This window comes from Primulina eburnea, chromosome 1 (assembly GCF_022965805.1).
Source record: "Primulina eburnea isolate SZY01 chromosome 1, ASM2296580v1, whole genome shotgun sequence".
In the NCBI taxonomy this organism is placed as follows: Eukaryota; Viridiplantae; Streptophyta; class Magnoliopsida; order Lamiales; family Gesneriaceae; genus Primulina; species Primulina eburnea.
Genome location: NC_133101.1, coordinates 49,570,368 through 49,642,456, shown reverse-complemented (window position 1 = coordinate 49,642,456; position 72,089 = coordinate 49,570,368). Strand labels below are relative to the sequence as shown.

At 37.8% G+C, this 72,089-nt stretch overlaps 1 protein-coding gene and 1 non-coding gene across 12 annotated transcripts; both read right to left on the bottom strand.

Annotated features, from left to right (window-relative positions):
• Positions 1-12,719: 12,719 nt before the first annotated feature.
• On the bottom strand, positions 12,720-12,825 carry LOC140814913 (small nucleolar RNA R71). The gene has a single exon (XR_012114205.1). It is a non-coding gene; the product is annotated as a small nucleolar RNA R71 (small nucleolar RNA).
• Positions 12,826-41,357: 28,532 nt separating this feature from the next.
• Positions 41,358-45,941, bottom strand: LOC140830258 (uncharacterized). Of its 11 annotated transcripts, none has more exons than XM_073193578.1 (6): positions 45,039-45,941; positions 44,866-44,930; positions 43,375-44,758; positions 43,013-43,266; positions 42,275-42,428; positions 41,358-42,139 (listed from the first exon to the last, which is right to left on the bottom strand). In XM_073193578.1, exons 1-6 carry the CDS (start codon positions 45,139-45,141, stop codon positions 41,469-41,471), a joined length of 2,631 nt encoding a protein of 876 aa, XP_073049679.1. In that variant the 5' UTR covers positions 45,142-45,941; the 3' UTR covers positions 41,358-41,468. The 11 variants fall into 11 exon arrangements, with proteins under 11 accessions (XP_073049679.1, XP_073049660.1, XP_073049663.1 ...); XM_073193559.1 differs by having other exon boundaries at positions 43,013-44,758; positions 45,039-45,178; positions 45,274-45,941; XM_073193562.1 differs by having other exon boundaries at positions 43,013-44,758; positions 45,039-45,164; positions 45,274-45,941.
• Between the last annotated feature and the right edge of the window lie 26,148 nt (positions 45,942-72,089).

The window sequence follows — 72,089 nt, the reverse complement described above, 5'->3', positions numbered from 1 at the left end:
TCAACAGAACACGTGATTCAATACTTGTGTGACCATCCGTAGTTAAAAAATACATCTAGCCGTGGATTCACAAACTTCATGTGATTCAAACAATCATTTTTTCATATTCTTGCTTACTCTAATTAGCCTCATCCTTTTCGTCAACCCCTTGATCAAGAATGTCAGAACTCAAATCTGATTTCACCCATCGAATCATGGTAAAAACATTTAGTAGTATTGGCTCATGATCTCCTAGATATCATTGACAGTGATGCAAGAACATTAAGTTATGGTTATTATATAGTACAGGTATTTTCAACTCATATATCTCGATCGAATTTATAATCATTGATATATCGAGAGTTGCATATGAATTCAATAACGATGTGATATATCTTTGAGTAATAAATGTGATGTGGTATGTGCAATTGAGAAAACACGTCTTCAAAATGCACATGTCTTACTCTGGTCAAAAATTATTTGCACTGTTAACTCATCAAATCACATACTATATCCACAGCCGTAGGTGAGCGGTGAATCCACGACTACAATGCATTGGCTCATACGTGTTTTGAAATTACACCTAACCTCTCCACCTAATAAACCTCAATAGAATCGGTAAACAGATCAAAGCTATGCTAGTACGTAGAGCCTCCATGTTGTCCTAGGTCAAAAGACTAATGATGTACAAATATAACACGAATTATTCTATTAGATAAGTGATGACTACTTGGATAGTCCAAGGGAGGATTGTTCATCACATCATCAAATATCGCATAAATGAACATTATCATGCCCTTCTGTTTAGAATATAAGGTACGTTTCCTAATGAATTTCATGATCTTCCTTTGCGAGGCAAACCTCATGGTATCTATGGTATATTCAAGGAATGTATCTATATAACTTTCATGAATATACAGATAAAGTAAATGCCACAATTGGATAAAATCATAAAATATTATTAAAATAAATATTATTTTTACATAAAAGTCAATAAAGTTCAAGCCACAATTTGGCTCGCTGTACACCTACTCAAACACATATACACATATATGTATATAATAACTGATGAAAAAGATTTATTTACTTGTCGTTTCTCTTTGATATCTAATGTCGAGTTCGGTGAAATTTCTAAAGCCCTTTATGTTGCATATAAATGTGAAGAGTATATATGGAGAGACATCAACGATAAAATATATACGCATATATATTTATAAAAAGGCACATGGGCACCATTTACCACTTGGTGCATTTATATATTAAATTTTATGTTTGGATTAATGAATTTGATATGATGAATTTCAACTTATTGAAATTTCTTAGATTGAAAAAATTCCAAGTTGCGGTTGGATGAAATGATTTGAAGTTATGGATTTCAAATCCTATTTAATTGCTTAAATGAATTTATATTAGATGAATTTCAAATTAATCTCTTGTTGTTTCATGTGGAAACAATGATGATTATGATGTATTTACCAAAGATTATCGTCATTTTAATCCATCCTTCAAATCTCTCCGAAAGTAAAATACATCATTTCAAATCAAATTGTCTTCTCCAAACGCAACCCAAGTGAATTTCACTTTATATCAATTTATGCAATTTCAATAATAATTGTGGTGGATTACAAATACATGCAAAATGAGTATCATTTGAAACTAATTCCTCAAATTATTCTCCAAATCAAATTTCTAATCTCAAATAAAATACATCAATCCAAGCTAATTAATATCCAACTTTCCAGCTATTCATAATTAAACTCCCATTTTCATTTCTACTCTATTCAACCTACATCATTCTATTTTGACACATTTGTTTTTACTCCATATTTTTAAGAAATTAACTCATAAATTCATACTTTTAAAATCACTTGAACTTGTCACAAAATAAACTGGAGAGAATTTCAATGTCAAACATACCTAGAGGGTTCTAAATATTTTATGGTTCCTATATTTTATATATTTGTAGTGTTATTTTTCTCGAAATAGTTGTCGTTTCTTGGAAGAAGAATTGTTCAAGGACCAACTTTCTCATTTTTGTTTTGTTCGAGTTTTCCTTCATCTTCTTTTCTTAATTTCAATTTATTAAGCCAAAAAAAATTTCAACAGTCTCCTACATAGATGAAATGACTGTATGAATACACATGATTAAGAAATGGATTTTTTACACGATAAATTATCGTATCTAGAATAGGCAGAACCTTCCTTAGTAGGATAATATCGGATTTATGAGGTCACGAAGTGAACATAATTTCTCAAATTTCATGAAACACGCCTTGGATTCATAAGTGTTTCACTAAGATGGCTCGTCCTGACACTTTTATATGTTGTATTCTTTTAAGAATATTCTTACATACTCCGAATTTTTGAAGCAAAGAAACCACTAAAAGTAAAAAATTACCCTCACTATATTTGTAGGAACCAACATTCTTCGTCCTACAAATGAGAGCGAATAATTCCAAAGTGCCACCTCAAGATCGTAAAATTTAATTTTCCCATTAAACTAAGATCTTGAGATCTCGAATCAACAAGTTTGGGTTACATTATGAAAACTTTATCTTGTAGGTTTTAGACTCATTCATGTTGACAAGCTATACAATTGTACTCTATACAATGTTTTTATAAAAGGGCCCACCAAGTTATCCCTTGATATGACATAATCAATAGTGATAACTTCATTTGAGATCAATTGTCACACTATATTGTGTCTTCAACAAATATTTCGGGACTTGTCATTATACATACCATTATGTGCTATTGCAGTTTCCTATTGATTTTCACAATGTATTATAATCACATGCACTAGTTTTGTCCAACAAGGATTATTTTCAGGAAATTGTGAATCCATTCTCCATCTTCTACGGCTTTATCTTGTGCTATGAATACAGATTTCATTTTGGATCTATCTATGCAGGTTTTTTTAGATGACCTCCAATAGACTGCTACACCATCAATGATAAAAACATAACATGAAACTGTCTGCTTTTAAAATACTACTGAAATATTTTTTTTAAAAGGTATGACAAAAAATACTCACTCATATACATAAAAATAAGTTAACCATGCATTTTAAAAGGTCATCCAATCACTGAATAAAAATAACTGCAGTTAATTAAATCTTAAAATGAAATCAATCTCCTAGTCTACTGTTTCAAAAAAAAAAAAACTTGAACAGATACCAAAAGTCTGATGAATAAACAATGTAGGTTGGGTGCAATAATTGTCCCTGCTTGGTAGAGCGATTGAACCGTGGTGCTTGAGCTTCTGTGCAGTTTAAAAGATTTGAGTTGCACCATTACCACTAGCTATAGCTTTTGGTAAAGAGGTAATCATTCAGTCCTACAATTGGTATCAGAGCCAATGTCACGGGTTCGATTCCTATTGATTGCAAGGAGTTCAATTATTGGGAGGGAGATTGTTGGGTGCAATAATTGTCCCTGCTTGGTAGAGCGATTGAACTGTGGTGCTTGAGCTGCTGTGCGGTTTAAAAGATTTGAGTTGCACCATTACCACTAAATATAGCTTTTGGTAAAGCGGTAAGCACTCGGTCCTACAACGTATAACAAGATTCAAAAATATTTAAAAATAATACTTTAACCCATGTCTCATAATCATATTATGCGGAAGAAATGCAAGGTCCTCGGGTTTTCACGTGTACCCCCAGCTTAGCCTACTCAGTCTTCAACACCTCCAGTCTTCTCAATCGTAAGATTACCTGCATCAATCACACCTAGTGAGTCTAAAGACTCAACACATTTGAACCGTTATAGCAAGTACATATACATATCATGCAATAGTGAAAAGTACTATAAACAAAATAACTTTCATGTTCTTCAAAAGCATGAACATAAACATATTCATATCAAATCATGTCATATCGTATCATCATATACATATTCACTTTTCCTTTATTGAATTTAGATCATTAGTTTTGAATTTTGTATCAGCTCTAAGTCGATGGATCCGTCTACATATAACCGTGGTACCCGACGACGGAGACATCATCGATAGTTTTAACCATCCACTGGACCTTGGCCTAAACATGTAAGTGTTCGTATTTGTTTCAACCAACTCACCTCCTTCAAAAACATGTCATCGTATTCATCACTTCTAAAATTCATGCATATACATATATTTTCTTAAAACCAATCATGTAACGTGTTTCTAATATTAACGTAAAAATCAATGTTCCATATCAACCTATACATTTTTATATGCATTTTAAGTTAGCAGGGCACTGTTAGGACTTCTAACTCGACCCGCTCAACCTTATCGAACTCCTTAAACATACTTCTAGTCATTTCCTTAAACGTATCCCGAACCCTTGCATTAACCTTTATATTTCATTTCAAGGCTTAGATCAGAGTCCCATTTAACCTGAATTAACCTGAGATTTGATTAAATTTAACCATAGTTCAACGACATCTAACCAAACTCCGTGTGAGTCAACTTAAACCATCTATAACCACAGACATGTCGGTGTAACTTACTGGAACCCCCAAAACGAGCAATATCCACAAAATCTCAAAAAATACATGTATAGTACTAGCACCTAGGCGATGGCAATGTAGCGCCGCGGTGCTGGTAAACGCATAGGTGCCACGTACCAGCGTCGCGGCGCGGCGCTACCAGCGCCAAAGCGCCTGTGCTCTAGTGCCACAGGGGTAGCGCCGCAGCGCCAACCCTGCGGGAGAAATCCCAAAATCGACTATTGAAGCTAAACTATATACCACGCCCAACCAGCCCCGACCACGCTCAAACCAACCTCTCATAGACCACAACCAAACCTTCCTACACTGCCTAGCCTTGACCTGCTAAAAGCCATATAACATGTGATCATAATGAACCATGTCATATAAACACATATTCATGTCGCAATCATGCATTAAAATAATTTAACTAAAATACATAAGAAATTTGATAACTTTCATGCATGTGATTCACATCGACCTTCAAATTTTATGAACGTTACATAACCACTGATGGATTTGGAGTCTTTGGTGTCAGAAATTCAATATGCATCACTATATCCTTTAGCACCACATGATATTTAGTATAGTGCAAAACCATACCCCAGTGTGTGTCCTAAATATTTAAGTACCCTTGTAAAAGCCTTTAAATCAATCTCATTTGGATTACTTATGCATTGACTCAACTTATTAACCACACGAGCGATGTTTGATGGAGTACACTTCGTAATATACATAAGACTTCCAATAATTCTGAAGTATTCTAATTGGGATACGGTTCCCCTTGATTCTTACTGAAAGGATCGGTTAGAATGTGATAAGTGTTTAGAAGGGCGGATTGAATAAATACTCACAGATTATATATATTTTTTGAATAATGGGTTCAGTTTAGTGATAAACTGACACTCGGTATCTCGTCAGTCGATAACAATCAGTTTAACTGAAAAACAGTTGCGGAAGTAAATTGACTGATAACAGATAGTAACTGAAATAAAATGCACACGATTTGATTCTGGATGTTCGGAGAATAGAATAACTCCTACGTCACCCCTTCTATCACGAAGATAGTATTATCACTAAAAGACTTTGATCGAATACAAATGTTGTACTAACCCACTTCAGTTTGGACTTAACACTGCCAAACTGAAACTCTTAGTTTACAATAACTTTTACAGTGCGTGACTTAATATAACACAACTGAATGAATCTAACAAAGATTTCAAAGTGCTATCAAGCTCGTAAATATAGCCTTGATTGCTACTGATATATCTGATACGAGTGAGCTCTTGATATTCGAACACGAGTGGTGATTTTAGCAGAGTAACAACAAGCTTGAATAGAATAGTAGTTTGAGTTGTTTTTCTCAGCTGCCCTCTTCACCTATTTATAGTCTTCTCTCTCAACGGTAATATTAAATGATATTTGAATCCATATATCCATTGATTGCCACGTCAATATTCTCTGACATTCGTACACTGCAATCTCTGAAATGCGGCGTTCCACTACTAGTTACAGCCTGTTGTACTATTTGTCGGTTGTCGTTCTCAACTGATGACGTGTACAACTGAGAGATCAGCTGAAAGATACTTTGCTGGAAAACTCATAACTGCTTGTTTCAACTGATCAATTCCCAACTGATCAGTCAGTTTGATTCTGCTTCAACTGATCAATTTACAACTGATCAGTTCGACGTGGATAAGATTTAGTTGGTACGCATTAATCTTCAGCTAAATGAAACCGTTGCAATATTTTAGTTAGTTAAGCTCGTTTGGCTTTAATCAGTTATTCCAATAAGTTTGATGCTTACTTTGTCAAATCACTGAAATTTAGTTTCCAACAATTTCTCCTTTTTTGCTGATTGACAAAACTAATTTGACGTAAAATAATTCTTTGAATCATTGTAGATAAAATAATTTTTCTAGTGTACAGATTCGTACAAAGAAAATAAATAATCTTCAGCTAATAACTGACAATAAATGCTTCTTCAGTTGAATCCTCTCTTATTCTTTCATCAATCTAGCTGCTTCCCCCTTTTTGTCAAGCACATCGACTTTGAGAGATAGAATTCTAACATCAGCACCAATATCTTTGACAGCAGTCAATACAGTAGTTTGCAGCAAGTCGATTTTCTTTGAGACAGATGTCTCCATAGGTTCAATTCTCTTGTTGATTGAGTCTTGAGTAAGGGAGAGACTCTCAGCTAAGCCTCTAAGCTCGTCGATCGCAAAGGAGATAGAGGTCACAGCTGTTTGAATTGATTTCAGTTTCCCTGAATTAAATTCACTGGAGGAGTTCGGCTTCAGAGAGTGAGCAAGTTGAGTGCTTTGAATCTCCTTTATTTCTTGCATTATTTTTGACATGTTGAGCTGAATGTCCTGAATCTCTTCAAGGACTAAATCCATGTCTGATGTAGAACCCGTAAATCAGTCTACGTATAAGCCATGCATAATTCTAAATTTTTAAATTTAATTGACTTCATTGCATGAGTATTTTAAATGCATTTATTTGAAGTTAATTATTAATTATTTCAGTTCAGTAGTTTGATTTTTATCACTTCAGTTATTTCAGTGAGGCCGGACTGGAGTTGGAGCTTTGAGATAGAATTTAAGATTCGATAAATATTTCCAGACTTTATTTTAGCTAGCAAGTAAGTTCATTTAAGTTAAAAAGGGAGTTTAAAGCATTATTTAAGTTACTTGAGGTGAATAAGAAATAAGCTCATTTAAGTTACTTAATTAAGGGTTTTATTCACTAAATTAATTAAAGGATTGGTGAGGATTTTAAGGGTTATAAATTTACTAGTTAGATAATAATTTCCCCTCCTTTTAATAGATGAATTTTTGGCCCCTTAGATGACTAAGCATTATCTTGCCAACTCAACACCTTTGACCTTTCTTTGTATTTAATTAGTAGAATAATCTCTTCATTCTTTTCTAGCACCATTTAATTAATGATCAATCTTATCCAAGCCTTGTTGGACATGCAAGAATCGGTCATGCACCCCTAATATTTCCCCCCACCAATATTTGATAGCAACAAGAATTCAAAATTCAAAAAGGGGGAGACTTGGTCTTGATTTTCCCTATATTTTTGCACCCATTCTCCTCACCCTCTTAACCACCATTCCCCCTCCCTTAGTCTCGAAATTCAGAGTGATTTTGGAGAGAAATTTCGTGGGTTTCATAGCTAGAAAGAGGAGAGAAAAATCGAGAGCAAGGAAAGGTAGAGAAGCGCTCCACTCCTCCGCGCCGCGTCGTCGTCGTTTCGTTCATTTTATTTCGAAACGCAACCAGGCATGTCTAGATTCTTTCAAACCTCATTCAAGTCATATTATCATTTATTTTTCAGTACATGATCATGTTTATTCAAGCAAAAATCGAGATCCATATCAAAACATTTTGAAACAACACATGCAGAATTTTTGATATTCCTTGGCAAGCTTCACTTTTTTCTTGGTTTGTGAGTTTCATGTGATTGGTTCGACTCCAGGCTCCCAAGGCGACATCTATACACGTAATAGGATGCATTAGGATCAGATTGGTCCGTTCGTTCAAGCCCCTGGTTGCTGTAAATTCAGAAATGGACAGCAACTTCTCATTTGGTCCATTTGAGTTTCGAAATTTCAGTTTTGATGGCAAGGAGGAAGGATCTGATCTTGGCTGCCCCAAGGGCCTATAGCCATGGTTAGATCACTCCCCTAGCATGTCTAAGACATGACTAAGTCGCCCTTTTGGTGGCTTGGTCCATGGTGCATCGGTTTTTAATCAAAATGCAAGAACAGCCCCCATGTCCCTTCGGCCCCTTCCCATTTCAGCATATGCATTTCAGTTTTGGTTGCTTGGTATGGATCTTGGTTGGCCTATAGCCCTTAGCCACAGTTCATACCATGCCCCTATATGTCTAGATCTTGCCATGGTCAATCAAATGGCCACTGGAACGACGCAAGACATCGATCTAAGCAAAACACTACACACGCATGCACGTTGGTTCTCGGTTGGAGTTTCGGTTGAGTTATGGTGTGATGCGGATTGTGGCTGGCCTAGGGCCCTTAGCCATGGTTCGAATCATTCCTTGGGATGTTGGTAAGAGTCTCTGGTCGGTGGTTCACGCCCCAATGGCCAGTAGTCTCGAAAACAACACAAGATACACGATTTTACAGTAGCTGGAATTTTACAGCAAGTTGCTGTGTCGGTTCGGAGGCTCGTTCGAGTTCTCGGTCGGCTTTTACCCTATCATTTTAGGAGCATTATTTTATGATTTTCAGCGTATTTTAATCATGACTATACGTCGGTTCAATGTCGGTTCAGGTTGGCTCGGAGTCATGGTTAAATACGAAGTCATTAGGCATCATAGTCGCATCTTTTGAACGTAAATTGCATAGTTGGTCAAGTTTTATCCATTGCATATTTTTCAAGACACAGTTAGGTTGCAGCGAGCCTGGGGACAATCCAATCCAATCCAGTTGGTAACATACACAGGAATTTTCATTATGCCAGTTAATTATTTTACGTGCATTAAATAGAAAATGATTATTTTTGAGATTTATGCGATATGGCTTGTGGTTCGTTCACTATGTGGGAGTATTATTTTATACGGTCGCCAGTGAACGATCAGTTCAGTTTGGTACCACCCGGTCGCCAGTGACCGGCCAGCTCAGTTCAGTTTCAGACTCCCCGGTAGCCAGTTACCGATCAGTTCAGCTTAGTGCAGGGGCCACAAGCGTAGACCATAATCTCAACAGAAAATTTTATCAGTTATTTCAGTACAGGACTCCAAGGAGCAAACATTTTTACTGTGATTACCAGTTCAGTTATGCACGTATTATAATTGCTCAGTACAGATTATTTTCAGCATGCCTCATGACATGATATTTTATCCCATGCATATTTTACTTCATATTTTACTTGTTACCTGCGATATATACATGCTGAGTCTTTAGGCTCACTAGACTTGATTGTTGTAGGTACTGATGACGCTAGGGCCGAGGGCGGGGACCAGTGAGCCAGCTTGGTCGGCAGTAGTGGCACCCGAGGATCTCAGTGCAGCAGTTGTTATTTTATTCCGCAAACATTTTGTCAGTCGTTGGATAATTTTTAAATTGTGATTTTTGGCAACTTTATTTTCTTCCGCTGTGATATTTTAAACATTGAACTGGATTTATCAGTTGATTTTATGAATGAGGCCATTTAAGTTTCTTTTAAAAAGAAAATTTTTAATTTTCCGCAAATTTTTCAAGCGAGGATTTTAGGGCCTTCATATCTGAGGATGGATGAGGAGATACTGGTCTAGACGGCCCTGGTTCCTGTTCCTAGGTAGATTGATTAAATATCACCAAAGTCCGGTCAGAAACCTCTGTTTTAGCATGCTCTAGCACATCTTGCACACTGACTTCTTCTTGAATAGGAGGAGAAGAAGATTGATTTGGAGCAGCAGATGGACTGTCCTGCTGATCAAGTTGCGGATCTGTGGTATTTTCAGTTTGATGGTCAGTGACTGGTGATTCTGATTTTTGGTCAACTGAAACCCGTTGTGGTTCGTCAACATGCAGCTGAACCTTCTCAGTGTCAACAATAGGCTCAACAGGTGAGTGAATGGTCACATCAGTTTGAGCATCTGTAGCTGCCTGATCTGTTGGATATCAACTGATTCAGTTGAAGGCACATTTGTTTGAAGTTCTAGGGCGACTGACTGAATGATCTCGTCGATATTGGCAAGTGTCAAGTCAGTGTCCCAGTATAGTTGGGGATCAGCAGCAGAAGAAGATGGTGGCACATCCTGAATTGGCTCTACTATCGTAGCAGCAGCTTGTTCTAGGGATGGCTCTTTGTGCTGAGATGGCGATTCATCTTCTTCATCTTCGGAAAAGCCTTCATAATTGACTAACTCCTGATCCATTTCCCAAAACTTTATCTGCGATCGCAGAAAAATAAGATCGTTGTCCAACTGAGTAAGCATAGCTCGATCATTATAAGCAGTTGGACTTGTGGGAATGAAGTTGCTTTTGAGCTTCTCAATCAGTTGACCCAATTTTTTGGCTCTAATTTAATAAAAGAAATAATTATTTCTCCCCAATGCCTGAACAATGGTAGCAGCTTTGACCATTTTGAGAACAGTTGCTTACAATTTGATGAATGTATTCAGTTTAGACTTCTTTTTCAATTGTTTGGCAAAAGTGTGAGTTCAGTAGCTCGTCCAAGCAATAAACTTTCAGTTTGGATTCAGCAAATTTATAGAGGTAATATTTACGTGTTTTAATACATTGTGTGAGTATAGTCTGCATTGTTTTTAAGTTATTTAGAGTCTACATTATGTCTATTTATTCTTATTTTATTGGATATGATCACCGCTCACCAAGATATTTTAATGTGCAGCAAAACGATGGAAGAATGGAGAAAAGTTAACCAAGGATGGAATGGAGGACAGAACACCTCGCGCTTGACCGCCCCAGCGCGAAAGGCCGAAGAAAAAAAAAACAGAACATCTCGCGCTAGGGCGGTCAAACTTGACCGCCCCAGCGCGAGAGGTAGAGCATCCGAAAAAGAGGACAGAAGACGTCGTGCTCGGGCGGTCAAGTTTGACCGCCCCAGCGCAAGTAAAAAAAAGGAAAATTTCATTCTTGGGTTCTTGTTCAATTTGGAAGGTGGAGGGCTAAGGAGACAACCCTAGGCATGAAAAAAGGGATTATTCAGACTTCATTGGAGAGCCGCCAAAAAGCTTTGGAGAGGATTTCACGCTTGGATCGAAGATTCGAATATTTCCGGGCGTCGTTCCTCGTAATTTTCGTCAAATATAGTATTTCAAACTTAGTTTATCTTGGAAAAATTGTTGCTTTTATTTTCATTATGAATTCTACTAGCTAAACTTTATTATTTGTTGGGATTTAAGGGGATCCTACCCCAAACTTTGATATAATAATTAATTTACATATCGATTTCTGATTTATTCTTGATTATACTATTGTTTTATCGTGTTGTTAAAGCGTAGCTAAATTTAATAATTATATTGCGAGTGAGTTCGAGAGAATAACTTATAATAGGAACGAGCAGTATAATCCGTGGATCTACAATTTACACAGATATATGAAATTGGATACGCGCCGATAGTTATAGTCCTAAGGGTCGAAAACTAGGGGATTTTATAGATCGACATGTATTTCACTCTTGATAAATAATTAAAGACATTTAATTACTTCATTGAGTAAAATTAGTTTGGCATAGCTCGAGAGAGTGTGTTCAATTGAATAGGAAATCCTGTCAGAAGCATATAATCATTATCGAACGAATTAATTAATTAATGATGGGTAGGTGAACCGAAATTCCCAACAAATTCATTTCTCATTGAATTTTTAATCAACCATTTTAGATATAATATTCCATTAATCAATTCTTAAATAATTTTATTTGCATGTTTATTTGATCATAGTAGTAATAAATCATTCAACCAATTTTCGTTGCTAAAGATTTAATAACTGAAAATAATAATTTTCAAACATAGTCTCCAGTGGAAAGATACTCGTACTCACGTACATTATACTATTACTTGACATCGTGCACTTGCGATTAATTATTGAGCATACAAAACTATATTTTTATTAGGGATTTCAAAGTGTAAGTTTTGGTCGATCAAGTTTTTGGCGCCGCTGCTGGGGACTGTTAATTCACAATTTTATTTTTAGGCATTTTCTTTAGCATTGTTTCATTTTATTAAATTAGCACTCCATATTCTGTTATAGATATCTCGTCCAGTGCATGCCAAAGTCACTTGACGTGGAGCTTGAGCAGTTTGACCCTGAAATTGAAAGAAATTTCCGGAGGAGGAGACAGCAGCAGAGACTGAAAGAACTAATGGAGAGGCACGAGCATGAGGAGGAACACCATGATGCTAGACATGTTGAGATGCCACGTCGCATACCGATGCTGGAGTATGCCCAACCGTCTTTGGATGGTGCACGCCCCAGCATTGTGAGGCCTATTGTGCGGGCAAACCACTTCGAAATCAAACCAGCTATAATCCAGATGATTCAGAACACAGTCCAGTTTGGAGGAACTGCAGTAGATGACCCAAACACGCACATCGTAGATTTTCTCGAAATTAGCGACACTTTTAAATTTAATGGAGTTTGTGATGATGTTGTTAGGTTGTGTTTATTTCCTTTCTCCCTACGTGATAAAACTAAAGCATGGTTGAATTGTTTTCATGTAGGTTCGATCACCACATGGGAGGATATGGCAAAGGCGTTTCTCATCAAATACTTTCCTCCATCTAAGACCATGAAGCTGCCGGCAGACATCACCACTTTTGCTCAGTTTGAGCAGGAATCTTTATATGAGGCATGGGAGCGTTTCAAGGATCTATTACGAAGATGTCCTCATCACGAACTTCCACTTGGGTTAGTCGTTCAAACCTTTTATTATGGCTTGCTTACTCCTAATCGTACTATGATAGATGCTGCTGCATGTGAAAACCTATTGAGGAAGACTGCTGAAGAGGGATATGAGCTGTTAGAGGAGATGGCTGCCAGCAGCTAGCATCCTCAATCTGAAAGGAACAACCAGCGGAGAATTGCAGGAGTCCACCAGGTAACAGACCTTTCTGCTATTACTGCACAACTTGATGTTTTGAACAGGAAACTAGATGGCTTGAACATGGGTGGCACAGCTATGCATCTTCAAGAGATATTCTGTGAAAAGTGTGGAGGTGAACATTTTGTGAAGGACTGTCAAGATGACAATCCCTTCTTGAGCAAAATGAGGCACCGGTGAATCAAGTGGGAGTCCACAACCATCCGAGGAATGATCCATATTCGAACACATATAACCCTGGATAGAGGCAACATCCCAACTTCTCATGGGGTGGTCAAAACAATCAGAATCGACTGCAAGGAGGACAACCATACGGGAAACAACCGATGTACAGGTCTGACCGTCCTAGAGAAGAGAAATCCAATTTAGAGCAGATGATGTCTAAGTTTATCTCGTCCACTGAAATTAGACTCCAAAATCAAGATGCGTTAATAAAGGGGCTAGAGAATCAAATTGGACAGTTGGCAAAGATGATAGCAAATAGAGGGCCCGGCACCTTGCCAAGTAATACAGAGACCAACCCAAAAGAGCAAATGAAGGCCATCGAGTTGAAGAGTAAAAAGATCTTAGAGGCCAGAGGAACAGAAAAAACCCAAGCACAGGATGAACAGACTGAGTCATCAAAAGGTAAGTCTTCCAACTCAACATCATCACCCACTGCACAATCTAAAATTGTTATTCCTCCACCTTTTCCCACAACATTAAAAAAGGCAAAACTTGATGCACAATTCGGTAAGTTTCTTAAGGTATTCAAAAAATTACATATCAATATTCCTTTTGCCGATGCTTTGATGCAAATGCCTAGTTATGATAAATTTTTGAAAGACGTATTAGCTAACAAGAGGAAGTTGGAGGATCACATGACGGTGAACTTAACGGAAAATTGCTCTGATTTGGTGCAATACAAAATTCCACCGAAACTAAAAGATCCAGGGAGTTTTTCTATTCCTTGCATGATTGATGATGTTGTTTTTCACAAGGCTTTATGTGATCTTGGTAATCTTAGGCCCTTATCTGTATTTAGGAAGCTCGGATTAGGAGAACCTAAACCAACAAGGATGTCCTTGCAACTAGCAGACAGATCTGTCAAATACCCGCGAGGGGTCATAGAGGACGTCTTGGTAAAGGTGGACAAATTCATATTTCTTGCAGATTTTGTGGTACTTGATATGAAGGAGGATGTGGAGATGCCCTTGATTTTGGGGAGACCGTTCCTTGCGACTGGCAAGGCCCTGATTGATGTTCAAGAAGGGAATTTGAGATTGAGAGTGGGCGAGGAAGAGATTACTTTTGATGTTTTTAATGCACTTAAGCACACACTGCATTCTGATAGTTGTTATAGAATTGATGCTTTTGATGCTCTTGTGTCTAACTATGTGCAGGATGCTCTTAGGGACCCGTTGGAAGCAACTCTCACTACTGAATTGAGAGAAGATGAACTGGATTCAGAGAAAGCCGAAATAGTGGCATACCTCAAAGCCAACCAGCCATGGAAGAGGCCAATAAGGATGAAATTAGAGGACTTGGGAGATCGAAGAGACTTGATCCCATATAAGTCAAGCCTGGAGGAGCCACCGACACTCGAGCTAAAACCATTGCCCCCACACCTAAAGTACGTATCCCTAGGTGAGAATAACACTTTACCTGTCATTATTTCTGCTGCTTTGACAGATGTGATGGAGGACAAACTGTTGGAAGTTTTGAAAAAGCACACAAGAGTGCTTTTTCGTGGAAGGTGGCGGATATCAAAGGAATCAATCCATCAGTCTGCATGCACAAGATCTTGATGGAAGATAAGTACTCACCTCTTGTGCAACCTCAGAGAATATTAAATCCAAAAATGCAAGAGGTAGTAAAAGCAGAAACTATCAAACTCCTTGATGAATGTATTATCTATCCTATATCTGATAGTGCATGGGTAAGTCCTGTTTAGTGTGTGCCGAAAAAAGGTGGGATTACTGTGATCACAAATGAAAAAAATGAATTAATACCCACTAAGACAATTACGGGATGGCGTGTGTGCATTGATTAGGAAATTAAATGATGCTACCCATAAAGATCACTTTCCACTTCCCTTCATTGATAAAATGCTTGAGAGGTTAGCAAGTCATGAGTTCTATTGTTTTTTTATGGGTATTCAGGGTATAACCAAATTATGATTGAGCCGGAGGACCATGAGAAAACAACTTTCACTTGTCCTTATGGCACTTTTGCTTTTAGACGGATGCCCTTTGGTTTGTGTAATGCCCCTGCTACATTTCAACGCTGCAAGACTGTTATATTCCATGATATGATGGAAACTTTTCTTGAAATTTTTATGGATGACTTCTCGATTTTTGGCTCTTCTTTTGATGACTGTTTGCAGAACTTGAAGGTATGTGAAGAGACAAATTTGGTACTGAATTGGGAGAAGTGTCATTTTATGGTACAAGAAGGCATAGTATTGGGGCACAAGATATCAGGGCATGGAATAAATGTGGATAAGTCAAAAGTTGAAGTTATCAAGAACTTAACACCTCCGGCATCCATAAAGGGAGTTAGAAATTTTCTAGGCCACGCCGATTTTTATTGGCGTTTTATCAAAGATTTTTCTAAAATTGCCAAACCTCTATCTTCCTTACTTATGAAAGATGTGCCCTTTGATTTTAATTCTCATTGTTTACAGGCATATGAGGATTTGAAGGAGCGCTTGGTGACGGCTCCTATCTTGGTGGTACCAGATTCAGATCTACCATTCGAGGTCATGTGCGATGCAAGTGATATTGCAGTGGGAGCTGTGTTTGGCCAGCGGTAAAACAAGTTATTTAACACAGTTTACTACGCAAGTAATACCCTAGATGAGGCTCAATTGAATTATGCGACAACTGAAAAGGAACTACTTGCAGTAGTATTTTCTCTTGAAAAATTTCACTCATATCTTGTTTTGTCCAAAGTCATTGTTTACACCGACCACTCTGCATTTAAGTATTTACTTGCTAAGAAAGATGCAAAGCCACGCCTACTTCGGTGGATTTTATTATTACAAGAATTTGATTTAGAAATAAAAGATAAGAAGGGTGTTGAGAATGTGGTAGCAGATCACTTGTATATACTGGAGCTTATTAGTAATGACTGTGTAGATCATGCCATTAATGATTGGTTTCCTGACGAACAAATCTTTGAGGTGAAACATTGTACTTGGCATGCAAATTTTGCTAACTTTCTTGTCACAGGCACACCCCCATCAAATCTATCGTTTCACCAACGAAAGAAATTTTTTTCTGACGTGAAGTATTACTTTTGGGAGGAACCGTTCTTGTTTAAGATTTGTGTGTGTTGCAGAGGAAGAGTTTGGTCAAATTCTCAACCATTGCCACGACCGTGAGGTAGGTGGTCATTTTGGACCAACAAGGACGTCATCGAAGGTACTTGAATGTGGCTTTTATTGGTCAACCCTTTTTAAAGATGCTCGTTCTTATGTTCTAGCATGTGATAGATGCCAACGGACAGGTAACATCTCTAACCGTCATGAAATGCCTTTGAATAATATAATTGAGTGTGAGGTTTTTGATGTGTGGGGAATAGACTTCATGGGACCGTTTCCCAGCTCATTCAAAAAAAATATATTTTGGTGGCGATCGACTATGTGTCTAAGTGGGTAGAGGCAGAAGCATATGCCACTAATGATGCTCAAATGGTCCTAAAATTTTTAAAGAAAAATATTTTTAACAGGTTTGGAACACCATGAGCAATCATTAGTGATGGTGGTACTCATTTTTGCAACAAACTCTTTGAAAAACTTTTGAGCAAATATGGTGTCACACGTAAGATCTCTACCCCCTATCACCCCCAGACGAGTAGTCAAGATGAAGTGTCTAACCGAGATCAAGCGGATTTTAGAGAAAGTGGTAGGTGTTAGTCGGAAGGACTGGTATATGAGGTTAGATGATGCTCTTTGGGCATATAAGACTGCTTTTAAAACGCCTATAGGCACTACACCATATATGTTGTTGTTTGGTAAAGCATGTCATTTACCTGTAGAGTTAGAGCATCGCGCATATTGGGCCACCAAAGCATTGAACTTCAATTTTACTGATGCAGGTGAACGAAGTTTGCTTCAATTGGACCAGTTGGAGGAATTTCGGAATCTGGCATCTGATCTCGCACTATCGTACAAGGAAAAGACAAAGAGGGCGCATGACAGGCAAATCATTGAAAGGGAATTCAAGGAAGTTGAAAACGTCCTGCTCTACAACTCCCGGTTGCAATTATTCCCTGAAATGTTGAAATCGCGATGGTATGGTCCATTCGTGATCTCCAAAGTTTACCCATCGGGGGCTGCAGAATTGCAAGACGGAAAGGATGGGACATTTACGGTCAATGCCTAGCGACTGAAGCACTACAAGGGTGGCACAGTTGAGCCACAACTTGGGATCACCCGGTTCCAAGACAATCAAAACTGAAACTGACCGACAGTCAAGCTCTCGACTATAAATTGAGAACTACCTCTGTTTCTCTTACCTTTCATTCAATTCGATTTTTAGTTCATTTTCTTATTGTTTTATATATATATATATATATATATATATATATATATATATATATATAATATATATATATCTAGGGCGGCCAAATTTGACCGCCCCAGCGCAAGCCCTTGGCACGCTGGGGGACCATAGGTCTCGCGCTAGGGCGGTCCCTAGCGCGAGCCATGTGGATTTTCACAAGAACGCAGCGTGCTAGGGCGGTGAAATTTGACCGCCCCAGTGCGCCGCGTTATTTAAACGCCCCCTCCCTTTTCCCTTTTCATTCTGCACGCCCCAAATTCCCCCCCCCCCCACACACACACACACACAGAAATCTCTCCAAAAATCGCCTCTCACCTTCAAATTTCTCTCTTGTGATTTGCAGGTACTCGGATTCTTACACTCCCAAACCACTCAAACCGTTGGTGATTCCACTCTTCACTCAAATTCGGGACGGCCACGTGGATTAACCTTGGCATCTCTCCACACACACACATTCATACATGGCCCCAAAAAAATTCAAGGTAACAAACGCCTCTTCCTCCTCATCAGCTGGTACTCGAGATAAATTTGTCACTGAGGAAGCCCGACAGAGATATGAAAATGCCAAAGTTCATAGGCGCCCCATTCCGGAGTGGGGGTTTGATTTATCTTCTAGGTCTTTAGGTTTGAGGCATGCTATTGTGAATCGGGGATGGGAATCTTTTTGTACGCCACCTAAGGCCGCGGTGGTTCCGCTTGTGCGTGAATTCTGCGCCAATGCTGCCGAGAGAACTGATGGAGCGGCTATGGTACGAGGTAGGCTAGTCTCTTTCGACTCAACCACGTTAAATGCATTATTGGCTACCCCTGTAGTTGATGAGTCTGATTTAGAGGCGTTAATCTCCAATCCGAATTTCGAAGCCATTTTGAAATCTATATGTTACCCAGGGGCTAGGTGGAAGACTCCGAGTTGCTTTCTGGAAAAATATTTGTTGTTCAAACCCGCGATGTGGTATGCATTCCTATCAAAATGATTGATGCCAGTGTCACATACCAGTGACGTTCAGAAAGCTCGCGCCATCATGGTGTACGCACTGATGGAGACCATTCCCATTAATTTGGGCCGACTGATCTTTTCTCAGATACAGCAGTCCATTCACAGCTCGATCATCGCCCTGTTATTTCCTACTATTATTACCGAGCTATGTGTGCGAGCCGGGGTAGTCTTTAATGTGGAGGACGAATGGCTACAACAAATGAGGCCCATTGACGACTCGTGGGTGAAGACAAAGAGGGGCAAGCGGGCTATCGACTTCCCAGAGGTACCTGAGGACGAGGCAGCCGCCGACCACCCACCACTACCCCCACAGCCCCACCGACGGTCCATTATTGATAAGGTTGACGAGCTATGTGCATTTGCGGTCCATCAAGATCAGTATAAGACTGTCAACAGTGCACACATGGCATCGATGGAGTCTTTAGTACGTGGGATAGCATAGCACATGGGCCTTGACACCGCCATTTACCCACCACCACCGGCGCTCCCGCCTCCATTCCCATTCTAGTATGCATATCCACAGGCCGACGATGAGGAGCTTGGCGTGGCACCACCCGAGGACGAGGAAGATGAGATGTGATCAGGGGAGTTCACTATTTCCCCTTTTGTTATTTCAATTTTTTTTCTTTTGCTACTGCATTCTATTTTTTGGTCCTTATTGTTGTTTCCTTCCATCATTTGTTTTGCATTTATAACTATGTTTTGCATTCATACTTTTGTTAAGGTGTTTTGGTTTGTTTTATTTGTGCAATTGGGACATGGCACACTCTTAGTATGAGGGGGTAACTTAGTTGTGTCGTGCATGTGATTCAGTTGATGGTGAAACAAGTAGATTGGTAGCCGATGATGATTGGCTAAATGAACTGCATGTTGCTTAGTCTTATTGATAGGACTCGTTTTTACGTGTTTTTAGTGTGGTTTTGAGTCGCGTTCATGCATCATATTAGTTTGTTTTAGTTGAATTTTGTATTTTTTTTAGCATTATTTAGCATTTGACTGATCTCGTGTATTCTGTGGTTATTTTGTAGGAATTGAACCAAAAAGTGGGAGAAACTTTGGCATAATATCGAAGAGGTCTCGCTAGGGCGGTCAAAAGTGACCGCCCCAACGAGCATTGTGGTCTGGCCGAGGAGTATTTTGCGCAAGTGTTTCGCTATGGCGGTCAAAAGTGACCGCCCCAGCGAATTCCGTCGAATGCACGAGTAAAAGTCGAGTGTAATTATTTAAACACTAGTGGTAGGTGAATTGCTAATTCCCAACAAATTCATTTCTCATTTGATTTAATCCAAATTAATCATTGCTTTCTTGAATACGTTTTCTTTGCATTTTAATTATTTTAGTTGTTTAATTTACATTAGTTTAATCATCAACTCATTTTATCGTTGCTAAAGAAATTTTACTTGAAAATAAAAACAGTGTAACGCAGTCCTTGTGGAACGATACTCGTATTCACTTATGTTTATTATAACTTGACTATCGTGCACTTGCGATATTTAAATCGAGCTTTCATTTATAAAATAAATTTTGGGATTATTCATTGTGCAAGTTTGGCTCGATCACTTATCACTCGTTATGAATCCCACAGTGATTTGAAATTTTTTATGCACATTTAGTGGATTTTGATAGTGGTGTCGATGACAGTTAAATTCAACAATAATCTGTGAGGGGAATTGGAGAAACATAAGATGCGAGTAGAACTTGAATGAATGTCTGTTGAAATGAGTGACTGACCAGTAGCATGAACTCGAGTAGAAAATCAAAAGTGTACCTCAAATATCCTTCATCCAATCGTGCATAGGACCTAAAAATTCGTCTCTAGGCCAGATACATAAACATACCTTATATTTCAAGCCTAGGGAGTACGCATGAGAAAACTATGCGCCTGAAAACTAAAAATTAGAAAAAAAATATATATAATGATACTAAAGGGGGATGTAAGGTGTGGGGGAGCCAACAAGGGATGAAATCCTATCCCAAGGCTAAAAAGATGAAGATGTAAGGCGTTGAGGAATTTCAGAGAAAATTTTTGACAAGGGCATAGTGAAAATGATCTACGTACTCCCAATCTTTCTGAACCACTTTAGAATTTATAGCAATTGAATCCCTTCATTTTTTTGTTCTACCATGAAACTCTGTCACTTTTTGTGTTTACTGGTTGGTCCCAAATGGAAACAGAACTGAGGAAAGAGAAACTTGCGCTGACTTGTTGATTTGGCGACCCACATGATTTGTGAATAGAACTATCTGAAACACAAGCTAGAAAAATCCACAGCACACACGACCACACTTCGTGGAAAAATACAAATGTTTGGTGATGTTTTGAAAGGGGTATTAATGGATGTTGTGTCTTGACTAAGTGGATGTGGTTCACAAACCCGTTGAGGTAGGAGATGTCAGTCTGCTATTTCGCCATCAATCTAGTTATTTTAATACGTTCACTTTTTGTTTATTTCATGTTTTGTTTGTGGTCTGTAATCTGTTTTGCTTGAGGGCAAGCAAAAGGTTATTATGAGGGGGTTGATAGAGGTAATATTTACGTGTTCTAATACATTGTGTGAGTCTAGTTTGCATCTTTTTTAAGTTATTTAGAGTCTACATTATGTCTATTTCTTTTTATTTTATTGCATATAATCACCGCTCACCAAGATATTTTAATGTGCAGCAAAACAATGGAAGAATGGAGAAAAGTTAACCAAGGATGGAGTGGAGGACAGAACACCTCGTGCTAGGGCGGTCAAACTTGGCCGCCCTAGCGCGAAAGGCCGAAGAAAAAAAAAATAAAAAAACAAAACATCTCGGGCTAGTGCGGTCAAACTTGACCACCCCAGCGCGAGAGGTAGAGCACCCGAAAAAGAGGACAGAAGACGTCGCGCTAGGGCGGTCAAGCGCGAGTAAAAAAAAGGAAAATTTCCTTCTTGGGTTCTTGTTCAATTTGGAAGGTGGATGGCTAGGGAGACAACCCTAGGCACGAAAAAAAGGGATTATTCATACTTCATTGGAGAGCCGCCAAAAAGCTTTGGAGAGGATTTCGCGCTTGGATCGAACATTCGAAGATTACCGGACGTCGTTCCTCGCAATTTTCGTCAAATCTAGTATTTCTAACTTAGTTTATCTTTGAAACATTGTTGCTTTTATTTTCATTATGAATTCTAGTAGCTAAACTTTATTATTTGTTGGAATTTAAGGGGATCCTACCCCAAACTTTGATATAATTAATTTACATATCGACTTCTGATTTATTCCTGATTATACTATTGTTTTATCGTGTTGTTAAAGCGTAGCTAACTTTAATAACAATTTTATATTGCGAGTAAGTTCGAGAGAATAACTTGTGATAGGAACGAGTAGTATAATACGTGGATCTACAATTTACATAGATATATGAAATTGGATACATGCCGATAGTTATTATCCTAAGGATCGAAAACTAGGTGATTTCATAGATCGATATACAATTCACTCTTGTTAAATAATTAAAGACATTTAATTACTTCATTGAGTAGAATTAGTTTGGCATGGCTCGAGAGAGTGTGTTCAATTGAATAGGAAATCCTGTCAGAAGCATATAATCATTATCAAAACGAATTAATTAATTAACGAGGTGTAGGTGAACCGAAATTCCCTACAAATTCATTTCTCATTGAATTTTTAATCAACCATTTTAGATAAAATATTCCATTAATCAATCTTGAAGAATTTTATTTGCATGTTTATTTGATCATAGTAGTAATAAATCATTCAACCAATTTTCAATGCTAAAGATTTAATAACTGAAAATAATAATTGTCAAACACAGTCTCCAATAGAACAATACTCGTACTCACGTACATTATACTATTACTTGACATTGTGCACTTGTGATTAATTATTGAGCATACAAAACTATATTTTTATTAGGGATTTCACAGTGCAAGTTTTGCTCGATCACAAATGCATTGACCTGTTCCCAGATAAGGTCAATATGAGTCTGAATTGCATTTGATGGCCTTGGCTCTTCGATCAACTTTTTCTTGCCTTTCTCATCAGAGAGAATGTGTGGAATTTTCAGTCCAGAATGAGTAGCGTCCACTTGTTCCTGAATTATGATTCCTTTGGGTCGAGCAGGAGCAAGGATTGTAGGTCGATTGATATTGATCAAAGGAGCTGATCCTCTTGCTGATTCCTTCTTTTTACCAGTTGTAGTGACGAAATTTTTGGATGGATCAGTTGGTGGATGTAACTGATCTTTAGCTGAAACATCAATTGTAATGGCTTTCAAAGGAATAACCTGAATAGACTGTTGAGCGTCTGATTGCTTCAATCTATCAGCTGGGAAAGATGCCAACATTGCTACTGGCTTGGTTTTATGTGTTATTTGTTTCTTTTTAATCAACTGAAAAGGTGTTTCCTCAGAATCTGATCCACTGACAATCAGTTTTCTCTTGATGGTTTTCAGTTGAGCCAAAGTTCTTCCCTTCTTTATTGACTTGGGAACATCCTGTTGCGTCCCAATCTCCTTTTTGATCTTCACAAACTGATCAGGAGATGTACAGTTTAGTTTTGGGTGGCAGAACATTCTTGGCAGTTGAAGACTTTGAATTTTGATGATCTCTTTGAATCATCAGCCACCAGTCCTTTGAATTTTTTCAAATAACTTAGTTGTACTGCGAATCCTTTGGACTGCTTGGTACGTTGAAACATATTCTTCAAGAGATTGAAGATAAGGTGCTTCCAGTTCAGTCTTCGTCCATCCATGATAACAGTAATGGCTTGAAATTTCTCCAAGGTTAGAGCAGCAAATGATCCCGTGTTTGCCAATTTCCCCTTGGCTACAATATCAGCTAGCAACTGAACTTCATGCTTCAGTTCATTCTTTGGATCGAAAACTTTGATGTTCTGTCCATCAGCAGAAAGTAGAGTTTGCATCTCTTCGACATCAGATGCTTTTACTTCAGCAAGGTTTGCCAGCCCATCAGAAGGCAGTAAGAACATTTCTCCAAACGATTCTTCAGAAATGGTCAACAACTGACCATTGACAGTAGTGATGATGCTTCCATCAGAATTGATATTCCCATTAGAGTAGAAATCCTGAAGTTCCTTCGGGTAGATCTCCTGTGAAGATTGCCCCAAAAATGTCCTCAGCCCAGCTGATTCTAGCTTCAGAAAGATGTTCTTGACATCGGACTCTTCGACTGATAGAACTGATTCAAAATTGATAGCCATAGCATTCAACATGTGAGTGGGAATTTGATTTGCCATTAGAACTGAATGATTTTCTGCGAAAAAGAGAGCTTGAATAAGCGTAAGGAAGAAGAACTGAAATGGAGCGGGCAAAGTACTTATGTACGTGACTGTTCGAATTATTGTACACGTGTCAGTCCAAGAAATTTTGAATAAAAGACGTGTGTACGTGTGGTAAAAGCGTGTGTTGAAAATACACGGATTATAAGGGTCCACGTTCCAACCTATCATTTGTTGAAAGATAGCATTTAATGCTTTGATAATCAGTCACGTCACTAGATTTGGAATAAAAAATGGTTAATTTGTTAACTTATGTGAGAAGATTAGTGAAATAATCAGCTGAACGATCAGTTGTGAAACTGTGTCTTTTCAGTTGAAGATTTACTAACTGCTGTCTTCTCAGTTAACCTTTTAAACCAATATTCCTCCTTAATAAATGCATATAAAAAATACGAGAATTTGAGCAAGATGAATTAAATAAATTCTTATGCTTAGAAGATTAATTGTCTGCCGTAATGACTTTGCCCTTTTATCTTCCTTGACCCTGGGCTATAAATAAGAATAGCTCAATTAGTCTCAAACATATCAGCAAATAACAATCAAAAGCTATAATGGCAGGTGCAGGTATCTCGAAGACTCCAGATATGGCTGAAGCTTTTATGAACTCAGCTCTGCATAAAAGAAAAACTGCTATGGAAGATGAAGTCTTCCACAAAATCCTTCGACACTGAGAGGATCTTCAAGGACTCCAGTTTCTCCAGGAGTGTGGAATGGCTACCACCACCAAATTGGTGGCAAAACTGAAGAAATATCAGGAACGCTTGTACGTGGCTGAACTGGTGGCAAAACTGAAGAAATATCAGGAACGCTTGTACGTTGCTGATACGGTGGACATCTTCGAAGATGAACATGTCTACCAACTAATGCTCCAAAAGGAAAGGAAGATCCTAGAGCGTATAGCTGACTCACATAGCTTCCTTAAGACTTCCACTGGAGATTTAACCCGTTGGTTGACCAAGTGGAGGTCTTTTACTGAAGAAGAATTTTTCGATGTACTCTGTGCTAATTTCTTTAAATAAATAAAATGTTTATGTCGTTTATCTTTGTCTTTTATTTTCCTGCAAGAGTTAATCTAATCAGTTGATAAGTAAATCACGAACTGAAGATAATAACTGACAAAAGATTAACTGACATCAGTTGAAATTCAAATGGATAAAAGACGAACTGAATGAACAGTAAATGACAATAGAATAGGTAGATGACACAAATTAATTAACAACTGATATATCAACAGTAAAACTAATTAGGATAAATCAATTAATCCAAGTATATTGCAAAAGTGAGAAAACTTAGTCTCGGGCAATGGTTTGGTGAAGATGTCAGCTGCTTGCTGTTCAGTTGAGACATATTCCAGTCTGATGTCCTTCTTCAAGGCATGATCTCTGATGAAGTGATGCCTGACATCTATGTGCTTGGTCCTTGAGTGAAGAACTGGAATGTAGGTAATAGCAATCGTGCTTGTATTGTCACAGAATATGGGCGATTCTTTAGCGTCAACTCCATAATCTCTCAGTTGTTGCTGAATCCAAAGCAGTTGAGCACAGCAGCTTCCAGCAGCAAGGTATTCTGCTTCAGTTGTGGAAGTTGCTATGGATCTTTGCTTCTTGCTGAACCAAGAGATCAGTCTGTCTCTTAGAAACTGACATGATCCACTTGTACTTTTACGATCAAGCTTACATCCTGCATAATCTGCATCTGAATATCCAACTAAATTGAAAGAGGAGTCTTTAGAATACCATAACCCAACATTTTGTGTGCCTTTAAGATATTTTAATGAAACGCCTACTCATTTAAAATTGTGGAAATATTTTTTTTTATTTTTAAGGCTCGCTACTACAAAATAACATTTAGAATAATCATATTAATTTTTCCAATAAAAATGGAGCAGTTTTAGAAATAATCAACATCCTCCAAAAACCTACGTAAACATGAACTAGCAAAAATTGTTTTGCCACCAACATATAGAAATGTTCAACTCCTCTCAAAAACTCATAAATAAATGTGCGGAAAGTCATAGGTCCTCGGGTCGATGTCGCCCACCAGGTCCGCTGACTCAGAGTCCAGCACCTCCAGTCTCCTCGCCATCGAACTCACCTGCATCACACACGCCTAGTGAGTCTAAAGACTCAACACACATGTACCGTTAATAACAAGTACATATACATAGCACACAACAGTGAAAAATATCATACTCAACATATCTTTCATGAACTTAAAAGCATAACGTAAACGTGTCGTATAAAATCATGTCGTGTCAACTCAAGTCACCTCATACCATCATATACGTGTCAAAATAGCTCATCGTGTCATCATAAACTTAAACATTTTCTTGTAATTGAATTCAGTTCATTAGTTGTGACTTTCGTATCAGCTCTATCGATGGATCCATCTATAAAACCGTGGTACCCGGCGGCAGGGGACATCAGCGACAGCATTACCCGCCCACTGAGCCTGAGCCTCAGCTCATCATATCTCATGTCATCGTATTCATATACACCGTCAGTCACAACCAAATCCCATCCTTCAAAATTAACATCATAATCATCACTTAATAAAATTGTGCATAAACGTAACTTTTTCCTTAAAACCAGGCATGCAACGTTTTTATCATAATTGCGTAAAAATCATAAACATGATGCATAAACATTTAAAATATCATGAATTTGTGCTCAGGACGCTGTCAGGACCAAAATCTCACCCCGGGTGTAAAATTAGCATTTTGCCCCTGGAAACCCAAAAATTATCATTTCACCCCTGGACCTCTAAAATTTACCCGAAGCTTATCAAAATCCTTAAAATATCCCAAAACATTTATAAAATTATTCCTAGACGTAAACTCGAACCAAATATCATAGCCTATCTAATTCGTTTTAAAACTCGGATCGAAGTTCCGGTTTTTAATCCGAATCAATCCAAAAATGTGCTCAAATCTTCTACAACTATAACCATATTTTAAAACACTAACTAGGTCATAAAACAACATCATTAGGCTCGCCAAATCCACGGCCAAAATTCTAGAACATGCCAAACTCTCGGTCCCATCATAACCCACCACCTCATGTACACATTCTACTCAAAAACTCGCGCCTCAAACCATGATTGTCGTTCCAGCCTTGAACCATCCCATCTTATACCACACTAAGACCCTACTGTACACGCTGAAACCACGGCTACCTCCCATGCAAAACTACACTAACAGAACTGCTAACTAGCACTTGCCAAGACCCTACCCGAGCTTTCCTCTCGATGGTGTGCAGCTGGTGCTTCAGGTGATTCCAGCGGTGGTTGGGCTTCCCTGAGTCATGACTCAGACCCACCGGGGTCTGGTCCAAGCCCTGGTTCAGGCCCTGCACCGATCGTTCCAACCCAAGCGAGCCACAGCCCCAACGAGCAACGTCCCAAAACTCTCGACGTAGGCACTTCCAGCGACCCCGATCTACAATGCTCCCAAAAACTCTAAGTGAAACCCATATCAGAACCTTAACAGCTCGTACCAGCAACCCCTTGCACAGATCATCAAACCGTGAGTGGTTAAATGATAATAGAATACACGACAAGAGAAAAAAAAAGAAAAACCGAACGAGCTTCCATGTTGTACACTGGATCGAGCATCCCTTATTAAATTAAAACACATATCAGTAATATTTAACATGCGTGATGCAGAAATAATGAAACAAAACGTGCCTTATTATGAATAATCTGGATAAACAATCGAGGAATCACGGCCGAAGTGGTAAGTTTCTTGTTTGAAGTTGAAAATGGAGTCACCGAATTCTTGCAGCAGTAGAATCACGCATGTAAATGTGAGTGGAGGGGGTAGCCGATTCCTTCAGCTGCTAAGATGATGAAATCGAGGGGTGTGTGTGTTGAAATAAATAGTTGAATATCGGTCATGGGGGTTACGGGAGATAAAAGGATTGAATAGAGTTAAATGCCATACTAATTAAAAGATTAATGGGCTCTAATCTTCCTAATTAAAGGTTTATAATAATATTAAAGTCTAATGAGTTTAAAAGTTGGCTCGTTAAATTCAAATATATTTCTGAAAATATTTTGTGTTGGAAAGTTCTTTTAAAATAATAGCCGAAACCTCGAAACGTCTCCCGATTCGATAAAATTCGCGTACCGTTTAAAAAATAAAAATTATGCGGGTAAAATACCCAAAAATTCCCATTTTTTGACAAATACTCTAAGAATGTTTTATATTAATTTATAAAAATAACTCGTGTAAAAAAATTATTTCCTGAAAATTCTCCGGTTTCCGATTCTCGTTCGAATGTGAAATGCACTTAGAAACCCTAATGCGTGAACTTTTAAAATTTCATGAATTAAATACTATCATGCATGAATTATACATAAAATGCGTAAAAATAATTAAACATAAATTAAAAATAAAATCCTAGATTGCATGCAGTCAGGTTACGCGAATTAAATTACTCGACCTTACATTTAAAATACGTTTAGCAGCTGAAAAATGTGATTGCTTAGGGTTTGCTTGAAATCTACACACATACAGACAAAAAATACAATATCAGGACGACTAGCAGTTGGGTACAATAATGAACCTATTAACCCTCTGTAAAGTCTCACCTCAACTGATATTCTCCCTTGATCAGTGTCCAGTTTTACTGATGCGCTCATGGGAATACTTGCAGCTGAACACGATTCCATGCCAAATTTCTTCAACAACTCCTTCGTGTCTTTAGTTTGACTTATAAAAGTGTCTGTCTCCAGTTGCTTCACTTGCAGTCCAAGAAAGAATGTCAGTTCACCCATCATGCTCATTTCAAATTTATCTTGCATCAACTTAGCAAATTTCTCGCATAATTTGGAGTTAGTTGACCCAAAATGATGTCATCAACATAAATTTGAACAAGTAAAATATGATCATTCTTTGAAAATTTAAACAATGTCTTATCAACTGATCCAACAAAAAATCATGATCAGTTAAAATTTTGAAAGAGTTTCATACCAAGCTCTTGGAGCTTGTTTAAGACCATATAAGACTTTGTTCAAATGGTAGACATGATCAGGAAAATGATGATTGATAAAACCTGGAGGTTGTTCAACATAGACTTCTTCTTGCAATTGACCATTCAGGAATGCACTCTTTACATCCATCTGGTAGACTTTGAATTTCTTGAATGATGCATAGGCAAGGAATTTTCTGATAGCTTCCAGTCTTGCAACTGGTGCATATGTTTCATCATAATCAATTCCTTCTTCTTGCATATATCATTGTACTACCAGTCTCGCCTTTTTGCGCACAACTGAACCATCTTCGTTCAGTTTATTCCTGTACACCCATTTTGTACCTATAACAGTTTTAGAAACTGGTCTTGGAACTAGGTTCCAGACATTGTTATGGGTAAACTGATTCAGCTACTCTTGCATTGCATTTCTCCAGTTTGGATCAGCAAGAGCACATCAGTTTTCTTCGATTCTAATTGCTATACAAAAGCTGAATGAATAAATAAATTGAGCACTTGATTTCTTGTTCTTAACGGGTCTGATGGATTACCTATCACCAATTCTGGAGGATGTGATTTCTTCCATCTGAGTTCAGCGTTTGTTGCTTCTGTATCAACAATTTCTTCAATAGGCAAATGAATGTTTTCAGTTTCAATCACTGCATCAGTTGGTAATTGAATATTCTCAATAGGCTCCTCCAACTGATTATCAGGAACATCTTCCTGTTCAACTAGGAGATCTAACACTTCTGGTTCAAGTTTTTGGAGATTATCTCGATTGATATGATTCTATTTTTCATTATCATCTTCCAAACTGATATCTGTAAATCGATCAAATAGCTCACCTGGATCAGTTGGCTTATCAATTAGTACAGTTTCATCAAAAACAACATATATAGACTCTTCAACATTTAGTGTGCTCTTGTGAAATACTCTATAAGCTTTGCTAACTGACGAATATCCCAGAAATATTCCCTCTTCATATTTAGCATCAAAGGCTTTTAAATGATTTTTGACATTGTCAAGAATAAAACATCTGCAGCCGAATATTTTGAAGTAAGAAACCACATTTTTTCGTCAATGCCCTATCTCATAAGGTGTTTTCAAATGATTTTTATTAATCATCGATCTGTTTTCAGTATAACACACAATGTTTACTACCTCTGCCCAAAACCTTTGAGAAATGCCAGAATCAACAAGCATTGTTCTAGAAGCTTCTTTAAGAGTTCGATTTCTCCTCTCAGCTACACCATTTTGCCGAGGAGTTCTAGCTGCTGAGAGCTCATGCCTAATTCCAGTATTTTCTAAAAAATTTGAAAGATTTTGATTGATGAATTCAGTTCCTCGATCGGATCTGATTCTATAAATTTCAACTGATTTCTCATTTAATAGTATTTTGAAAAGCTTGATCAGTTGTGCAGCAGTTTGGTATTTGGATTTGAGAAAAATAACCCAAGTAAGTCTTGAAAAATCATCTACAACCACCAAGATGTATTCATTCCCCCTAAGCTAATGACTGATATTGGACCAAATAAATCCATATGTAACAGCTCTAAGCATCGAGAAGAAGTTTACGGCCCTTGTTTTTAAAAGAAGATTTAACTTGTTTACCAAACTGACATGCTGAGAAAATTTTATCTTTGGCAAAATCCATTTTGGGCGAACCAATGACAAGATCATGATTACTCAGAAATGCAATAGATTTAAAGTTCAGGTGGTTTGATATCTTATGCCACAACCAGTTTTTAGAAGATTTTGAAGCAATGAAACATACTGGTGCATAAGGTTGATCATTCCAACTGACTTTGTAAATGTTTCCACACCGTTTGTTGGTTAGTATGACCTCATCAGTTTCATCTTTGACTGAACAAGAATGTTTGTCAAACTGAACTGATAAATTCATTATCACATAACTGACTGATGCTAATTAGATTATACTTGAGATTCTCAACTAATAAAACATCATTAATGATAAAGTTACCATGGATAAACCTACCCTTATCCACAATTTTATCTTTGGAATTATCTCCAAAACTGATGTTTGGTCCAGTGTACTTGATTAGTTGAGATAACAAGTTTGCATCTCCTGTCATGTGTCGTGAGCATCCACTATCCAAGTACCAGATAGATTCCTTTGCTTGTACCTATTACCTGCAATCACACACAAGATATAATTTTGGTACCCTTTTCTATTTGGGTTCAAAACTGATTAGTCCTTTAGGAACCCAGACTTGGATTAGTCTGACTGACTGTCTAGTTGCTGTATTCCAGATGGTCTTTCTCGATTTGTGTGCGCTTGGTGTGTAGTGTGCAGATGAGACAACATGTGATTTAGCTTTGTTCAACTGATTGTTCAGCCGATATCTTTTCTGAACTGGCTTGTTGTTATAGTAATTGGAGTAGCCATTTGAATAATTCTTGCTGAATCTTTTTGACGACTGATTGTGTGAGTAGGTTAAAACTTTTGGGCTATAACCAATACCATATCTTCTAGCTCGTACTTTCAGTAAGTTGTTCAACCAGTTTACTTGGCTCAGTTTGTTCTTGTACCACAACTGATTTGACAAAGTGAATGTATTTCCCTCTATCCAAATTCAGTTTTGGTCGAGTATCACAGGAAGACATTTCATCTTGGTTACTGAACACTAAACCAGTTTTATCAGTAACTGTTTCTGTTGGTTATGTATTTCAGTTAATGCAACGGATGATTTGTTCCAAGCCTGAATAAGCTCAGTTTGCTTTGAATTTTCAAACATCAACTTCTGAATCATTGATTGATTTTTGATTCTTTCATCATTGAGCTCAGCAATTTCTCCTTTTATGCTCAACACATCAACTGATACATCAGTTTTAGTTTTATTGTCTATGAGATCATTTTGCTTTGCTCTGGCCTTTTCAAAAGATAAGGCAAGCTTGTGGTACTCGTTAACCATATCATGAAGAGTTTAAATGAGTTCTTCTCTAGTGAAATCAGTAGAGGTGAAGTCAAATACCTGTTGACTGCTTGACTCCACTTCTGTATCACCAGCCATTAGACACTTCACTTCCTCTTCACCATCACTGAAATTGTATGAGGCGTCTGGCTCTGACTCTTCGTTGTCAGTTTCTGCCCATTTTGATTTACTTTCTTCAGCTAAGAGCACCTCATGCTTCTTCCTGAAATACTTCTTATCATCCTTGGGTCTCCTCTTGTGCTCATATGACTTCTTCTTTCTTTCAGTCGAGCCTTGACTTACCTTCTTAGGATTGGGACATTCCGCAATGAAGTGACCGGATTTTTCACAGTTGTAGCAAGCATTTGATTCCTCTTTAGAATTGCTTCTCTGATAATGCTTCTGGAAGTTCCCTTGACTTTTCCTTATGAACCTTCCAAATTTTTTGATGAACAATGACATAGCATCATTGCTTAGTTGATCAGCAACCTTCTCGACTGAAGCAGTTGGTTCTGTTCTAACAGCAGCTAAGGCAGTTGTGACTGCTGGAGTAGAAGGTTCTCCTTCTCGAGTTTGCAGCCAAACTCATAGGCCTTGAGATCAGCAAATAGGTCATGAAGCTCAACCTTGTTTATATCCTTGGACTCCCTCATTGCCATGGTCTTAACGTCCCACTCCTTGGGAAGACCTCTGATAACTCTTAAGGCAACTTCTTTGTTGGTATACACTTTTTCAAGTGCATTTAATTCATTGATGATACAGCTGACTCTTTCATCATAATCATGCATCGATTCTCCAGTTCTCATCTTGATATTATCAAACTTCTGAACAACAACATAAAGTTTATTCTCTTTGGTTTGTTCATTTCCTTCACAAAGCTGGATCAGCTTTTCCCAAATTTCTTCAGCTATCTTACACATTTGATCTTGCTGAAAGTTATTTTATCCAGCGTTTTGTACAGTATATCCTTTGCCACATTGTTCAAATTTTCTTTTCTTTTGTCCTCAGCAGTCCATTCATCTCTAGTCTTTTCAATTCTATGAGGTGCCTCATCGGTGATTGCAACTGATGTGTTGGCTTTCAGAATCTTCATTGGTCCGTCAGTGATGACGTACCACATAGCATCGTCTTTTGCAGCTAAGTGAGCCTACATCCTGATTTTCCAATCGTCGAAGTCTTCTCTGGAAAACATTGGGATCTTGTTGAAGGAAGACATGATGAATAGTTTGAGTAGAAATATTCTGAGACGAGATACAACTGCTCTGATACCACTTGAAAGGATCGGTTAGAAGGTGATAAGTGTTTAGAAGGGGGTTGAATAAACACTCACGGATTATATATATTTTTCGAATAATGGATTCAGTTTAGTGATAAACTGACACTCAGTATCTCGTCAGTCCATAACAATCAGTTTAACTGAAAAACAATTGCGGAAGTAAACTGACTGAAAGATAGAATAACAGATAGTAACTGAAATAAAATGCACACGATTTGTTTCTGGATGTTCGGAGAATATAATAACTCATACGTCACCCCTTCTATCACGAAGATAGGATTATCACTAATAGACTTTGATCGAATACAAACGTTGTACTGACCCACTTCAGTTTGTACTTAACACTGTCAAAATGAAACTCTTAGTTCACAATAACTTTTACAGTGCATGACTGATTATAACACAATTGAATGAATCTAACAAAGATTTCAAAGTGCTAACAAGCTCGTAAATATAGCCTTGATTGCTACTGATATATCTTATGAGAGTGAGCTCTTGATATTCGAATACAAGTGGTGATTTTAACAGAGTAACATCAAGCTTGAATAGAATAGAAGTTCGAGTTGTTTTTCTCAGCTGCCCTCTTCACCTATTTATAGGCTTCCCTCTCAATGGTGATATTAAATGATATTTGAATCCATATATCCGTTGATTGTCACATCAATATTCTCTGACATTCGTACACTACAATCTCTGAAATGCGGCGTTCCACTACTAGGTGCAGTCTGTTGTACTATTTGTCGGTTGACTAGTTTCAGTCTGTTGTACTAGTTGTCGGTTGTCGTTCTCAACTGATGATGTGTACAACTGAGAGATCATCTAAAAGATAGTTTGCTGGAAAACTCATAACTGATTGTTTCAACTGATCCATTCCCAACTGATCAGTCAGTTAGATTCTGCTTCAACTGATCAGTTCGACGTGGATAAGATTTAACTGGTACACATTAATCTTCAGCTAAATGAAACCGTTGTAATATTTTAGTTAGTTAAGCTCGTTTGCCTTAGATCAGTTGTTCCAATAAGTTGATGCTTAGTTCGTCAAATCATTGAAATTTAGTTTCCAACACTTACTCAAGTGGACGCTTATGTCAAGTCGCGTCTTTACTGGGGAACAATCATATGCATTAAAAAATTTCAATATAGTTTCAACATAGTGAGATTGAGAAAGGACGATTGCCTCTGATGTTCTAGAGATTGAGAAAGGGCGATTGTCTTTGAGGTGCTTGTAGGAATTTTTATGACCATTCCGCAATTTAAATGTAGTTTTATAATTTTTTGTCGGAATATTTTTTAAGATATGATTAACCGATAATATTGTTTCCCCTCACAAGTTTTGGAGTAAACCTGAACTTATCAACGTGGCCTTCATAATTTCTTCAAACATCGAGTTTTCCTTTCAACAATCCTATTGGATTGATGCGAGTATCAAACATGCTTTGATGTATAATGCCAAAGGATGAACAAAACATATCAAGTTGTTCTTTTTCATTAGCTTAACAAGTTGATTTTCAACTACTGTTTTATAGTTTTTGAATGTCTCAAGTGCTCCATCTTTACTTCTCAAAAGATATATGTTTAATATCTTATACAATCTTCAATAAATGTTAAATACTACTTCTTTTATCCTATAGTTTGCACAAACTTTAAGTCACCAATATGGTGTGAATAATTTTTAGGGGATTTGTACATCTTTAAATAGAATAAAAAGGGTTTTTGTTCATTTTCGCTTCGAGACATATCTTGCATTATGTGTTGGATCAATATAATATTTGGACAATAAAACTAAATTCATTAAACGTCGTGGATTATTAAATTTTACATGTCTGAAACGAACATGTCATAAATAAAAACACTCAAACAAGTAAATAAAATTGTTAGTTTTATTGTCATCAATCTCGCAATGAACTATTGTCACCTTCAACTTGAAGATGCTATTATCAAGATACTTATTACCAAAAAAAATGACTAATTTATTATACACAAATACAATCCTAAAACCACGTTTGAACAACGATGACCATGATACTAAATTCTTCCTTATTTTAGGAACATGATGCACATCAATGAGGGTCAATACTATTCCTGATGTCATTTTAACACCACAATTCCAATTCCCACAATGTCCGACGTATCAAAGTTTTCCATAAAAAGCTTTCTCTTAGAAATTAGACTGTATGAGGAGAACAACTCCTTGTCAGATCCAATATGATGAGTAGCATCTGTATCAACCCACTGTTCATTTGGGTTGTCCACCAGATTTGTTTCAAATACAACTGCAGTAAAATATAGCTCAGAAAAATCAAAAGTCAATGAAATTTCTTGAACCATTTTTGCTTGTTCCTTTCTTTTCTTTGGGTGTCTGCGGTATTTTTTGATCTAGGTCGGCTTTCCATAGTTGTACCAATTTTCTTTGCATCTCTTCTGCTTTTTTGTTGTTGATGTATATAAACGAACTTCTTATCTGTAACATATTGCTGGATTCCACGATGTTTACTTTTACAGACATTTTATTGGTTTTTCTCTCTATGTCATGGTCGTCCTCCTCAATCCTCAGTCTTACAATCAGGTCTTCGAGTCCCATTTCCTTGCTCTTATGCTTAGGTAATTTTCGGAATCCTTTCACAAAGGATGGAGTTTATCTATCAGTGTAACAACTTGAAATGAATCGCTTACTTTTCCCCTATGCATGAATCTAATTCAATAGTAATTGTATTTCTTGTATTTGGCTCAACACGGACTTGGATTCTACCGTTTTGAAATCCAGGAAGCGTCCCACTATGAACTTTTTAAGGCCAACATATTCCTCTTTGTACTTATTTTCAAGAATTTCCATAGTTCTTTTGCAGTTTTGACTTGACAATAAATATTGTATAATGTATTGTATAACCCATTAAAAATGTAGTTTTTGCATAGGAAACCACTTTGATTCCATCCATTCGTTGAACCCCCTTGAGAGGATCAACTTCTTCTTCGAGTATTGTGGGAGTATCCTCTTTCATAAACCTTGCTAGACTTAGATTTTTAAGATATGCCAAAATTTTTCTGTTGCAACTTTTTGAAGACTGCGCCATTTAACTTTCTAGTCTTTCTCTAGGGGTGTCAATCGTGTCGGGTGGGTCGGGTTTCGGGTCAACCCGCGAAATTTTTTTAATTTTTTTTAACCCGAACCCGAAGCAACCGGAAAAACCCCAACCCGAATACGAACCCGTCTAACCCGCCTAACCCGAATTCTATTTATTTTTTAAAAAAAATTAATGAAAAAAATTCAAAAAAATAATAATAATATTTTAATTTAAACACATAATAACAAAATTTTCGATTTAAATTTGAAAGTTTAATTCTAGAAAATTAAAATTATATTTACTAAATCAAATAGACAATTATTAAAAAATAAAAAATATACAAAATAAATATTAAATGATGAAAATTTATCATATAAATATACAATAAATTTTGTTCAAACATACTATAAATAAAAATATAGGTAATATTTCAAAAAAAAAAAAATCGGGGCAACCCATGACCCAACCCGAAACCCGTCTAAACTGGCACTAACCCAAACTCACCCAACCCGAACCCGAAAAACCCCAACCCGAACCTGATTTTTTTCGTGTTGGGTCGTGTCGGATTGATGGGCCGTGTTGCATTTTGACACCCATATCTTTCTCTTTGTAACGAACGTATGTTAAAATACTACTATTTTAATATTTACGGAAAAAATTAATTTTTTTATTAATTAATTTATTAAAAGTATAACTCTAAAAATAAAATAATGGTCACCACGCTACTAAAAATAAAATTAATATAAGATTTCATCATTTTAAATGCCACAACCATAAAAATCCAATTTAAAAACATCCATCATAATTTGAAAAAGTCTATAAAAATTCTCAACTTATTAGTAACCAAAACCAGTGCAATAAAATCAGATTAAATAGTTTCAAAATTTGCATAATAAAATCTCGTAAGCTACAAGGTCATCGGGTTTGCACTGCCAATGGCCCGAGCCTGCTCACTCACTGGTCACCACCTTTCGTCTCCTCAACAACATCATTTCCATTGATCAAGTCTAATGAGCAGGCTTGAACCAAACCTGAACCAAGCCCGAACCAAGCCCTAGGCTCAACACTTAGACATAACTTAAGACTTTGGTCCAGCTCGTTCCAGCGCATACGCACGCACAATACCTTAAACCACCAAAATTCGTGCCCCTAACCCTCGAACACACTAATGCGTGTAAAATTGTAACTCACGGCTCCAGGAACTCTTCCTTCCAACCAGACCCTAACCGACCCATACCAGGCTTACTCCGGGATACTAAGACCACGCCTAGACCCTATCCATGAGCTCTGGTCCAGCCTACCCTAAACCCGACCCTTCCAAATCCACGATCGTCCCTATGCACGACCATGTGCTTGTTTTGCTGTGCAGCTTCTCGACCCATCTCGGACCATTTATTAACATCTAAACACACCCTATAAAATAATCATATGCAGCATCAAGCCATAGGATCGTTCCAACGAAGATGACGATCAAAAAATCAAGAAAACAAAGGAGTTCATACATATTATATATCGAAAAGAATTTTAATTACATTTTAGCATATATATATATATATAATCAAACCAATTTGCTTTCATGCATAATTTGTATTACAATATACAATATGATCGATGAGTAAAAGAAAGTTATAGACATGCATTTGCGTTAAAAACACACGAATTATCAAAAATGAATGCAAGGAAGAACGGAGGCCGAACGAAGACGGTTTGATGCGTTTTATGTCTTGGAAAGAGACTAAATTTATCAAGTAATGTTGTGTGATAATCGCCCTATGTTGCTGCTAGGAGAAAAACCGAACACAACCAAGCCCTAGGTGAAAGATTTTTGGCCGAGAATATGTGTGAGTTTAGTGTATGTTCTTGGTGTGATGTGGCGGGAGTTGTGAAGCCTTTAGGATAGGACTATTCTTTATAAATAAAAATACTATTTGCTAGGTATTTAAGTTAATTAATCAAACATTTTAATTACTAATTAAACCCTCAAAGTTTTTACAATTTGTCAAAATTAAGAGTTCTTTAAATTTTAAATTTTAATCATAATTAAATATTACCTAATTAAATTAATTATACATAAAATAATTATTAAAATATTGTATTTTGAGTGGAAGTATTTAAATCTCTTATTTTTGAATTTTGCTAATTAAAATGTTTAATGTTTTATTTCACTTGATAAATTAAATTTAGCCATTAAATGCTAAAATTCGTAAATCCTTTAAAAGAGGGTTGTTACCCTGCACCCCTGTAACATGGGCGCCTGCACAGCTGGCGCTGTGCTGGCGCCCAGTTGGATGTGCATGACGTAACAACGTTTAGCGACGGTTTCCAAGATTCCGTCGCTAAACACCAATTTTTTTTTTAAAAAAAACTGACACATAGGCGGCCACTCACAATGGAAAGGGTGTTAAATAGGTGGTAAATCATGTGTTTGAAAAATCAAACACTGAAGCTGTTGGATATAAAATCCGGTTTCGGTTGGTGTCCTATAAATCTTTAACAGCCGATAGAAAAAGTAGATTTACAAATTTTACCGAACAATGAAACACCTTGCACATCTTGGAAATTTTGCATTCTGTTGTTTGATCTCAATTTATCTATAGTATAGATACAAAATCACTTTCATAAGAACACCCATAATGGGGTGTTAACACCCCTCTCTATTGTGAGTGGGCGTTGGTGTGGGGAGTTCAATTCTTTGAACGCCCTTTTTTTAAAAAAAAGTCGTCAATTAGCGACGGTTTAATACAAACCGTTGCTAGTAGCGACGGATTTGAGAAACCGTCGCTAGTGGCGACGGAGTAATAAAACCGTCGCTAAACGTGGCGCCCAGCTGGCTTAGGCGCCCATGTTACCCTGCACCCCTGGGGTGCAGGGTAACAACCCTCCCTTTAAAATACCTAATTTTTCGGCTAAAATAAAAATATAACTTTAAATTTTTAACACCTTAAACGTCTCCAGTCTCCTTTCTCGGTTCGGCATCGAATGTTCGTCTGAAAGATAAAACTTGAGAAAACATTGTAAATTGCATAAATAAATAAATATAATTACCTTTAAAATAATTTAACCCATAACATGCATTTCTTAGATTATTAATTAAATAAATATATTAACAATTATGCATGAGGTTTACGTGTAGTAGTGTTTGGGCACTATATTCTTTGTGCCGATAAGTGTTCGTTGTTGTAGACGATGAGGAAGCCATCTTCAAATTTTCTGAATATCTTCTTAAGCTTGTTGATAAATTTGTTTTATGAATATTTGAAGTCAATATAATGAGCATTAATGAAAAAGTCGATGCTACTGTTGAAAATTATGTCCTTAAAAAGATTTTGCTCCACTCTTGGTGGTTTCGGAATTTGAAAATATTATCCCAAATGCAACTTCAACTTGTGATAATAATATAATAAATCATAAGTTCCACGACTAGAAATGATATAAGCTCTCTTTGATTGAAGGAAGAAGAAATTTAATAACAATATGAGTTTGAGTTTTTGAGAATCTGAAAAAATGTTTAAAAATGATGTTGGATCCTCCTATTTGTGTTATGGAAAAAACTTGTGTGAGACGGTCTCACGGGTCGTATTTTGTAAGAATTATCTCTTATTTGTGTCATCCATGAAAAAATATTACTTTTTATGCTAAGAGTATTACTTTTTATTATGAATATCGGTAGGGACCCGTATCACAGATAAAGATTCGTGAGATCATCTCATAAAAGACCTACTCTTCTTTTATTTTTCTGCAGAGACATGTAGTTTCAACATATGAGGGTGTCTCTTAGTTCAAAATTCCGACAAAAACAGCAAAAGACACATTTGTTTGAATCGAATGCAAAAAACTTGAATATAGTTTACAACCATTCCTGAAACAAGACCTCCAGCTAGGGATGTAAACAAACCAAACTGTTCGCGAGCTATTCGGAGCTCGGCTCGATAAAAAGCTTGTTTGAGTTCGTTTGTTAATCATATCAAACCAAGCTCAAGCTCGATTTTGAGATCGACAACTTAATCAAACCAAGCTCAAGCCTAAGCGTATTAAGCTCGTGAGCTCACAAACATGTTCGTTAATAGGCTCGCGAGCTCGAACTCGACTCGTTTAGGTGGCTCGTCAGCTCGAGCTTGACTCATTTGTTGAGTTGACAAATAAAAATATTAGTACTAATAAAAATTAAACTTTTGTGTCTAATATAAAATTAGTTCATAGATATATTTAATTTTAACAAGCTCGAATCAAGCTCAAATTCGAGCTCAATTGTATGTTTTACGAGCTCGAAAACGAGCCGAACTCAAGTTAGGCTTGTTAAATATGATAAACGAGTTAAACCAAGCTCGAGCCCGGCTTGATTAACATGATAAACGAGCTTTTAACGAGTCGAACTCGAGCTTTTCACAAGCTTAGTAATTTCAAGACAAGTCGAATTCTAGTATGATGATTAAAGTTCGAATAAAGCTCGAGCTCTATCAATCTTAAACGAGCCAAACTCAAGCCAGATGATAAAAGCTCGAATGAAGCTCGAGCTCGAGCTTGAGCTTGAATTAATTTTAAACGAGCCAAGCTCAAGCCTGATACTGTTCGGTTTGGTTTGGATCATTTACATCCTTACCTCCAGCACCTAGGCGCGACTTTCGGGTGCCTCCAAGTGTGTCTGGGTGTGGAGCACTGGGGCGCCCTATGGTGGTACAGTGCAGCGGATCCAAACACCTTTCATTTTGCACAAACATTGAAGTGCTAATTTCAAATGAATTCAACCAAATAATTTTTCTTGCTGCATTTTATCAATAATGAAATTGTGGGATTATTAACAGAAACAAATCATATTTATTCGGATACTAAAAGAAATATTTATGTATGAAACCAAAGGTTTAAGACAGCAGGATAGTTAGCAAATAATAGGATCTAGCTTGTATTATACATAATTTATTTGGAAATACAATAAGGAAAAAAAAGAAGAAGAGAGAGGGTGGGATGACATGACATGTTATGCATCTAGTACTAAATTACATGTGGGTTGTTTCGTTTGACGAGCAGGTGCCTTCATGGGGTGGGTCCTGTATATATTATGTATATACCGTGTGTAGAAATTAATTCTTTAACGTATAAAGATTTTGGTAAATTTATGCCATTGTATTGCATGGGGAATTATGTGGATTAAAGTACTTTTTGGAAATTTGTTAAGAGACAAAACATTTCTTTCTCTCTTTTGAACAACAAAAGAAAAATACCACACAACATTTTAAAAAAAAGGTTTGACACAATAATCTCATCGTATCTAAAAAACAAATTGGCTTATGATAAAATTTCATGCTTACAAATGTAAAAACAATAAGTTAGCATAGATCTCTCATAACCATAAGAGCAACTAAAGAACCTTTGTGGGTTTCAGGATAAGAAATCAGCAATCAAGTCATCTACCAAAGAACTCAATATTCTTTCCTCCATTTCTTTACCTTCTTCACACGCTTCGATTCCGAAATCGACCCATTTCCCATTTTTTGAACTCATGTCCTTGTCTACCAGCTCATCCACCATGACTTCATCTGCCAATTGCCACCTTGATATTTCCTTGTACATTTCTTCAGCAAACCATTGCTTCCTATAGGGAAGTGCTGTTTGTTTAGCCCAGGTTTTGCAACTTCCAGCAATAACTATCTTGCAATCGGTTTCCAGATATTCGTTCACAAGGTCAAACAGTAGCTTACGTTCAAGAACAAAATGATCTTCCGTAAGTTTGTTTGAGTCAGTGAGTTGATCCTCTAACTGGCTAAAGACGTTGGGAGGTATGATCGTGTGAGCTTGTCCCAATGCAAAATCTTCTAGCATCGATTCTGCGCTGTCAAATATAGCTTTAATATAATTTAACTCCCAGAATGGCGTATCCTTCAAATCTGTTGCATATAAGCTTGAAGTAACAGTTTCACATAGAGTCCCGACAGAGAGTGATGAGGCGGTATCTGATATTTCCACATCACATTCAGATAGGTGGGATTTCCCTGTCAAGCTCCAATTCCCCTCATAAGATTCCGGGGATAAACATTGCATTCTACCTGAAACTTTTTTGTGTAATAATCAGAATGCTAAAATACAGAGTATAAATGTAGAAAATATTCATCTTTTGATATGATAAGACTTGTGAGTTCGCAACAGAGAAAATGATACTAAAGGAAAAAGAGGATAGATGGATTTACCTTCCATTATTACATTTCTGCCAAAATCAAACGGGTAGCAGCTAGATCCTGAGAAAGAAGGCAGACTGGCAAATGAACCGGACATTTGCAAACTGACATGTCTCTGACTTTCAATTTTGCTGTCGCTACCTTCCTTGTCCATGTCTACTAGTCCCTGAAAATAAAGAAAAATGGCATACTGAACTACCCTTATTGTGATCTGTACAACACCTAAACATATACTTGTTGAAATTCCCTATGAGTGGGAGTGTGACAGAAACGAGACCTAGCACATCCAATAGATGATTTACGCACTCAGAGTGATTCAGTGAATGCTTTGCTGTGAATTGCCCTATGGATAGCAAATTCAAGTGCTGTTGCTTCAAGTAAGAAATATGAAAGGTTAAATATATTTTCCTCCAATTGGGCCTTTCCAAAATGTTCAGAGAATCCTTCTCAATCATTTGCAGGATTAGTTTCTACACTAGCTCAGACCATTAAGATTAATCCACTACTAACACATCATCAAGAAAGGTTTTGAGAAGATTCTTGCCTATAATATTTGTGTCACTACCAGGATTTTTCTTATTGGAAGAACAAATCAACAAGTTCCATCTCTTTACTGGGTATTCTAGTCTTAATAAAAACTACCAGAAGGTATCTAATCAGTAACATTTCCCATAAAAAAATTATTTCATCCAAATATTCTATGTTCACAGTTTACACCATATCCAACAATTATATATTAAGGTTTCATACCTTGTTTTCTTTCTCCCCTCTGAGGAAAGGTTTGTTGACAGAAGAGCAACCATTGAGGTTCTTGGTTTCCAGTTGGCCTTGGCATACATCTTCATCAATTGGCAATGAATTCACCAAATTGAGAGAGGGACTAATGTTTACAGAACTAGAAAACGCAGACGAGTCTTGCTGCGACAACTCAACCCTAGATGTTAATTCTTTGAGCTTTTGTTCCAAAAGCACACTTAAAGCATCTCCACTAATGCCATTAAACCCTGAATTGGATGCATCAGAATTTCTCAAGTCAGATTTGCATGACAAAAAACCAGGAGACACAGAGCAAGTAACTTCTGAGGTCGGATCACATAAATTGGAACCAGCACCTGACTTTTTGATCGGAGATGTAAATGTGAATGACACAACATCCAAACTTTTCTTGTCCATTGCATCCCATTTAGAATTACTTTCAGATGCTATATTACACTTTCCAGACTTTTCATCTTTGAAAGACGATGATTTCAGAGGAACACTACCATCAAATTGAGTATTCCGCTGGATTAATCTTCTTGTCTTTGAAGATTTTGTTTTTGAAGATGAAATTGGTTTTACGGGATCAGCAGCCACTGAATTTGCTGTCCTCGATGTTACAACGCCATTAACAACAATCTTATTTACAGTCTTAATGACCTTCCTCCCATCTACATAATCAACTGACAAATTAGACTCTTTTCTGTTTTTCAAGCCTGGAAATGAAGGTTCAAATTTTTCTGCGTCTTTGACAAACACAAAATTCTGCTTCCGATGGTTAGGTTTGAGCACCTCAGAAGGCCTTCTGGATGAACTTTTCTTCTCCACTTTCTGTTGCCTACTTGGCATATTCCCACCGAGAAGTCCAGGTTTGGCATCACGAATTTCTTTCTGCATCTCAGGACTTATGTTACTAACTGGAGTTAACTTATCCTTTATCTGAATGTTGGCCTTTGCCTGGACTGCAAGCAAAACCGATTTTTCCTTGCTCCTTACTCTTCGGGAGTTAACTCTTTTAGATTCTTCAGAACCTTCGTGCAGGAAGCTGTCCTTTGACTGGCTCAGATCTTCAACACTAAGTTGTTTCTTCTTATTCTTAACAAAATCTTGCTCTTTGTTTTTCTGCGATGAATCAGATGATATATACGATCGCTGGGCAGCCTCCATCTTTTCCTTCAAGTCCCGAATTCTAATTGGAGGAGATGAAGACACAAGTGATGGCGGCTTTTCTTTAATGCCAGGCCGTGGACTTCGTTCGATGATTTTGGTAGCTGCCTCAATTATATAAACTGCATTTTTACGTGGGATGAATCCAGGGCTTTTAATGGGAGATAAGAGTCTGTGATGAGTAATGGATATAGGTTTAGCATGTTTGGGTGGCATAACTTCACTTTGAAACCTTTCGACTGGTCGGCTGTGAACCTTCTGCATCCGCAGGTCTAAAGGATTCTGAGTTAGTCCATCCAATTTGTTTCGCACATTCTCAAATACTACAATATCATGCTCGCTTTGAGATGTAGGAACAGCCCTCAAGTAATTCGAATCTCTTACAGTGCGAGACTCCATAAAAGGAGTACAACAAGGATCATTAAAATTTGTAGAGGGCAATGAATCCAGTCCCATCAGACGTGCCACTACCCCAGGTGCTTTTGTTCCAGCTTCTAAATCACCAGTCACTGACAAAGCATTATGATCATCAATGTGAACTCTAGTATTTGGAGCAAATCCATGTTTCGGACCCTTCATTCAATAATAAAGCAAAGAGCAAAAAGTGTAATGAATCAGCTCACCGGTTAAAATATAAATTAGTGTATAAACACAAAAGTATGTATATTCAGGTAAACTACCGGCTGAGGTCGTGCAATCACGGACTCACAAAAATTTTCCTTAATTGGATTCGAACTCTTGGCATCTGAAGAGCAATTCAACACCAAGAAAGATAACATCATATAAGGAGGGCAAATCATATAAGGAGGGCAACATAAGAGACGTTATTACAATAAGGACACAATAAAAATACCAGGTACTTCAGGTTTGCTAGAGAATAGTTTCTTTCGAGATTTACTGTTCCAGTCGAGCAACTGAGAAAATCCACCTTTTATTCCTCGCTTTTCAACCTCCATTTTTCTTCCTTGCAATCAAAACTCTTCACATGGAACACTAAATAAAATCAAATGATATCCATCTGCAGTAACATGAAAGACATTTCCAGGTTTTACTCTCAAGCAGCTGGACAAACAAAGTAAAAGGAAAACCTTAATGTAGTCCCCATGTAACTAGACTGAAAGTGAAGAGTAATCGAGCCCTAACACAATATTCCATATCGCATAAAGCCAAATCTCAACATTGCTCGACTTGAAATCTCATACCCCATGAATCCCTAAACTCAAGAACAAACACACACGAATATTGAAGAAAAATCAGAAAACCAAATTTTTACACAACCCCAACAAAGCAAAAACACCGAATGGTCAAAGCATTTGGTAACAATCATCCAAAGTTCAGAACCCACCATTACAGGTAACTGTGCGCGTCAGCATTCAAAGAAATGTGTGTAATACAGCTACATTTCAAAAGGAAGAACTGAAAATACAATAAATGATTAAAAAAATTGAACTCAGAAAGGGGCTCACATGAAATTGCTCGCAGTCAAACCTTGTGAGTGCATTAACACAAAAAAAAAAAAAAAAAAAAAAAAAAAACCTCCGTTCAAAAACGTAGTATTACAGGAGAGAAACAGCAGAAATTTAAACACAATTTAATGTTAAAGATCTGCTGAGCTAACAAAGAAACTGGTACTAATTTTTGAAATTCGATCGGTTTTGAAGTTGAATGTGAGAGAGACGACAAAAATAAAGAACGAACTCGCTCACTTTTTGTTTGGGGGAGAGAGATTTGAAAAACAGGAAGAGGACCAATTTAATTTTTAATAGTATAGTTGTATTTCTGTTCGGTTCTTGTCATTTCAAAATAAACTTCAAGTAAAAAATATTTTTGTCCTTCTTGATTCCAGACTTCTGATTATTTTCTGGGATAAAATTTGATAAGAGACATCGAAAATTTGATATTAATATATAATATTTGAGTACAAAGATCTCAGATTTGAAAATCATATATGATTTTTGAGTATTCAAATATGTATAACAAATATTGAAATTAATGACGTGTCTTTTCTCATATGAAAATCAAAGTATGAAACTAATATATGATATTCGAATTCAAAATATTCTATGTATGATACTAATATATGATTTTTGAGTTTCAAAATATGTATAACAAAAATCGATATTAATTATGTGTCTTTTTTCCGATGAAAATCGTTACAAAACATTAAAAATGTGATAATAATATATGATATTTCTGCATCAACTTTTTCAGATCAGATACTAATTTATGATATTTGAGTACACGAACAAATATAAGAAATATTGATATAATATAATTATTTCAATTTTATACTTAAAATTGTATATGTTATATCAGATATAAAACAGTTAGTACTCAAATATCATATATTAATTCCATATTTTCAATATTTTGTACTGAATTTTATGATAAAAAAAAAAAAACACGACCTTAATAGTATATAAACATTTTTTTGTGATTCAGCAACTACAAAAAAATTTTCAATATGGCAGAGACGGGAAACAAATACAATTATTTTATTGAAAATTTAAAAACAAATCTCTCTTATTTCAACCAGATATTTATTTTTTGTTGAAATTGAAACTAGCGAGTGATTAATATCTGCAATTGTTTTTTTTTATGCTCAAGATATATTATAAAACGACTCGTTGTGATTAAATATCCATTTTGAGATGTACTTTTGAAATAGTACAAAATGATCATTGGAAACTCGGGTTTTTTTTTTTCCGAAACTCTTAATTTCCCTTGCTATGTACGTTTGAGGAGAAATTAATAGAGAAATATAATAAAATAAATGTTGGAAATTTGTATTATATCTAAATTTTGAATGAAAATAATGATTAATGAATATGAGAGTTTCTTTTAGTTTTCTTCATTTTTTAGTTATTTGTGGTTTATGATTGTGAATGGGTCTTTTTGGTCTTTTTGACATTTCATATTCTTGAGTTAATTGGAGATTTTTGGTTTTTCATATTCTTGAGTTAATTGTTCGATTAATTGAGTTAATTAATCTTTACATGACTTTTGATTTGTATTTTATAGCTTATAAATAACGTCTTAAAAGTGCGGAAATATTTTTTTTTAAAAGCTCACATTTTCTAAATAACATTTAAAACAACTGTAATTATTTGACAATAAAAATAGCGCAGTTTATAATAACCAAAATCATCCAATATCAAATGTAAACATAAACGAGTAAAAATCGTAACATCATCAACGTATGAAAATATTCATCTCCTCTCAATCTCATAATAAAAATGCGGAAAAGATGCGGTCATCGGGTCGTGTCACCACACCACGTCTGCCTACTCAGAGTTCGGCACCTCAAGTCCTCTCATCCTCAGGCTCACCTGCATCACATGTTGGATCTCGGTTTTCTACACGCCCAAACGCAGCGGAATTTTAAAAAAATTTATTTATTTTGAAAATCAAAATATGTTTGGACGCTCGTATGATTTATCATAAACATTCATAGGGCGTAAAACTTTTACCTTTAGTGAATTAAATAACTTGGCTCCAACTAATCCGGTACAGGCGGATCTAGTTCTTGATGAATCCCTACGAACTTTCTTCAATGACTCCTTTCTTTAATCTTCTAATCGGGTCCCCGACTAGAGGATTTTTTCCTCTTTCAAACAGCACTAGAATATTTGAAAGAAGTTTTACGTTGAGATAAAAAATTTAAGAGATGACTCAGAATTCTTTTTCCTTGAAAAATGGCCAAAATAATTTGGCTAGCTCAATTGGTACCAGGATTGTGCCAAGTATCTATATATCCATGTGATCTTGGGTTCGATCCTGGGGAGGCACAAACTTAAGTTCATGGGCTTAAGAGTTCTATGAGTAACCCGTACGACGCCTATGGAAAGCCCGTGAGGGACAAGGCCCCATAGAGGGACCCCAAGATCGGGATAGCCTTGGGTCGATCGGGGCAGTGGGCCGTACACGGGAATGAGAGGGATTCCGAGACTGGGCAATGTAATGGACTGAACAGTTGAAGAGGGCTTAAAAGATTTGATTGGTACTACTCATATCACGAAGGTGCATCTTCTTTTCGGTAGCTCATCACATAAGAACTCCACAGTTAAGCGTGCTTGACTTGGGGCAATTTTGGGATGGGTGACCTCCTGGGAAGTTTCCTAGGTGTGTGTGAGTGAGGACATAAGCACGCTGGAAAGACTTGTCTTGATACAGTGAGGACAGTCGTCAAATCTGGGGCGTTACAATTTTGATATGTGATTCTCGAAGAACACAATTGTGGAATAGTAGTGGAGGCTAGTGAAAGGATCGGTTAATCGAATAAAGAGTGTTTAGAAGAGGGGTTGAATAAACTCTGCTCGAATTTAAATATTCTTCGACAATATGAGTTCAGTTTTGTTACAAACTGAAACTAGTTATCCCGTCGGTCAATAACAATCAGTTAACCTGAATAAAACAGTTGCGGAAAATAAACTGACTGAAAGATAGAGTATCTAACTGAAAATGACAACTGAAGTAATGACACCACAATTTGTTTCTGGATGTTCGGAGACTTGAATAACTAATACGTCACCCCTTCTATCACGAAGATAGGATATTCACTAAAAGACTTTGATCAAATACAAAACACTGGACTGGCCCACTTCAGTTTGGACTTATCACTTTGCCAGAACTGAAACTCTTAATATGCAACACTTTTACAGATCGTAACTGATCTTAGCACAACTTAGAAAATATATCAAAGATTACAAAGTGCTATTTAAGCTCGAGAATGTAGTCTTGAATACTACTGATATAACTGATAAGCGTGAGCTTTGATTTCTGAATGCAAGTAGATATTTTTGCAGCGTGACAGCAAGTAAAATGAGATAACTGAAAGTCGGGTGTTTCTTCAGTTGCTGCCTTCGACTATTTATAGGCTCTCCTCTCAACGGTAACATTAAAGAATGTTTGAATATTCTAACCGTTGATTGCCACGTCGATATACTCTGACAATCGTACACTGTTCATTCTGTAATGCGGCATTCCACTACTAGTTGCAGGTATATGTACTATTTGTCGGTTGTCGCTTTCAACTGATGACGTGTACATCTGAGAGATCAGCTGGTAAAGAATCAGTTGACGAGAATGAACTTCAGTTGTATCGATCAGTTAACTGAGTTCAGCAGATGACGTGTTCAGTTGATGATCAGTTCAGTTGCTTAGTTCAGTTGGTAAGTCTTTTGTCAAACGCCCGAATTAAGTTTTCAACAATTTCCCCCTTTATGGTGTTTGACAAAAGTTAGAGTAAAATATAACTGAATAACTGAGCTCTTTGTAGATAAAATAAGATGTAGATTCAACTGAACTCATATTCTTCACAAATACAAGAATTTAAGATTCTTCTACTTTTCTAAAATCTCTTCAAGAATCTTCCCCCTTTTTTGTCAAACAGCTCCATCTTAGTAGATAATCTACGAACGTCAATAGACAGGAGGTGGACAGAGTCGGAAATATTGCTGATAGCAGTAGTCATTGCAACTTGAAGCAGGTCGATTTTTCTTGAAACAAGTATTTCCACACTATCGACTCGTTGGTTAATAGAGTCTTGAGTGGCAGTGAGACTCGACAATATCCCTTTGTTTTTCTGTATATCTTCAACTGCAAATGAGAAAGAGGTAACAGCAGCTTGTATGGCGTTCATTTTTTCTAAGTTGAACTGATGAGAATGGTCCAACTTCAGAGTGTGTGACAGTTGAGTGTTCTGAATCTTTGAGATGGCAGTAAGAATTTGTTGCATACTGTCCTGCATATTCTGAACTTCTTCAAAAATAAGATCAAAATTTGATGAAGATGGAGGAGGAGACTGATGAGAGGTTCCTGGTTCTCTTGTTGTGTGTTCAGAAATGACTAAGGCTTGGTCAGTTGAGACTGTAGCAGCAACATTCTGAACTAGAACACTAGTTACAATGCTTTCTCCTTGAACTGGAAGCGGTGATGGTGGATTCTGATCAGCAGATGAGCTGGCCTGATGAATAGCAGATGGGGAAGAATCCAAAACTGGTGCCTGTAACGGATGATCTTGAGAATCAATCAGCACATCAGTTGAAATAGCTTGTTCAGCAAATAGATCTTGCTGAACTGGTTCTTATGAAGAGATGGTGACCTCTGGATTGATTTGATCAGCAGAGTGATCAACTGGATTAGACATAGGTTCACTCAATTTAGTATCCTGCACCACTGCTTGGATAATTTCCTCAATGTTTGCAAAGGAAAGCTCGGCTTCAGTGTACAGTTGCTGTTCAACAGGAGGTGGTTGAGGCATATCTTGAACTGGCTCTTCAGTTGGAACAAGAGCCTGTTCTGAGGATGGTTTTTGCTGCTCAGAGGACGGTTCTTCAACTATATCCTCTTCATCATCATCTGAATCTCCTTGATGAAGAACCAACTCCTGATCCATTTCCCAAAATTTCATCTGAGATTGCAACCCAACCAAATCAGTGTCTAGCTGAGTAATTACTGCTTGATCTGCCTAGGCAGTAGGATTTGTGGGAACGTAGTTGGCCTTCAATTTGCCAATAATTTGAGCCAACTTCTTGGCTCTCACCTGATCAAACAAATAAGATTTTCTTTCCATAGCCTGAGCAATTGTTTCAGCTTTCACCGTTCTTAGAAAAAATGCTTCCAATTTGATGAAGGTGTTTAGCTGTGATTTCTTCTTCAGTTGCTTGGCAAAAACTTGTGTACGAAAAGCTGTCCAAGCATCATAGGACTGAATTTTTGAAGCTGCAAAACTATTAACCTTTGCCCAAACAAGGTCAATATGTGTCTGAATGGCATTGGAAGGTCTGGGCTCTTCAATCAGCTTACCCTTGCCTTTATCAGTACTCAGAATGTGAGGGATTTCCAATCCTGTTCGAGTTGATTCCACCACCTCTATAAATTTTATGCCTTTGGGTCGAGCAGGTGCCACATCAGTAGGACAAGTGATTTGAATCAGAGGAGCTTTGGTCCTAACTGATTCCTTTTTGGCACCAACTGAAGCTTCTGGTGGAATGATTTTCAAAGGGACTGCTTCTATTGGTTGCTGAGCATCTGCAGAAATTATTGTATCAGTAGGAATGGATACCTCAGTAGATGATGATTTAACCCTTTGGGTTCTTGGTTTCTTGGCAATCTGTGGGGATGGAGTTTTCTTTGAATCAGATGCACTCAAAATTAATTTCCTCTTTGATACCTTCAGTTGAGCAAAAGTTTTGGCCTTCTTCACTGATATTGGGGCCGCTTGACCAGTCCCAATCTCCTGTTTGATCTTGACAAACTGAGCAGGAGAAATGTCCAGTTTGGTCTTTAGTGGCATAGTGTTCTTCGCATTAAAGACTTTAAACTTTGATGATCTTTCTGAATCATCAGCCACTAACCCTTTCATTTTCAGCAGATAGCTGAGTTGCACTGCAAATTCCTTGGATTGTTTGGAAAACAGGAACATATTCTTCAGAATATTAAATATGAGATGCTTCCAGTTGAATTGACGATCAGCCATAATAACAGAAATGGCTTGAAATTTCTCCAAAGTAAGGGCAGCAAACGATCCAGCTTTTGCCAAAAGCCCTTTGGCTACAACATCAGCAAGTAACTGAACTTCATACTTCAGTTCTTTCTTTGGATCGAAGACTTTGATCTTCCGTCCATCAGCGGAAAGTGAAGTTTACATCTCTTCAATATCAGAAGCTTTAACAACCGAGAGGTGTGCCAATCCATCAGAGGGTAGAGAGAAAATTTCTCCAAAGGAGTCTTCAGAGATGGTCAGAGACTGATTATTGACAGTAGAAACTATGTTGCCATCAGAGTTGACCATACCGGTGGAGTAGAAATCCTGAAATTCTTTTGGGTAGATTTCTTGAGATGATTTTCCCAAGAACGTCCGTAATCCAGCAGTCTCAAGTTTTTGAAAAAATTTCTTGACATCATCATCCCCGAAGAATAGAATTGACCCAAAATTGATAGCCATAGCATTTAGCATATAAGCGGGAATTTGAGTTGCCATTGAGAACTGAATGAATTCCTAAAAAGAAAATTGAAGGATGAAATTTGTTCTTGCTCTCAAAAGATTGTGGATAAGCGTAAAGAGAAACTGAAATGGAGCGGGTAAAATCCTTTTGTGAGTGACTGTTCGAATTTTTGGACACGTGTCAGTCCAAGAAAATTTTAAATAAATTCGTGTGTACGTGTGCCAAATGCGTGTGTATTTGAACGGTTTCAAAGGTGTCCATGTTGACACTAATCATTTACTGAAAAGCAGCATTTAATGCTTGAAAGACAGTCACATAGCTTGATTTGGAATAAAATAGGTTTAATTAGTTAACTTACGTGAGAAGATTAGTGAGAAGCTCAACTGAACGATCAGTTGTTAAACTGTATCCTTTCAGTTGAGAACTGACTAACCAATTGTCTTCTCAGTCAACCTCTTAAAACCAATATTCCCCCTTAATAAATGCATAAAATAATTAAAGCGAAAAATAAATATCAGAGATATTATTTGCTGCTGACACGTTGACGATCCTTCAGCTTCCTTGAACGTCTGCTATAAATAGAAATGACATTGTTAGTTTCAGTCATATTTGTGGAAGAAAGAGAAAACATTCAAGACAAGAAAAATGGCAGATGCGAGTAGCTCGAGTGGTTCTCTATTTTCTCTGGAAGCTAGGAAGGCGGCTATCGAAGATGAAGTCTTCTACACCAGTCTTCCCTACTGGGAAAAATTACAGGAGCTTGAGTTCTTGTATAATTCTGGAGAGGCTATCACTCCCAGACTCGTGGCTCAATTGACAGAAGTGCGGGAGCGCTTGAATATAGCTGTTTGGGTGGACGTCTTTAAAGATGGTCATATCCATCAACTGATGCTTAAAAAGGAACGGGAGATTCTCAATCGCATAGCTTCTTCTCATAGCTTTTGTAAGACGTCTTCCTCAGCTCTATCAATTTGGTTGAGAATGTGGATAGACGATGTAGAGGAAAAATATGACAAGTTTGGTGAAGATATCAGCTGCTTGCTGCTCGGTTGAGACGTATTCCAATCTGACGTTCTTCTTTAAAGCATGATCTCTGATGAAGTGATGTCTGACATCTATGTGCTTAGTCCTGAGTGAAGAACTGGATTATAGGTGATAGCAATTGTGCTTGTGTTGTCACAGAATATTGGAGATTCCTTTGCATCAACACCATAATCTTTCAGTTGTTGCTGAATCCAGAGCAGTTGAGCACAGCAGCTTCCAGCAGCAAGATATTCTGCTTCATTTGTGGAAGTTGCTATGGATGTTTGCTTCTTACTGAACCAAGAGATCAGTCTTTCTCCTAGAAACTGACATGATCCACTTGTACTTTTTCGATCAAGCTTGCATCCTGCATAATCTGCATCTGAATAACCAACTAAATTGAAAGACGAGTCTTTAGGATACCATAATCCAACATTTTGAGTGCCTTTAAGATGTTTCAGGATACGCTTGGCAGCCAAAAAATGTGATAGCTTAGGATTTGCTTGAAATCTAGCACACATGCATACAACAAACACAACATCAGGACGACTAGCAGTTAGGTACAATAATGAAACTATTAAACCTCTGTAAAGTGTCGTCTCAACTGATGTTCCCCTTGATCAGTGTCTAATTTAACTGATGAGCTCATGGGAGTGGACTGGCCCACTTCAGTTTGGACTTATCAATTTGCCAAAACTGAAACTCTTAGTATGCAACACTTTTACAGATCGTAACTGATCTTAACACAACTTAGAAAATATATCAAAGATTACAAAGTGCTATTTAAGCTCGAGAATGCAGTCTTGAATACTACTGATATAACTGATAAGCGTGAGCTTTGATTTCTGAATGCAAGTAGATATTTTGCAGCGTGACAGTAAGTAAAATAAGATAACTGAAAGTCGGGTGTTTCTTCAGTTGCTGCCTTCAACTATTTATAGGCTCTCCTCTCAACGGTAACATTAAAGAATGTTTGAATATTCTAACCGTTGATTGCCACGTCGATATACTCTGACAGTCGTACACTGTTCATTCTGTAATGCGGCGTTCCACTACTAGTTGCAGGTATATGTACTATTTTTCGGTTGTCGCTTTCAACTGATGACGTGTACAGCTGAGAGATCAGCTGGTAAAGAATCAGTTGACGAGAATGAACTTCAGTTGTATCGATCAGTTAACTGAGTTCAGCAGATGATGTGTTCAGTTGATGATCAGTTCAGTTGCTTAGTTCAGTTGGTAAGTCTTTTGTCAAACGCCGGAATTAAGTTTTCAACAGCTAGGTCAATTTTGTTTTTATTCCCTTAAAAAAATAGTCTTGACCTAAATTCCATAATTAACATTAATGGGCTTGATTAATTAATTGAGATAGTCCAACTATTTTAATTAATTAATCAAAGTCCGTTAATAATTTTGATTATTTAATATGTTGCACTTGTACTCACATAAGCTCATTAAACATATTCCCACTATATTTAATTTAATATTTAATAAACTCAACTTTTAAGTTTAATAAATTAAATCAATTATAAATTCAACGTTTGAATTTAATATTTAAATTATAAATTCAACTCCTTGAATTTATCACCTCCAAAATTTAATATTTAATAATCCCAACTTTTGAGTTTAATAAATTAAATTCTCAAATTCTATAAATTCAACTCCTTGAATTTATTCTCTCCAAATTTTATAAATTCAACTTCTTGAATTTACAATCTTATAAATTCAACTCCTTGAATTTATTTCTCAAAATTTAATTATCATAAATTCAACTCCTTGAATTTACTATATCATTATATAAATTCAACTCCTTAAATTTATTCTCTCAACGGGAACAGTACTTGTGTGACCCTCAATGGTTCAGAGATACAGCCAGCCGTGGGTTCACAATTCTTTGTTATTCAGAATAATATTTATTCTTATTCGGGCTTACCCTAGTTAGCCCCATTCTTTTCATCAACACCTTGATTAAGAATGTCGGAACTCATTTCTGATTGCACCCATCTGATCATGGTAAGAGCGTCTAGTAGCATCGCCCCATGATCCCCTAGGTATCACTGATAGTGCCTGAAAGAACCAGTCGATTATGATTAATGTACAGTACGGTCCCTTCATCTCATATATCCCGACCGAATCTGCAACCATTGGTTCATCGAGGGTTGCATATTAATTTGATAACTACGTGATAAGTATAATAGTGGCATCGCATGTACTATTTGAGAACTCCTTCTCTAACGTACATCTCATACTCTGGCTAGAGATTCCATGCACTATTATTTCATCAGATCACACAGGATATCCACACCCGTAGCTGAACGGTGAATCCCCGACTACAATGCACTGGCTCCTATATGTGTCGCAACTGTACCCAACCTCGCCACCTGATGACTCTCTGGAGCCGGTAAACGAGTCAAAGCACAGCCCTAGCATATAGATCCTCAGTATTGTCCCGGGTCGTAAGGATTAATGGTGTGCAATCATAACCACGGATTTATCCCCTCGATGAATGATAACCACTTGGAAAGTTCGAGGAAGGGTTGTTCAGTATAATCATCATATGACTACCCATCTGCATGTTTGGACATCTTCACGCCCTTACCAAGAAACGCAGTACACAACATCACATATGCTAGTCTCGAGCTCAAGAGACATTTATCCATGTTTTAGGCGGCTGAATCAACTAGGAACGAATTTAGGATATGCAGTGTTTACAAATGAGATTCAACATCGAATTACAATTCATTTGTATTAAAGCATAATCAAGGACTTTATCTATGCTGATTGTATGGGTATACAGATAAAGTATAACGAAACCATTAAACAGTTAAATTATATTAAAATAAAGATTTTTTATTTCACTTGAGTCAATAAATTCCCTAGCCAACCGTTGGCTTGCAGGATATCTACTCTAACAATCTCCCACTTGCCCTAGAGCCAACTACCCTTAACTTTAATCTCATTGCTTCGCGATGCTTCTGAAACAATGGTCCTAGCAAGGGCTATGTAAGTGGATCAGCAACATTATCTGTAGAGAGCACTCTTTCGACAGATATGTCTCCTCTTCCAACAATCTGTCGTATGATGTGGAACTTCCTCAGTACATGTTTGGATCGCTGATGAGACCTTGGTTCTTTTGCTTGTGCAATGGCACCAGTGTTGTCGCAGTACGACGGGACTGGATCAACTCTATTAGGAATAACGCCCAACACTTGGACAAAATTCCTCATCCAAACTGCCTCTTTGGCTGCATCAAATTCAATATTGTATTCAGCTTCAGTGGTGGAATCCGTAACGATGTCTTGCTTGGAACTTTTCCAAGATACAGCCGCACTATTTAGCATGAATACAAAACCAGAGGCCGATTACGAATAATCTACATCACATTGGAAGCTAGAATCAGTTTAGCCTTCCAATTTCAGTTCTCCACTCGACAGACCATGAACAAGTTCTTAGTCCTTCTCAAGTACTTAAGAATATCTTTCACGGCCTTCCAATGCATTGGACCAGGGTTCGCCTGATATCTGCTTGTAACACTCAGAGCGTAAGCAACATCAGCATGTGTCGATGTCATACCATACATGATACTACCAATAGCTGACGCATATGGAATACGTGTCAACATCTCTATCTCTTCATCAGTTTTGGGACACATAGCTTTAGATAGAGTAACACCATGACACATTGGTAAGTATCCTCTCTTGGACTCTTCCATAGAGAATCGATTCAAAATGGTATCTATATAAGTGACTTCGGTGAGTCCTAGCATCCTCTTTTATCTATTTCTATAGATTTGTATTCCCAATACATAGGATGCTTCACCCATGTCTTTCATGGAGAATTTATTTGCTAACCATACTTCAGTTGATTGCAGTAATCCTACATCATTCTCAATGAGCAGGATATCATCAACATAAAGTACTTGGAATGTCACTGCACTTCCACTAACTTTCTTGCACATGCACGGTTCCTCAGGATTCTTAGGAAAACCAAACTCTTTGATAGTGATATCAAATCTGAGGTTCCAACTCCTTGACGCCTACTTGAGACCATGTATTGATCTCTGAAGTTTGCATACCATACGCTCACTTCCTACTGATGTGTATCCCTCAGATTGAGACATATAAATTTCTTCTTTGATGTCTCAATTGAGGAATACAGTCTTTACATCCATTTGCCATATCTCATAGTCATACCATGATGCTATGGCTAGTAGTATGCTAATGGACTTAAACATAGCAACTGGTGAAAAAGTTTCCTCATAGTCAACTCCTTGCCTTTGAGTACAATCTTTTGCAACTAGCCTTGCTTTGAAGGTCACTACCTTCCCATTCGCCCCAAGCTTTCTTTTGTAGATCCATTTGCACCCTATGGAAACGATTCCCTCAGGTTGATCCACCAATGTCCAGACTTGGTTTGAATACATAGAGTCCATTTCTGATTGCATGGCTTCAAGCCATTTGGTTGAATCAGTATCAGATATTGCTTCTTTGAAATTTATTGGATCACATCCAACACAAGACTCATCATGGCCTTGTTCCTGAATAAGCGTATATCTTGCAGGTGGTCTAATAATCCTATCAGACCTTCTAGGAGCTTGTACTTCAACTACTGGTTGTTCGGAAAGTTGAGGGAGTATCTTGAATTTCTTCAAGTCCTATCATCTTTTCTTTTCTATCCAATAGAAATTTCTTTTCCAAAAAGATGGCATTTCTTGAAACAAACACTTTGCTTCATTGGGATGATAGAAATAATATCCAACAGAATTCTTTGGATATCCTAAAAAGTAGCACAAAGTGGATCTACTATCCAATTTGTCTCACACTGTCTGCTTCACATAAGCAAGATATCTCCATATTCTAATGTAAGAATATTTGGGAGTTTTCCCCATCCATATCTCATTTGGTGTTTTATCCACTGCTCTAGTATAGACATTATTCAACAATATTGCCGCAGTTTCAAGCGCAAAGCCCCGAAATGATATAGGCAATTCAGCGAATCTCATCATTGATCGAATCATGTCCAACAAGGTTCGCTTACAATGTTCAAAAAAACCATTCAGTTGTGGTGTTGCTGGTGGAGTCCACTATGAGAGAATCTCATTCTCTTTTAGATAACCCAAAAATTCAGCACTCAAGTATTCTCCATCTCAATCAGATCGAAATGTCTTAATACTCCTTTCTAGCTGTTTTCCTACTTCAAATCTTAATTCTTTGAAACTTTTCAAATGCTTCAGATTTGTGTTTTATCAAATAAACACATCCATACCTCGAATGGTCATCGGTAAAGGTAACGAAGTAGGATTGCCCATATTTTGTGCTAACCTTAGCGGGCCACAAACGTCTGTGTGGATTAAATCCAGTAGACCATGCACACGTTCCACGTTTCCATCGAATGGAGACTTTGTCATTTTTCTTTTTAGACAGGATTTACAAGTAGGTAGAGAATTTATGTCTGACAAGTCAAACATACCTTCTCCCACTAGTTTGTGCATCCTTTTTTGAGAAATGTGACATAGTCTAGCATGCCATATTTGTGTGGGATTTGGATCATCTACCTTTCTTTTGTTGTTGAAATCATGTTTACTTGGACATTCACTTATCATTTCCAGAACATTTCTGGCGCATACAATTTCTTATGTCCGGACTTCTTGCAGTGCAATAAATATGTTCTGACTTATCGAGCTTTGTAGGTCCTTTAAGTGTCCTCCAGAGTTTGTCTCTTATTGGGTTTGTTTTTCTTGTGAAGGACAGAACATTTCTTTCCCTTACTTTGTGGGCTATTTCGTCTGACGAGAGACCCATTAGAAAAACAATAATTTTTTATTTATGGTGATCTCATAAGTTATAAGCGTATTGACTAGCTTTTCAAGGCTATCATCTATCTTATTCAATTTACCATAACCCCGTCAAATGAGGAATAGAGAGACAACAAATTGATGTTATCTAGTAACTCGTTAGGAATCATATATTCCAGGCCCACCACATTCTCAATAAGCCCAATCATATGTATACCACGCTCATGGGCCAGAGCTCCATCTTGCATGCATGTAGTCATGAGCTTTTAAAATGGTGTGCATCACTGTACAAGTTTCATGTACCATGCAACCCTTGCATGTGTATTCGAATGTCAGCAGCATTCAATATTTCCTCAAACTGTCCCTACAGTTCATTTGACATAGAAGCGAGCATGTTACACTTTAGCTTGCATACTATGGTCTTACCATCTTGCAAGCATTTTCAGTTCAACAGGACTGACATTAGTGTGTATGCCATTTTCTCTGAATTCAGAACAATTTTCCAAACTAGTCTTAAAAAGTAGATTCGGTTAGCTTGTTCATAACAGAAATGTATTACGTGAGGAAATCAAAAATATACTGATACGGAAACAGAATAGTGGTTGCTGATTATTTTAAAATAATTTTAAGATATAAAATATGGATTTTATTTTATAAATCTCCCTCCCACTATTTTGACATTTCCACCACCCTCTGATGAAAAAGGGAAATCACATTTCTTTAGTGGGCACGTAGAGTCCAATTAGCCAATTATAATCACGAATAATATCAGCCAATTATAATTTCTAAAAGGTAGAATCCAATTTCATCCCTATGCAACCTCCGCGTGTTTTGCCTCATGTTTAATAAGGACCCAATAATATGACGCAATTTATTTTCACTTGTCAAACCAACCCATCAATATTGAATTGTAGTGGATGGTCGCCATGAGTTCCCCCAATCATATGAGCCGAAGTCATGGGAGTTCCACTCAATTCACATCATATGTCCGGTGGAAGTCACAGCTTTCCGGCGTCCAGGCCTCCACAATAATATGAGCCAGACATTGTCCGCGGGTAGCGATCAACATGCAACCACGGTTGATGGAAGGCAAGGAAAAATTAAACTCTTTTAATTTTTACTTTTCCTGTTTGATATAAATTTTGAATCATATTCAAAATAAGAGATTTTAATTTTAAAATTGTCTCATCATTTTAATTTTTAAAATTGCGTGCCTCGAGTTTGTATGTTTGTCGGATCCATGAAACTATATTATCTAATAATATACATACATGCATACTACTATATATCGCATATATCATAATATGAAATTCAATAATAAACAAGGATGATCGATTGCCAACACTATTAGATCCATGTGAGCCAAACATTGATCCAGGTCCAAAACTTAGGTGAATGTAGGGATGCAAATGCAACTATTACAAGTGCTTCCAACATTTTACATGTCTTCATCTTGAGCATCGGGTCCACCATCTTTTAGTCTTGATCTCCCACTATTTCTAATAATTAAATTTAAATAACCATGGCACATAAGGGATACATCGCATGGGGGTGGAAACGGGCCATAAACCAGTCCCACTTTCATAATATCAAATATTAACAAAATGAATAAAAATAGTAAAATATCCTAACATACACCTAACACATTGGTCATGGCTCTCGATCATCCTTCATGCATTTAATATCAAATATTAACATCAATTTAATTAAACAAATTTAATTAATTTATAAATCATTTATCTAATAATTTTATCACTAACCACCACAATTATTAAAGGATTTAATAAATTAAATATACTCATTTATTTAATTTCCAATTAAATCAATAATAATTGATTTCTTGTAAAAACTCATTTTTACCATAAATAATTAAAATCATATTCTAATTATTTATTTTACAAGAAAATTATTAATTTTCCAAAAATTAATTTTCGAAAAGAAAAATTGAACCAATTTTCAAAACTATCAATTTTGTCCAAAAATTTGAAAAATCAGAAAATTGCACCCTGGGCCCAAACAATTCAAGCCCACCATTCAGCACGCTTCCCGAGACGATTCCCAGGCAGCCGTCCTCGCTGCCCGCCCGCTGCCCGAACGTTTCGGGCAGTGGCGGAAGTCCCTGTGCGTGCGCCCGTGCGCGCTGGCGTCCGACGCAGTGCGCTGCCGTTCTGCGCGCAGGCGTCAGATGCCGCGCGCGCACGCTGTCGTGCGCGTTGCTGCGCACATGTACTGCCCGGAACAGTTCCGGGTATACTAATTTTTTTTTTCTGAATTTTTTTTTTTCATGGTGCTATAATTTTTTGAAAAATTTTCTTATATGGTTAGAAACAAATTATTTGATATAAAACCATACGATTTAGAGAACATGGCTCTGATACCACTGTTGGATCTCGGTTTTCTACACGTCCAAACGCAGCAGAAGTTTAAAAAAAAAATTTATTTTGACAATCAAAATATGTTTGGACGCTCGTATGATTTTATCATAAACATTCATAGGGAGTAAAACTTTTACCTTTAGTGAATTAAATCACTTGGCTCCAACTAATCCAGTACAGGTGGATTTAGTTCTTGATGAATCCCTACGAACTTTCTTTAATGACTCCTTCTTTATTCTTCTAATCAGGTCCACGACTAGAGGATTTTTTCCTCTTTCAAACATCACTAGCATATTTGAAAGAAGTTTTACGTTGAGATCAAAAATTTGAGAGATGACTCATAATTCTTTTTCCTTGTAAAATGGCCAAAATAATTTGGAGGATTTTGTTATGTGATTCTCGAAGAACATAATTGTGGAATAGTAGTGGAGGCTAGGTCAATTTTCTTTTTATTCCCTTAAAAACAATAGTCTTGACCTAAATTTCATAATTAACATTAACGGGCTTGATTAATTAATTGGGCTAGTCCAACTAATTTAATTAATTAATCAAAGTTCATTAGTAACTTTAATTATTTAATATGTTGCACTTGTACTCCTATAAGCCCATTAAACATATTCTCACTATATTTAATTTAATATTTATAAACTCAACTTTTAAGTTTAATAAATTAAATCAATTATAAATTCAACATTTGAATTTAATATTTAATTATAAATTCAACTCCTTGAATTTATCACCTTCAAAATTTAATATTTAATAGACCCAACTTTTGAGTTTAATGAATTAAATTCTCAAATTCTATAAATTCAACTCCTTGAATTTATTCTCTCCAAATTTTATAAATTTAACTTCTTGAATTTACTATCTTATAAATTCAACTCCTTGAATTTACTTTCTTTAAATTTAATTATCAGAAATTCAACTCCTTGAATTTACTATATCATTATATAAATTCAACTCCTTGAATTTATTCACTCAACGGGAACAGTACTTGTGTGACCCTCAATGGTTCAGAGATACAGCTAGCCGTGGGTTCAGAACTCTTTGTGATTCAGAATAATATTTATTCTTATTCGGGCTTACCCAAGTTAGCCCCATTCTTTTCATCAACACCTTGATTAAGAATGTCGGAACTCATTTCTGATTGCACCCATCGGATCATGGTAAGAGCGTCTAGTAGCATCGCCCCATGATCCTCTAGGTATCACTGATAGTGCCTGCAAGAACCAGTCGATTATGATTAATGTACAGTACTGTCCCTTCATCTCATATATCCCGACCGAATCTGCAACCATTGGTTCATCGAGGGTTGCATATTAATTCGATAACTACGTTATAAGTATAATAGTGGCATCGCGTGTACTATTTGATAACTCATTCTCTAACGTACATCTCATACTTTGGCCAGAGATTCCATGCACTATTATTTCATCAGATCACACAAGATATCCACACCCGTAGGTGAGCGGTGAATCCCCGACTACAATGCATTGGCTCCTATATGTGTCGCAACTGTACCCAACCTCGTCACCTGATGACTCTCCTGGAGCCGGTAAATGAGTCAAAGCACCGCCCTAGCATATAGAGCCTCAGTGTTGTCTCAGGTCGTAAGGACTAATGGTGTACAATCATAACCACAGACTTATCCTCTCGATGAATGATAACCACTTGGAAAGTCCGAGGGAGGGTTGTTCAGTATAATCATCATATGACTACCCATCTGCATGTTTGGACATCTCCATGCCCTTACCAACAAACGCAGTACACAACATCACATATGCTAGTCTCGAGCTCAAGCGACCTTTATCCATGTTTTAGGCGGCTGAATCGACTAGGAACGAATTTAGAATATGCAATGTTTACAAATGAGTTTCAACATCAATTACGATTCATTTGTATTAAAGCATAATCAAGGACTTTATCTATGATGATTGCATGGGTATACAGATAAAGTATAACGAAACCATTAAACAGTTAAATTATATTAAAATAAAGATTGTTTATTTCACTTGAGTCAATAAATTCCCTAACCAACCCTTGGCTTGTAGGGCATCTACTCTAACATCACACATGCCTAGTGAGTCTAAAGACTCAAACATCTGTACCAGGATTAACAAGTACATATACATTGTACACAACAATGAAAATTATCATATTCAATATATCTTTTATGAACTTAAAAACATAACATAAATGTGTCATATAAAATCATATCGTGTTGAAACATGTCATCTCATATCATCATATATGTATACATTTTCTTTTTAATTGAATCCAGTTCATTAGTTGTGACTTTCTATCAGCTCTATCAATGGATCCATCTACATGTAACCACGGTACCGGGTGACGGGGACATCAGCGAGAGCATTACCCGTCCACTGAGCTTGGCCTCTGCTCATCATATCTCATGTCATCGTATACATATACATCGTCAGTCACAACCAATTTTCATCATTCAAAAAAAATATCATCCCATTCACCACGTAGTAAAAACATGCATTTACGTAACTTTTTCCTTAAAACCAAGCATGCATCGTTTTTACCATAATTTCATAAAAATCATAAATATGACGCATAAACATTTAAAATATCAAAAATTTGTGCTCAGTGCACTGCCAGCACCAAAATCTCACCCCGGGTGCAAAATGACCATATTGCCCATAGAAACCAAAAAATTACCGTTTTACCCCTGGACCTCTAAAATTGACCAAAAGCTTACCAAACTCCTTAAAATTTTCCAAAACATATTTATAAGCATTCCTAGACGTAAACTCGAGCCCGTCTCACAACTTAATCTATTTGTTTTAAAACTTGGATCAGGGTCCCGATTTTAAACCGAATCGACTCGAAACTCAACCAAATTTTTCCCAACTTTTTGCCACACCTTAAAAACACTTAATAGGCACTAAAACCATCAAGACTCAACCCTTAAACATTTCTGAATGGCCCTAAACATTGCTGGACAGTTCAGCTATTCCATCCTCTAACCTTTCCTTTTACAACCCGAACTCTAGCACCCCTAGGCTCGCACAAGCAAGCACCAGCCACGATCCAATCCTTCTAGGACCTAGACCACACCCTAAGGGGCCTACTGAACCCTCGCAACCAGCCCCATGCACACTCATAAGGCTCGCACCTCCGAACCCCACGAGGAAGCACCTACGCGTCTCCTACTCTCCACCCGATCGATAGCGCTTGTGGTTGGTTCCAGCAAGCCTCAAACCTCTCCAGCCTTGTCTCAGACCCACCAGGGTCTGGTCTAAGGCGCATCTAGGTCCCTGCATTGCTGACTGACCCCTGCATGTTCATAACCCAAAAAACGAGCCACCCTCAATGAAACCCTTCTCTTGGTCCTTCCCTTGCAGCGTCAAACAACCAATATAACCCCAAGACAGCACCTTGACACCACTAGCAGCCTCTAAAAAATCAAGAACTGCAGCCCCTTGCACCAAAATTCAGAAAAATCATTAACATCAGTTAAAGAATGCAAGAAACCACGTGGAAATCGAAAATCTTTAATGGAAAAGCTTAGATAAATTTTTTTTACTCATGAACCCAATCAACAACATATAAAACGTGTATGATGTGAGGAAAGATGATACAAAGCATGGCTTCGATGTAATTGCGCGAGATGATCGAAGAGCGAACGTCGGGAGAATAATTCTTGCAAGAGTTGCTAAAGCCGAGGGATCCTTCAGCTATGGGAGGTTGTAAATCGAGAGAAAAGTTTCTAAATGGATGGGTTGTCGGCATGTGGGTAGGGATTATAATATGTTTAGGTTTAACTAAGTTTTATTTAAATATTTAACAAATACATTAACGGGCCCTAAATTTCTAATTAAGAGTTTAGAAAAAGGTTTAAAGCCCAACAAGTTTAAAATTAGGCCCATTACATCCCAACACACTCCTGAAAAATATCTCTTGTTGAAAAGTTTTTGAAAATATTACCCGAACCCTCAAAAAGTCCCCCGATTATGTAAAATTTACGTAGTGGATAAAAATAAAATCTTGCGGTAAATTACCCAAAAAAGCCCATTTTTGCAAAAACACGCTTAAAACACCTTAGATTAATTAATAAAAATTAATATTTTAATAAAATAATTTTCCTGAAATTTCTCCGGACTTTGTTCCTCATTCGGGTGCGAAATGCATCAAGAAACCTTAATGCATGAACTCTAAAATTTCATGAAATAAATCCTATCATGCATGAATTATGCATAAAATTCACAAATTAATTAAACACATAATTTTAAATAAAAATCCTATATTGCATGCATTCAGGTTACGTGAATTAAATTCTTGGACCTTACGACTCCCCCCCCCCCCTAAATAAAATTTCATCCTCGAAATTTAAAACGTACCAAATAACTCCGTGTAGCGACTCCTCATCTCGGTCTCGGTTTCCCAATTAGCCTCCTCTTCGGAATGATTCAGCCAATAACATTTACCATCTGGATCACCTTGTTCCGGAGTCTTTTCTCCGCCTGTCCAAAATCTGAGTGGGTTTCTCCTAAAAATGATAGGTGCGATGTCAGCTGAAGTGGCTCATAGTTAAGCACATGTGAAGGATTTGACATGTACTTCTGCAGCATGGAGACATGGAACACATCATGAACATCCGCCAGGTACGGCGGCAAAGCATCTCTGTAAGCGAGTGTCCCAACTCTCTCCAGGATCTCGAATGGTCCTATGAATCTAGGGCTGAGCTTGCCCTTCTTCCCGAACCTCATCACACCCTTCATCAGTGAGACCTGCATGAACACATGATCCCCTACTGCGAACTCAAAATCTCGTCGCCTCTGATCAGCATAACTCTTCTGACGGCTTTGTGCAGTCTTCATCCTGTCTCTAATCCTGGGCACTAAATCTACTGTTTGTCTGACAATACCCGTACCTAACTCTGATCGCCCACCCACCTCATCCCAATAAACTGGAGACCTACACTTCCTCCCATAAAGTGCCTCGTATAGAGCCATACCTATCGATGCCTGATAATTGTTGTTGTATGGAACTCCACAAGAGGTAACTTCGGCTCCCAGCTGCCTTGGAAGTCGATCATGCAAGCTTGGAGTATGTCCTCCAGAATCTGAATCACCCTCTCTGACGGACCGTCTTTCTGAGGATGGAAGGCAGTACTGAACAATAACTTTGTACCCAACGCCATGTGGAGACTCTTCCAGAATGCAGACGTAAATCTCGGGTTCCTGTGGACATTGGAATCCCATGCAGTCTGACTATCTCTCTGATGTACAGCTCTGCGTACGGAGTCATGGTGGATGTCTTCCTGATCGGTAATAAATGAGCTGATTTAGTGAGTCGATCAACAATCACCCAGATGTCATTGAATCCTCCAGTAGTCCTCGGAATCCCAGTCACGAAGTCCATAGCGTTCTCCCATTTTCACTCAGGAATAGGGAGTGGTTTCAGCTTCCTTGCAGGTCTCTGATGCTCTGCCTTAACCTGCTGACAAGTCAAACACTCGGAGACAAATCGCAGAATATCCCGCTTCATGGCCGGCCACCAATACAGAGTCTGTAGATCCTTATACATCTTTGTACTCCCTGGATGTATGGAGTACGGGGTGTTGTGGGCCTCGCTCAAGATATCTGCTCTAAGACAATCACTGTCAGGAACCCATAGGCAGTCTCTATATCTGACTATGCCGTCCACAACTATACAGTCTCTGGCCCATAGCCCCGTCCCTCTGTCTCCACTTTTGTAACTGCTCGTTAAAAGTCTGCCCTGTCCGGATTCTGTCTCTTAGAGTCGGCTATACTGTCAGAGTAGCAAGATTCGGGGCCTCGCCCCTGGCATAAATTGCAAGCTCAAATCTCTGAATCTCAGCCTGAATCGGTCTCTGCACTGAGAGATGAGCAATCACTGCGTGTTTTCTGTTCAAAGCGTCTACAGCCACATTAGCCTTACCCGGATGGTAGCTAATTTCACAATCATAGTCCTTCACCAGCTCAAGCCAGCTCCTCTATAGCATATTCAATTCCTTCTGTGTGAAGAAGTACCTCAGGCTCTTATGATCTGTAAAAATCATGCACTTCTCCCCATACAGATAGTTTCTCCAAATCTTCAGGGCAAATACCATTGCTGCTAGCTCGAGCTCATGAGTCGGATAGTTCTTCTCATGGACCTTCAGCTGTCTGGACGCGTAGGCTATCACTCTGTCCTACTGCATCAGAACTACGTCCAGACCAAGCTTCGATGCATCTGTACAGACCACAAACTCTCCCTGCCCAGATGGCATAGCTAGTACTGGTGTTGTGGTAAAAGCCTGCTTCGGTCTGTCAAAGCTCTAGACACTCCGGTCCCCAGATAAACTTGGCATTCTTCTTCGTCAAGGCGGTCATAAGCACCGCAATAGAAGAGAAGCCCTGGATGAACTTCATGTAATAGCCTGTCAATCCCAAGAAACTACGGATTTCCGTCACGCTCTTCGGAACTGGCCAATCTTTGACTGCTTCCACTTTGCTGGGGTTGACCTCTATGCCATCCTGAGATACAATTTGGCCCAAGAATGCCACTCTGTCAAGACAAAACTCACACTTGCTGAACTTGACATACAGTCGTCTATCCTGTAGAGTCTGTAACACTGTACTCAGATGCTGACTGTGATCCTCCCTGCTCTTCGAATATATCAAAATATTGTCAATGAAGACTATGACGGACTGATCTAAATATGGCTGAAACACACGATTCATGAGATCATGAAGATCACTGGAGCGCTCGTCAGACAGAGGGGCATCACCAAGAAATCATAGTGCCCGTATCGCGTCTGGAAGGTTGTCTTATGCACATCTGACTCCCTCACTTTTAGCTGGTAATATCCGGATCGAAGGTCTATCTTGGAGAACACTAAGGCTCCCTTAATCTGATCCAAATAAGTCCTCGATCCTCGGCAACAGATACTTATTCTTAACTGTGACTCTGTTCAGCTCTCTGTAATCAATGCACAGTCGCATGCTGCCATCCTTTTTCTTAACAAATCGCACTGGTGTGCCCCATGGAGAGAAACTAGGGTAAATGAAACCCTTGTCCAGTAGATCCTGAATCTGATCCTTGAGCTCCTTCATCTCTGCAGGCGCTAATCGGTAGGGTGCCTTAGATATCAGCACTATCCCTGGCATGAGCTCAATCGAAAAGTCCACCTCTCTGTCTTGTGGGATGCCTGCAACATCGTCAGGGAAAACACCAGAGAATTCCCTGGCTACATCAACCTCCTCTAGCCTCTGATTGACTGGCTCTGTAACTGATACGATGGCTAAGAATGTCTGGAAGCCTCTCCTCATACTTCCTTGCACACATGCAGGAAATGATGTGCGACATCTGCTGATGTCTAGCTGGCTCGAAAACAAACGGCTTCCCACTTGGCGGTCTGACAGAAACTGATTTCTATCGAAAATATGTGACTGCTCCATGAGAAGATAGCCAGTCCATGCCCAAGATGATGTCAAACTCCGGTAGTGGTAGCACTATCAAATCTGCGTGCACCGCATACTTCTGTAACCAGAGCTCCAATTTCTTCACTATCTGAGAAGTGAACATCTGATCCTCGGATGGAATTGATACTGTGAAACCCCAAATCCATCGCAGTAGGTATGATTCCTGGTCGTTTCACAAAAGATTCGGATATAAACGAGTGTGTAGCCCCTGGATCTAACAATGCATGTGTGGCTACATCTGCGATATATATCCTCCCTGTGACAAAACATACCATCAAATCTAATAGTGTTGAACTTAAGGAATTTCTTATCGGCAATTAACCCAAACATCAATCCCCAAAATTTGAAATTCAACCTCAAAAAAATCAAAAACTGCAAACTATCCCTTAAAGTTTTGAAAATTGCACATTGGTCCTTGAATTATTCGAAAATTACAATTTGACCCCATAAAATCATTGGTCGATAGATTTGTTCTCAATCAAATAATTACATTTTTAGTTTCAACTAGGTAGAGCATGCATCTTAATTCCTTCTAAGTCATCAATTCCAATACTTAAGTCCTCATACAAGCATAAAATCCAAGCAATTGTGCAGTAAATTAAAATCTTAAACCAAAGGGTTAGCGGTAATCAGTGTCGAGTCTGATGCTGCCTCAGCCTCCTTAGCGTGCATAACATAAGACCAGCCAATAGTGGGGCACTTGTTCCTAGGGCAATCCGCTGCTTTATGGCCCTCATGTCCGCAAACAAAGCACTTGAAGATTCCCCACTGCACTCTCCGGAATGGAACCTGAAGCACTGAGGGCACGAATTCCTGTCATCTGGCTTAGGCGCCCCTGGCGCCTGAGGAGGTCTCTGCTGCTGTGGCCTCCTACCCTGTCCCTGGGGTCTCTGTTGCCCCTGCTGCATCGGTGGCCCAGTAAACTGCTTCTTCTGAGGCTGGGAAGTGGACTGATCCTGCTGCCTCTTCTTATGCATCTCATGGTCTATGTCTCGCAGTGTCTGCTCTGCCTGAAAAACATAGGCAGTGGCCTCATCATAACCTGCCGGCCTCATCAGCATGACATCCTAGCGAAGAGTGGGTCTCAGTCCATCAAGGAAATGCCTCAGCTTCTGGGTGGCATCTCCTGCTATCATGGGCAAAAAATGACAGCCCCTGTCGAACTTGCGGATAAACTCCGCCATAGATAAGTCCTCCTGCCGGAGGCTCATGAACTCTTTCGTCAGGCGGCCCCTGACGTCAGCTGGGAAATACTTCCCTAAGAACATCTCCCTGAATCAGGCCCACATGAGAGTAGCCACATCCACTGCATGTGCAACTCCCTCCCACCATAGGGACGAATCATCTCTCAGCATGAAAATATCATCTCCTCTCAGATCTCATAATGAAAATGCGGAAAAGATGCGGTCCTCGGGTCGTGTCATCGCACCAAGTCTGCCTACTTAGAGTTCGGGACCTCCAGTCCCCTCATCCTCAGGCTCACCTACATCACACACGCCTAGTGAGTCTAAACACTCAACACACCTGTACCAAGAATAACAAGTACATATATATGGCACACAGCAGTGAAAAATATCATACTCAACATATCATTCATGAACTTAAAAGCATAACATAAACTTGTCATGTAAAATAATATCGTGTCGAAGCATGTCATCTCATGTCATCATATACGTATACATTTTCTTTTTAATTGAATTCAGTTCATTAGTTGAGACTTTGTATCAGCTCTATCGATGGATCCATCAACATGTAACCACGGTACCGGACGGCGGGGACATCAGCGACAACTTTACCCGTCCATTGAGCCTTGGCCTCAGCTCATCATATCTTATGTCATCGTATACATATACATCGTCAGTCACAACCAATTCTCATCCTTCAAACAAAATATCATCGTATTCACCACTTAGTAAAAACATGCATTTACGTAACTTTTTCCTTAAAACCAAGCATGCATCGTATTTACCATAATTTCATAAAAATCATAAATGTGATGCATAAACGTTTAAAATATCAAATATTTGTGCTCAGGGTGCTGCCAGAACCAAAATCTCACCCCGGGTGCAAAATGACCATTTTCCCCTAGAAACCCAAAAATTATCGTTTTACCCCTGGACCTATAAAATTGACCTGAAGCTTACCAAAATCTTTAAAATTTTCCAAAACATATTTATAAGAATTCCTAGACGTAAACTCGAGCCTGTCTCACAACTTAATCTATTCGTTTTAAAACATGGACCAGGGTCCCGGTTTTAACCCGAATCGACTCGAAACTCAACCAAATTTTTCTCAACTTTTTACCACACCTTAAAAACATTTAATAGGCAATAAAAACATCAAGACTCAACCCTTAAACATTTCTGAATGGCCCTAAACATTGCTGGACAGTTAAGCTATTCCATCCTCTAACCTTTCCTTTTACAACCCAAACTCTAGCACCCATAGGCTCGCACCAGCCACGAGCCAATCATTCTAGGACCTAGACCAGACCCTAAGGGGCCTAGTGAACCCTCGCAACCAGCCCCATGCACACTCAAAAGGCTCGCACCACCAAAGACCGTGAGGAAGCACCTACGCGTCTCCTATTCTCCACCCGATCGATCGCGCTTGTGGTTGGTTCCTGCAAGCCTCAAACCTTTCCAGGCCTTGTCTCAGACCCACCAGGGTCTGGTCTAAGGTGCGGCTAGGTCCCTGCATTGCTGGCTGACCCCTGCATGCTCATAACCCAAAAAAACGAGCCACCCTCAATGAAATCCTTCTCTTGGTCCTTCCCTTGCAGCGTCCAACAACCAATATAACCCCAAGACAGCACCTTGACACCACTAGAAGCACCTAAAAAATCAAGAACCGCAGCCCCTTGCGCCAAAATTCAGAAAAATCGTGAACATCAATTAAAGAATGCAAGAAACCACGTGGAAATCGAAAATATTTAATGGAAAAGCTTAGATAAATTTTTTTTACACATGAACCCAATCAACAACGTATGATACGTGTATGATGCGAGGAAAGATGATACAAAGCATGCCTTTGATGTATTTGCGCGAGAGGATCAAAGATCAAACGTCGAGAGAATATTCTTGCAAGAGTTGCTAAAGCCGAGGGACCCTTCAGCTGTGGGAGGTTGGAAATTGAGAGACATGTTTCTGAATGGAGAGGTTGTCGGCTGTGGGTAGGGATTATAATAGGTTTAGGGTTAATTAAATTTTATTTAAATAGTTAACAAATACACTAACGTGCCCTAAATTGCTAATTAAGAGTGTAAAAAAGGTTTTAAGTCCAACAAGCTTAAAATTAGGCCTATTACATCCC

Excerpts from the sequence above, each read along its gene's own strand:
- LOC140830258 (XM_073193559.1), bottom strand. The coding sequence starts at position 45,141 with ATGGAGGTTGAAAAGCGAGGAATAAAAGGTGGATTTTCTCAGTTGCTC. Across the intron at positions 44,931-45,038 it reads TAGCAAACCTGAAGTACCTG|ATGCCAAGAGTTCGAATCCA; the intron begins GTATTTTTATTG and ends ATTGCTCTTCAG. Across the intron at positions 42,429-43,012 it reads GAGGGGAGAAAGAAAACAAG|GGACTAGTAGACATGGACAA; the intron begins GTATGAAACCTT and ends CTTTATTTTCAG.